This window comes from Mus caroli, unplaced genomic scaffold (assembly GCF_978045245.1).
Source record: "Mus caroli unplaced genomic scaffold, Mus_caroli_1 scaffold_7, whole genome shotgun sequence".
Lineage (NCBI taxonomy): Eukaryota > Metazoa > Chordata > Mammalia > Rodentia > Muridae > Mus > Mus caroli.
The window spans coordinates 17,205,908-17,277,996 of NW_028227262.1; the positions used below are offsets into that span (position 1 = coordinate 17,205,908).

The 72,089-nt window shown below is 38.5% G+C and overlaps 1 protein-coding gene and 1 pseudogene across 4 annotated transcripts; both read left to right on the forward strand.

Moving 5' to 3' along the window:
* Positions 1–6,955: 6,955 nt before the first annotated feature.
* On the forward strand, positions 6,956–30,448 carry LOC110288197 (cyclin-dependent kinase 4 pseudogene; annotated as a pseudogene).
* A 13,592-nt stretch (positions 30,449–44,040) lies between these two features.
* LOC147003781 (uncharacterized) lies at positions 44,041–47,048 on the forward strand. 4 transcript variants are annotated; one of them, XM_085839561.1, is made up of 6 exons: positions 44,041–44,104; positions 45,100–45,135; positions 45,976–46,209; positions 46,282–46,464; positions 46,897–46,918; positions 46,973–47,048. In XM_085839561.1, the coding sequence occupies exons 1-6, from the start codon at positions 44,041–44,043 to the stop codon at positions 47,046–47,048; spliced, it is 615 nt and encodes a 204-aa protein (XP_085695687.1). The 4 variants fall into 4 exon arrangements, with proteins under 4 accessions (XP_085695687.1, XP_085695685.1, XP_085695686.1 ...); XM_085839559.1 differs by lacking the exon at positions 46,897–46,918 and having other exon boundaries at positions 45,976–46,155; positions 46,336–46,842; positions 46,954–47,048; XM_085839560.1 differs by lacking the exon at positions 46,897–46,918 and having other exon boundaries at positions 45,976–46,626; positions 46,954–47,048.
* Positions 47,049–72,089: the final 25,041 nt, after the last annotated feature.

The window sequence follows — 72,089 nt, forward strand, 5'->3', positions numbered from 1 at the left end:
TATAAAATTAACTCAAACAAGTCAATGTCCTTTCTCTACACAAAGAATAAACAGGCTGAGAAAGAAATTTGGGAAACAACACCCTTCTCAATAGTCACAAATATATATATATATATATATATATATATATATATATATATATATATATACATATATATATGTGTATATATATATATATATATATATATATATATATAATACCTTGGTGTGACTCTAACTAAGGAAGTGAAAGATCTGTATGATAAGAACTTCAAGTCTCTGAAGAAAGAAATTATAGAAGATCTCAGATGATGGAAAGATCTCCCATGCTCATGGATTGGCAGGGTCATTATAGTAAAAATGGCTATCTTGCCAAAAGCAATCTACAGATTCAATGCAATCCCCATCAAAATTCCAATTCAATTCTTCAACGAATTAGAAAGGGCAATCAGCAAATTCATCTGGAATAACAAAAAACCTAGGATAGCAAAAACTCTTCTCAAGGATAAAAGAACCTCTGGTGGAATCACCATGCCTGACCTAAAGTTGTACTACAGATCAATTGTGATAAAAACTGCATGGTACTGATATACTGACAGACAAGTAGACCAATGGAATAGAATTGAAGATCCAGAAATGAACCCACACACCTATGTTCACTTGATCTTTGACAAGGGAGCTAAAACCATCCAGTGGAAAAAAGACAGCATCTTCAACAAATGGCGCTGGCACAACTCCCAGATATCATGTAGAAGAATGCGAATTGATCCATTCCTATTTCCTTGTACTGAGGTCAAATCTAAGTGGATTAAGGAACTCCACATAAAACCAGAGACACTGAAAATTATAGAGGAGAAAGTAGGAAAAACCCTCGAAGATATGGGCACAGGGGAAAAATTCCTGAATAGAACAGCAATGGCTTGTACTGTAAGATCCAGAATTGACAAATGGGACCTTATGAAACTGCTAAGCTTCTGCAAGGCAAAAGAAACCGTCAATAAGACAAAAAGGCCACCAAAAGTTTGGGATAGGATCTTTACCTATCCTAAATCAGATAGGGGACTAATATCCAATATATATAAAGAAGGTGGACTCCAGAAAATCAAATAACCCTATTAAAAAATGGGGCTCAGAGCTAATCAAAGAATTCTTACCCGAGGAATAGCGAATGGTTGAGAAGCACCTGAAAAAATGTTCAGCATCCTTAATCATCAGAGAAATGCAAATCAAAAAAACCCTGAGATTCCACCTCACCCCAGACAGAATTGCTAAGATCAAAAATGCAGGTGACAGCAGATGCTGGCGAGGATGTGGAGAAATAGGAGCACTCATCCATTTTTGGTTGGATTGCAAGCTTTTACAACCACTCTGGAAATCAGTCTGGCAGTTCCTCCGAAAACTGGATATAGTACTACCGGAGTATCCAGCAGTACCTCTCCTAGGCATATGTCCAGAAGATGTTCCAACCAGTAAGTAGGATACATGCTCCACTATGTTAATAGCAGCCTTATTTATAATAGCCAGAAGCTGGAAATAACCCAGATGCCCCACAACACAGAAATGGATATAGAAAATGTTGTACATTTACACAATGGAGTACTACTCAGCTATTAAAAAGAATGAATTTTTGAAATTACTAGGCAAATGAATGGACCTGGAGGGCAACATCCTGAGTGAGGTAACACAATCACAACGGAACTCACACAATATGTACTCACTGATAAGTGGATATTAGCCCAGAAACTTAGGATACCCAAGATATAAGATACAATTTGCCAAACGCATGAAACTCAAGAAGAATAAAGGCCAAAGTGTGGACACTGTGCCCCTTCGTGGAATTGGGAACAAAACACCCATGGAAAGAGTTACAGAGATAAAGTTTGGAGCTGTGAAGAAAGGATGGACCATCTAAAGACTGCCATATCCAGGGATCCATCCCATAATCAGCTTCCAAACGCTGACACCATTGCATATACTAGCAAGATTTTTCTGAAAGGATCCAGATATAGCTGTGTCTTATGAGACTATAACGGGGCCTAGCAAATACAGAAGTGGATGCTCACAGTCAGCTATTGGTTGGATCACAGGGCCCCAATGGAGGAGCTAGAGAAAGTACCCAAGGAGCTAAAGGGATCTGCAACCCTATAGGTAGAACAACATTATGAACTAACCAGTACCCCGGAGCTCTTGACTCTAGCTGCATATGTATCAAAAGATGGCCTATTTGGCCATCATTGGAAAGAGAGTCTCATTGGACTTGTAAACTTTATATGCCCCAGTACAGGGAAACGCCAGGGCCTAAAAGTGGGAGGGGGTGTGTAGGGGAGTGGGTGGGAGGGTATGGGGGACTTTTGGGATAGTATTGGAAATGAAAATGAGGAAAATACCTAATAAAATGTATATATAAAAGAATTGGGACTGAGATGTAGCATGCGGCTGAGACTAACAGAGTGTCTCAGAAGCAAGTTTTCTTCTACATATTCTTTTTAAAATTAATTAATTAATTTACTTTGAATCCCAATCACAGCTTCCTTCTCTCATTTTCTTCCAATCACCCCCTCAATCCTCTGCTCCCCACACCATCCTCTAGTCCTCACTTCCTCAGCAGAAAAGTGAAGGTCTCCCATGCATATCAATTTACCATTATACTCAAATTCCAGTATAAGTAGGCATATTTTCTCCTACTTGTCTACACAAGGCAGCCCAGAAAATAGGAAAAGCTTCCTGACTTTGCTGTTAAGAGTCCCAAGTGAAGACCAGGATGCACAACTGCTACTTATGTGTAGACAGCCTAGGTTTACTCCATGCATGCTCTCTGGCTGGCAGTACAGTCTCTTTGAGTCACTATCATCCCAGGTTTGCTGATACTGTAGATTTTCTTTATCTCTCTGGCTCCTTGATCCTTCATCCTCATTTTCCACAGGATTCCCCAACATCTATCCTATGTTTGGCTGTGAGTCTCTGCATTTGTTTCCTTCTGTTGCTGGATGAAACCTCTCAGATGACAGTTATTCTCAGTGCCTGTCTGTAAGCATAGAAGAATATCATTAATTGTGTCAAGGGTGGTTTCTATCTTATGCCGTGGGTGTCAACTGTGCCAATCATTGTTTAGCTTTTTCCTCAGCTTCTGCCCCATCTTTACCCCTGCACCTCGTAAAGGCAAGACAGATTTTTGTGGCTAGATAGGTGTCCCAATCCCTCCATTGGAAGTCTTTTCTGGTTATCAGAGATGCCCATTTCTGTAGCCCCTGTTGCTAGGAGTCTTAGCCAGGGTCACTCTCATAAATTCCTGAGAAATTCCACTGTCCTATGTTTAGGAGTCAGAGGCAACAGAATTATGAGTTCTAGGCCATCCAGGACTACACATTTTTAAGAGAATTTCTAATAGAGACACAAAAGACATTTAGCTACTATAAATGCAGGCAGTATATACACTAACATACTGTAAGCAGAGCTTAGTAGCATCATCAGCAAAAACTCTAGACTAGAAATTCGGTAGAAATATAGAAGATTGAGATTACTCATAGGGTATACCAGAAGTAAATGAGCCTCTACTGGGAATTAGACTAATTTGTATTTGTTATGTCAGGGAAAATAACTTACTTTCAATTTGTTCATGTTCTAAAATTTGTGAGATATTTATATTAAAATGAATAGACTAATAGATATTGTAATCTAGCATTCAGTGCATGATTAGGTATTAATTATTTTAACTCTGCTTGTAGTGAGAACTGTTAGAATAACTATGAATGAAAAGCTTGAAAAACTCAGAAACCTGAAGAATATTGGTATAAGAAATCATAGTTTTGGTTGGGCAGTGGTGGCACATGCCTTTAATTCCAGCACTTAGGAGGCAGAGGCAGGCAGATTTCTGAGTCTGAGGCCTCTGTCCTGATCCAGAAGGAGTTCCAGGACAACCAGGGCTACACAGAGAAACCCTGTCTTAAAAAAAAATAATCAGTTTCTGGAGATATTTATTGTTTCCTTATAAGGAAATCAAATGATTTGCATCACAGGATCAAGAGCACAGAAACATAAAATCATATGAAACACTTTGCTTTGAACAGAGCAAAGTCAGGGTACTGTGCTTCAAATGGTCACCTAACAGGGTGGCTTTCAGATTTGGTTTTCAAGGGAGCAAAGATTTTATAGCTATTGTCTCATGGTCTTAGGGTCTTCCCTGAAAACTAAATTTGAATTATACACAAAAACTATTTGCACACCTAATACAAAGTTATGGGATCACAAAGACTTATACTTAGACATCACAGGAAGTCCTAGAGGCCATGTAGTGTGGATAGTATCAGAAATCTTTTCAGTAGTCTGGAGAGAGTGGTATTATAAAGATCCCAGGATATGGTTAATGGTAGGAACTTTGAATAGCTGAAAAAGAAAAAAAAAAGATGTAGACTATCTGAGAAAAATCAGTTTTAGGAGAGGCTATATTTGTATACCTGAGATTAAAAGCATGAAGTCAAATTCAGCAAGGCTGTAGAGAAAAAGAGAAAGACAGAAAGACAGACAGAAAGACAGACAGAAAGAAAGACAGAGACAGACAGATAGACAGACAGAAAGAAAGAAAGAAAGAAAGAAAGAAAGAAAGAAAGAAAGGAGGAAATAAAGGGGTTACTCATCCACCTGTGATCTTCTAGCAGTCCTTTGTGCACACAAGTTGAAAAACAATCCAGGTTAAACAAAACAAGTTATAAGGAAACAAGAAATAATGTCACATATTTATTGAACTACACAGATATTTGTGATTAATATGTGTTCACTAAATTTCATGAAATGCTCAAAAATCTAATATATCTGGGTATAGTGCTATTATTCAGAATTTTAACTGTCAAATATATAAACAAAAAAATAGATAAATATTAAATCAAACATGTTGCGTCCCACTTGACCAGCAAGAAAGATGCAACCACCAGTTCTTAAAGCAGTTTTACTCAGGCAGCTTCTTTCTTAAAATCCCCCATCCTCTCTGGGTACAAGTGTTTTTCTCCACTCCAGCCACAACCACGCCCCCACCAATCACCACAGGTCATATCACCTCACCAGGCAGGCTTGCTCAGCCAATCAGGGATTAAGGGCGTGCCATCCACCAAATATGGACTTGTTTACTGCCTGGAATAGATTTCTATCTGGCTGGCCAGGAAGTTCCGGAATGGCTCCCCACACAAACACTTAATGTAAAAATAGATAAATATTAGATTATATCAGAAAGACTCAAATTAACTATACCTTAATATCCATCATGCATATGTGGAATCTACTTGCGTTTAGATAAAATTTTGGAGGCAGCAAAATGTACTGACAGATACCTAAATTTAAGTCATTTGTACTGGTTTACATAAGCCATGCTTTTCTAGTGACTACTCATTGGAATAAAGAAACTGCCATACATTCTAATTTCCTAACTGCTATTTATATAATAATGCACCCCTTTAAGCAAAATTATTGCAGAAACACAATGCTCTTTAAGAGGAAGAAATTTCTAGCCCTTGAAAAAAATCTGTGAATGTGGAGCCACTAAGTAATTACTTGAACAAAATCTCGTTCTTAAGGTTGCTTGCCTATTGATGTTTTGTGTAGCTTTAGAAACTATTAGGAAATGTTTTTATGACTTAAAATGTTATTTGAAAGAAGTTTTGACTATATTCTTCTCTGAGAACTCACACAAAAATAATCAAAAGTTCATATAGTACACCTGATATTCTGCAGACTCTAGTTGTCTAAGTTTCTTGTCACTTCTGTAGAGAAAGGGACCATCATATCTTTCTCTAGCTCCAAATCTCTGAAAATTAAACTTGTTTAAGGCCTTGGAAAATGCTCACAGAGAATGAATTAAGTAAATAGAATATCTTGTAATAGGCATTATTTTAACCAAACTTTTATGCTTGCTAAAAATTCACATCTACTGAAATTACAAGAAACAAAGAGTTGGACATAGTTGTGTTAACAGTTTCAGCCTAATGAAAATACAAATCAAACAAACAAAAACAAGAACAGAAACAAACAACAACAAAAACAAACTAAACAAAACTAGAAAGCACTGGGGCATAGCAACAGGAATGCAAACCCTGGAATTTTCTGATTTCTAGACAATAGATACCAGACTTAGCTGGGCCTCAGTCATCCCATGATGAAAATAATTTTTGCTATACTTACAGTAGAGTGTTTCTGAAGGTTAAATAACATAAGGTAAAATCTTAGTAATTACTCAATACTATGAGTAAGGTGGTATATCTGTAAATCCTTATCTTCACCAGTCTTAGAATAGATATTAAGCAAGCAATCATGTCTAGAATGCATTTGAAACATAAATCCAAGTCAGTTTTATAAATGTGCCTGAACTTAGCCCCTTAACTGAGTGAAGAATGAGAGGACTTCAGGCTGATTTTCTTTTAGAGCAGATCCTATGTGTAGGCTGGAAGAGCATTATGTCACAATAAGACTGAGTGTAAATGCATGAAAGAGATTATATAAGACATCCAACCAATGGACAGAATCCTGGATGTCCTGATTAAATTAGGGAAAAGCTGGAAGAAGCTGAGGAGGAGGGCAACCCCATAGGAAGACCAATAGTCTCAACTAACAGGGAACCCCGAGATCTCACAGACACTGAACCAACAACCAGGAAACATACCAGCTTCTATGAAGCCCCAGACACATATACAGTAGAGGACTTTCTGGTCTGGCTGGCCTCAGTGAGATAAGATGCAATTAACCCTATAGAGACTTGAGGTTCCAGTGAGTGGGGAGTTTTGGTCGGCTGTGGGGTAAGAGTGGGGTGTAGGTTTGGAGTGGGTACATCCTCTTGGAAACAGGAGAGGCAATATGGGGTGAGAAACAGTCAGAGGATGGACCAGGAGGAAGATAAGGAATGGACTGTAAAAATAGATTAAAGAATATTTAAAAAAAAATTTAAAAAGAGAGAGATTATATAAAGAGATGGTTAAACTGGTACCCAGAAAATATGACTGTGCCCTTAAAAAGTAAGATACGGAGGTTTACTTGTGCATCTCTGGCATCTGCTCACAAGGTGAGGGTGAGCATCAGGGGGCCTCTATAGCTCAAAGCCTGTGTCTCTGATATTGCTTGAAGGGTTTAGCTGCCCTGGACTGATCCCTGGTGTATGGTGCCATAATAATGAGCTCCTGGGGTCCAAAATAAAGGGACACCACCACAGATTTTGGGCAGGTATAAGATATCCTGATCCACTAATGGCTACCATTTGATATGAACCAGTGGCTGAAATTGGTGCCAGTGAATCCTGGATGATATACAAAGCCTGAGATCCTCACAGTGGCCACTTTGTGGCCCGTAAGAGAGTGTGAGTTCCTAATGAAGAAGCAGCTAGAGGGGGCCTTCTTGTCAGCAAATTTCTTAAGGTATTCTTACTAAGGAGGCTGGAGGCCTTTGAACATCCCAATGTGGTATGGCTGATGGATGTCTGTGCTACTTCCAGAACTGATAGGGAGATCAAGGTCATTCTAGTATTTGAGTATATAGTCTAGGACTTAAGGACATACCTAAACCAACTGAACCTGATGCACCCACATCAGGCTTGCTGGTTAAGACCATCAAGGAGCTGATGCTTCAGTTTCTAATTGGCCTAGAATTTCTTCATGCAAACTGCATTGTTCACCAGGACCTTAAGCTGTAGCCATCCAGTGGCTATAAGGAACTGGGTACACCTGGAAGGAGACCTGGGGATTGAATAGGATGGGCAGGTGAAAGCAATAATGAGCCAAGACAAAGGTTTTGTTTGTTTGTTTGATTTTTGTTTTGCCTTTTGTTTTTGTTGTTGTTTTTTTTTAATCAAGGCTCAATGTTTAATTTTTTAACTCTTAATACATTGGGGGGGGTACCCAAAGGTACATCCCTTTGTTTCAGCTGTGTTCTGTCTGTTGCTTGTTTCAGCAGGACTGAATTTCAAAGAAGTACAGTGGGCAGTCTGTTTCTGCAAGAAGCTGTGGATGTGGCAAGACAGGAGACTTCCACCTAGGTCTGAAGACTCCACCCTAGATGGGCTAGGTTGGTGCAAGACTGACTGTGGCAAACAACGTCTGGATAGCCTGCTTAAGGCTTGGGGAAGGGTACTATTTCCCCAATATATATATATTTAAAGATGAGCTAGAGGGGAAGCACAAGATTTACTTCTGGGGATTCCCTTGGGGAACTATGGTGGCTGGCGACCATGCCTGGCTTAGGTTTGGGTCTATACTCCTTCTTACTGGTCCTTAAGGACATGCACAGCTTGTTTGTGTTTACTTGAACAAACATGGCCTTTTAATGTTTGTTATGAACAAACAAAACCTTTTGGCACCACATCTGTCTTAGGTTGATAGGAGCTCGAGAACCCCAGTTGCCTGTCTCTGACCACTGGCTTTCATTAGCATACCTTTTGCTCATTCAGCCCAAAGCTCCAAAGGGCATATGACTATGCACTCAATTCATTTCTTCATAGTGATTAATAATTGCCATGGTGAATAACTGACCTTTGCTGAGGACGATCCTCTGTGAAGGCAACCAATCTGCTTAAGACACAAAGTCAAAAGTTAAAAAACAACAGGATTAAGGTTGTCTGTGTGGTTTCCCAGGTATTCAGTTCAGCTGCAAATTATCAATGATCAGACACAACATCTGGCCTCTGGGTGTTTGGGAGGTGGCTTTGAGAACTAGCAGAAAACTGTTAGTTCTCTGGTAAGAGAGAAGACTATGCTTCAAGATAACTAGCTGGCTGATAGAGATTTGTGAGCCAGCTTCATAATTGCAATCATACTTACAAGAAGACTCAGGACTTGGGTTCACTTTCAGGCAACCATTGGACTCCATCTTCTTATGTGAAAAAACACAGACAGGACCTGACCCCCATATTAAAACCTGATCAGTGGGAGTGGGTGGGTTGGGGAGTGGGTGGGGGGGCATGTAGGGGGGACTTTTGGGATAGCACTGGAAATGTAAATGAAATAAATACCCAATTAAAAAAAAAACTGATCAGGACCATGCCATATGACAATAAGTGGATCCTTCCATTTCACCTAGGCATGAGTATGCCTAGTTGTACAATGCTATAGAAACTCAGGAAAGAGTTCCTTGGAATCCAAATTTTAAAATTTTAAAAATAAAAAGTATGATTTAAATAATGTATATGGGAATATAATTCCCTCCTTTTTGTTTTACAAGAAGCTATTGTTTTAAGGTCCACACTATCTTGTCCTTGAGAATTATAAGGAATCCCAGAATTATGGGTAACATTAAATTTTTGATAAAACATCTCACATGCTTGACTGTAATAGCCAGTTTCATTATCTGTTTTAATCTGATTTGGAACACCAAGCACAGAAAAAAATGCAGGCAATGACTAATTACATTTTTAGATGCTTCTCCTTTTAAAGCAGTTGCAACCAGAAAGACTGAAAAGGTATCAATAGTCACATGTGCATATTTTACTTTTCTAAAATTGAAAATATAAGTATCTTCTGTGGACCAGTCTCAGTCGGCCCCCCTCAATCTGTGGGAGAAATCAGGATTATGGACCGATGGGCAAGGAGTTGGCAACGAAAAGGGTGGCAAACAGACAAGGACACAAGGGAGTGTTCTGTGTCTGAATGCAATTTGTCTCAAAGCAAGCACTAGTCTTATAAGTGACTTTTACACAAAACAGAGGAATTAATACAAAAAGCTAACAGGAACCAAATGGGATAAAAATCAATGTTAACAATTGGGATCAAATGCAGCCCCACCTAAGGTCACTTTATTCTAAGAAGCCAGGCGCCCTTGCCACATTTCCAATTCTAGTCTAGTGTATAATCTACCTTCCCCCTAGGCCATTTTAAATTCCTATATATGGGAGTGGGTTCGCCATCTATAGTTCTAAGTATTTCTTCTTAGACCACAACTTTCCTTCTTCCTAGACCATGGAAAATTCTTGCATATGGGAGTAGCTTGCCCTAAGATTTCTAACTCTTATCCAGTAAAATACTGTAAGAAAGCATGCAAGACCCTCCACATTATTGCAGGAAAAAAATTGGAGCATTTGTGCTATGGAAATGCCAAGGTTCCAGGAGACTAAGTTTCCATGAAGTGAACTTTTCGCCTGGGGACTGCACCCAGGTTTCTAGGCCTGTCATGCGAGTCACTACTGGAGTGGATATAGCAAGTATCTATTTTCAATAATTGATTAAATATAAGTCCTCAGGAATTAACATCATGATGTGGTACAGGTAGAAATTGAGGACATTGAGAACAAGACTTTTCAACTTCATTTGCACATTTTCTAAAAATTCCAAATTATTATCTCAAGCCATTACTAAATTTTGATGATGTAAAGAATGATATTATATGGCCAATTGTTCCTGTATAAGGCCTATGATTTGAGTAGATGAGTACCTAAATATCCAAAGACTATCCTTTAAAGGAACACTACTTTTATTTTTAAACTTGAGTTGTATTTTCATGAATTTAATTGCAAAATATGAGAATTAGTAGTATCTTAAGAAGGAACAATTTCAAGCAATTGTAAGCCCTAGGTTATATCTATATCCATATATATAGGCAAACAGTATACAAATTAAATCTTGATTTTTTTCAACACTATAAAAACAGTGGCTACAGAACATAGTTCAAATATTTGTGCTGAAGTATAGAGAAACTCGTGAGAATAAACATGTAATCTGATCACATATATGTCTCTCCAGTAGAAGGGCTGTTTATAATTAGAGTAGATGTATTCTTTATGGGATACATGTATAAATTTAAAGAAAGACAAAGGCATGCATAGAAGCAAATTGTAACAACTTGTTTTTTGGATAATGATTATTAATCTTGCCTAAAATGTTGCAATAGGCCATATACCGGTATTCTTTTTTTTTAAATTTATTTTATTAGGTATTTTCCTCAATTACATTTCCAATGCTATCCAAAAAGTCCCCAATACACTCCCCCCCCCAGTCCCCTACCCACCCACTCCCACTTTTTGGCCCTGGCATCCCCCTGTACTGGGGCATATAAAGTTGGCAAGTCCAATGGGCCTCTCTTTCCAGTGATGGCCAAATAGGCCATCTTTTGATACAAATGCAGCTAGAGTCAAGAGCTCTGAGGTACTGGTTAGTTCATAATAATGATCCACCTATGGGGTTGCAGTTCCCTTTAGCTCCTTGGGTACCTTCTCTAGCTCCTCCATTGGGGGCCCTGTGATCCGTCCAATAGCTGACTGTGAGCATCAACTTCTGTGTTTGCTAGGCCCCGGCATTGTCTCACAAAGACAGCTATATCTGGGTCCTTTCAGCAAAATCTTGCTAGTGTATGCAATGGTGTCAGCGTTTGGAAGCTGATTATGGGATGGATCCCTGGATATGGCAGTCTTTAGATGGTCCATCCTTTCTTCACAGCTCCAAACTTTATCTCTGTAACTCTTTCCATGGGTGTTTTGTTCCCAATTCCAAGAAGGGGCACAGTGTCCACACTTTGGTCTTAGTTCTTTTTGAGTTTCATGCGTTTAACAAATTGTATCTTATATCTTGTGTCTCCTAAGTTTTTGGGCTACTATCCACTTATCAGTGAGTACATATTGTGTGAGTTCCTTTGTGAATATGTTACCTCACTCAGGATGATGCCCTCCAGATCCATCCATTTGCCTAGGAATTTCATAAATTCATTCCTTTTAATAGCTGATTAGTACTCCATTGTGTAAATGTACCACATTTTCTGTACCCATTCCTCTGTTGAGGGGCATCTGGGTTCTTTGAAGCTTCTGGCTATTATAAATAAGGCTGTTATGATCATAGTGGAGCATGTGTCCTTCTTACCGGTTGGAACATCTTCTGGATATATGCCCAGGAGAGGTATTGTGGGATCCTCTGGTAGTACTATATCCAGTTTTCTGAGGAACTGCCAGACTGATTTCCAGAGTGGTTGTACCAGCTTGCAATCCCACCAACAATGAAGGAGTGTTCCTCTTTCTCCACATCCTCGCCAGCATCTGCTGTCACCTGAATTTTTGATCTTAGCCATTCTGACTGGTGTGAGGTGGAATCTCAGGGTTGTTTTGAGTTGCATTTCCCTGATGATTAAGGATGTTGAACATTTTTTCAGGTGCTTCTCTGCCATTCGGTATTCCTCAGGTGAGAATTCTTTGTTCAGTTCTGAGCCCCATTTTTTAACGGGGTTATTTGATTTTCTGGAGTCCACCTTCTTGAGTTCTTTATATATATTGGATATTAGTCCCCTATCTGATTTAGGATAGGTAAAGATCCTTTCCCAATCTGTTGGTGGCCTTTTTGTCTTATTGACGGTGTCTTTTGCCTTGCAGAAGATTTACAACTTTATGAGGTCCCATTTATCTATTCTCGACCTTACAGCACAAGCCTTTGCTGTTCTATTCAGGATTTTTTCCCCCTGTACCCATATCTTCGAGGCTTTTCCCTACTTTCTCCTCTATAAGTTTCAGTGTCTCTGGTTTTATGTGGAGTTCCTTAATCCACTTAGATTTGACCTTAGTACAAGGAGATAGGAATGGATCAATTCGCATTCTTCTACATGATAACCTCCAGTTGTGCCAGCACCATTTGTTGAAAATGCTGTCTTTTTTCCACTGGATGGTTTTTGCACCCTTGTCAAAGATCAAGTGACCATAGGTATGTGGGTTCATCTCAGGGTCTTCAATTCTGTTCCATTGGTCTACTTGTCTGTCGTTATACCAGTTCCATGCAGTTTTTATCACAATTGCTCTGTAGTACAGCTTTAGGTCAGGCATGGTGATTCCACCAGAGGTTCTTTTATCCTTGAGAAGAGTTTTTGCTATTCTAGGCTTTTTGTTGTTCCAGATGAATTTGCAGATTGCCCTTTCTAATTCGTTGAAGAATTGAGTTGGAATTTTGATGGGGATTGCATTGAATCTGTAGATTGCTTTTGGTAAGATAGCCATTTTTACCATGTTGATCCTGCCAATCCATGAGCATGGGAGGTCTTTCCATCTTCTGAGGTCTTCTTTAATTTCTTTCTTCAGGGACTTGAAGTTCTTGTCATACAGATCTTTCACTTCCTTAGTTAGAGTTTATACGCCAAGGTATATTATATTGTTTGTGACTATTGAGAAGGGTGTTGTTTCCCTAATTTCCTTCTCTGCCTGTTTATCCTTTGTGTACAGAAAGGCCATTGACTTGCTTGAGTTAATTTTATATCCAGCTACTTCACTGAAGCTATTTATCAGGCTTAGCAGTTCTCTGGTGGAATTTTTAGGGTCACTTATGTATACTATCATATCATCTGCAAAAAGTGATATTTTGACTTCTTCTTTTCCGATTTGTATCCCCTTGATCTCCTTTTGTTGTCTAATTGCTCTGGCTAGGACTTCAAGTACAATGTTGAATAGGTAGAGAGAGAGAGTGAGCAGCCTTGTCTAGTCCCTGATTTTAGTGGGATTGCTTCCAGCTTCTCACCATTTACTTTGATTTTGGCTACTGGTTTGCTGTTGATTGCTTTTATCATGGTTAGGTATGGGCCTTGAATTCCTGATCTTTCCAAGACTTTTATCATGAATGGGTGTTGGATTTTATCAAATGCTTTTTCAGCATCTAACGAGATGATCATGTGGTTTTTGTCTTTGAGTTTGTTTATATAATGGATTACACTGATGGTTTTTAGTATATTGAACCATTCTTGCAGCCCTGGGATGAAACATACTTGGTCAGGATGGATGATTGTTTTGATGTGTTCTTGAATTCGGTTAGGGAGAACTTTATTGAGGATTTTTGCATCAATATTCATAAGGGAAATTGGTCTGAAGTTCTCTATCTCTGTTGGGTTTTTATGTGGTTTAGGTATCAGAGTAATTGTGGCTTCATAGAATGAGTTGGGTAGAGTACCTTCTGATTCTATTTTGTGGAATAGTTTGTGAAGAACTGGGATTAGATCTTCTTTGAAGGTTTGATAGAACTCTGCACGAAACCCATTTGGTCCTGGGCTTTTTTTGGTTGGGAGACTATTAATGACTGCTTCTATTTCTTTAGGGGATATGGGACTGTTTAGATCATTAACCTGATCTTGATTTAACTTTGGTACCTGGTATCTGTCTAGAATCTTGTCCATTTCATCCAGGTTCTCCAGTTTTGTTGAGTATAGCCTTTTGTAGAAGGATCTGATGGTGTTTTGGATTTCTTCATGGTTTGTTGTTATGTCTCCCTTTTCATTTCTGATTTTGTTAATTAGAATACTTTCCCTATGCCCTCTAGTGAGTCTGGCTAAGGGTTTATCTATCCTGTTGATTTTCTCAAAGAACCAGCTCCTCGATTGCTTGATTCTTTGAATTGTTCTTCTTGTTTCCACTTCGTTGATTTCACCCCTGAGTTTGATTATTTCTTGCTGTCTACTCCTCTTGGGTGAATTTGCTTCCTTTCGTTCTAGAGCTTTTAGGTGTGTTGTCAAGATGCTAATGTGTGCTCTCTCTAGTTTCTTTTTGGAGGCACTCAGAGCTATGAGTTTTCCTCTTAGAAAAGCTTTCAATGTGTCCCATAAGTTTGGGTATGTTGTGGCTTCATTTTCATTAAACTCCAGAAAGTCCTTAATTTCTTTCTTTATTCTTTCCTTGGCCAAGGTATCATTGAGAAGAGTGTTGTTTAGTTTCCACGTGTGTGTTGGCTTTCTATTATTTATTTTGTTATTGAAGATCAGTCTTAGTCCATGGTGATCTGATAGGATGCATGGGACAATTTCAATATTTTTGTATATGTTGAGGCTTGTTTTGTGACCAATTATGTGGTCAATTTTGGAGAAGGTACCGTGAGGTGCTGAGAAGAAGGTATACCCTTTTATTTTAGGATAAAATGTTCTGTAGATATCTGTCAGATCCATTTGTTTCATAACCTCTGTTAGTTTCACTGTGTCCCTGTTTAGTTTCTGCTTCCATGATCTGTCCATTGGTGAAAGTGGTGTGTTGAAGTCTCCCACTATTATTGTGTGAGGTGCAATGTGTGATTTGAGCTTTACTAAAGTATCTTTAATGAATGTGACTGCCCTTGTATTTGGAGCATAGATATTCAGAATTGATAGTTCCTCTTGGAGGATTTTATCTTTGATGAGAATGAAGTGCCCTTCCTTGTCTTTTTTGATGACTTTGGGTTGGAAGTCAATCTTGTCAGATATTATAATGCCTACTCCAGCTTGTTTCTTCCTACCATTTGCTTGGAAAATTGTTTTCCAGCCTTTCATTCTGAGGTAGTGTCTATCTTTTTCTCTGAGATGAGTTTCCTGTAAGCAGCAAAATGTTGGGTCCTGTTTCTGTAGCCAGTCTGTTAGTCTATGTCTTTTTATTGGGGAGTTGAGTCCATTGATATGAAGAGATATTAGGGAGAAGTAATTGTTGCGTCCTTTTATTTTTGTTGTTAGAGTTGGTGTTCTGTTTTTGTGGCTGTCTTCTTTTAGGTTTGTTGAGGGATTACCTTCTTGCTTTTTCTAGGACGTGGTTTCCGTCCTTGTATTGGTTTTTTTCTGTTATTATCCTTAGAAGGGCTGGATTTGTGGAAAGATAATGTGTGAATTTGGTTTTGTCTTAGAATACTTTGGTTTCTCCATCTATGGTAATTGAGAGTTTGGCTGGGTATAGTAGCCTGGGCTGGAAATTGTGTTCTCTTAGTTTCTGTATAACATCTGTCCAGACCCTTCTGGCTTTCATAGTCTCTGGTGAAAAATCCGGTGTAATTCTGATAGGCTTGCCTTTATATGTTACTTGACCTTTTTCCCTTACTGCTTTTAGTATTCTATCTTTATTTAGTGCATTTGTTGTTCTGATTATTATGTGTCAGAAGGAATTTCTTTTCTGGTCCAGTCTATTTGGGGTTCTGTAAGCTTCTTGTATGTTCAGGGGCACATCTTTCTTTAGGTGTGGGAAGTTTTCTTCTATAATTTTGTTGAAGATATTTGCCGGTCCTTTGAGTTGAAAATCTTCATTCTCATCTACTCCTATTATCCGTATGTTTGGTCTTCTCATTTTGTCCTGGATTTCCTGGATGTTTTGAGTTAGGATTTTTTTGGATTTTGTATTTTCTTTGATTGTTGTGCCGATGTTCTCTATGGAGTCTTCTGCACCTGAGATTCTCTCTTCCATCTCTTGTTTTCTGTTGCTGATGCTTGCATCTATGGTTCCAGATTTCTTTCCTAGGGTTTCTATCTCCAGCTTTGCCTCAATTTGGGTTTTCTTCATTGTCTCTACTTCCCTTTTTAGGTCTTGAATGGTTTTATTCAATTCCATCACCTGTTTGGTCTGGTTTTCCTGCAGTTCTTTAAGGGATTTTTGTGCTTCCTCTTTAATGTCTTCTACCTGTTTAGCAGTGTTCTCCTGTATTTCTTTAAGTGTGTTATTAAATTCCTTCTTGATGTCCTCTACCATCATCATGAGATATGCTTTTAGATCCGGGTCTAGCTTCTCCGGTGTGTTGGGGTGCCCTGGACTGGGCGAAATGGGAGTGCTGGGTTCTGATGATGGTGAGTGGTCTTGATTTCTGTTAGTAAGATTATTATGTTTACCTTTTGCCATCTGGTAATCTCTGCAGTTAGTTGTTATCGTTGTCTCTTTTTAAAGATTGGAGCAGACGCTGTGTTCTACTCACCAGTAGTCTTAAGATCCTGTGGCAGGTGTCATGGGTAGCTGGCGGGTGTCAGCTGACCCTGCGCCCTAGCTACCTTGGTGCTGGTCACCGGTATTCTTTAATAACCAATTTAATTGCTGTTTGAAACTAGGAATAGATTTCTCATCAGATTCTTAAGACATTCTTTCCAAAATACTTTCATGAGTCTATCCTACAATTCTTTATTAACACCACAAACAGCTTTATAGTAGGATGATAAAACTATATTTGGAGATGAAGAAAGTAGAATCCACATTAATGCTCTCTTTGCCAAAGAATTGCTGTGGGCATATAACATAAACAGCCAGCAATTGATTACAGCAGATTCCTCTACTTTCTGCAAAGCTACTAGTCTCTTACCAGTTAATTTGCATCCTCCTTGAGAACATCCAACAAAGGTTTAAGTCTTCCTGTGGTCAGCTTAAGGGTCTTAGGCAATTAGCATCACCTAGAAGTTTTTGAAAATACTGAAGTAAGCAAATCAACCTTTCTTTGTTGAATTTTCTGTGCCACAGTTTTTTTAGGATATGACTGAGGCTCCAAATATTGAAAAAAGTATTGCATTTGGATCTTTTCTGGAGCAACAGCTACTCCCCAAAAATTTAAAGCCTATTGTAAAGCCAAAGGCTTGTAGTAAAACATCATCATAAGCATCAGCTAATAAAATACTCTCTATATATTAAACAATATATACTGAAAGATTTAAAGTCCTAACTTCTAGTATTGAAGCAGAGATTTTTTTTTGTTTTTTACATAATGTAAGGCTATTACCCATTCCTTGAGGCAAACTTTTCAATCATTATAAGCTCATTAGAAGCAAACCCTTTACAATTATCAGGATGCAAAGGAAGAACAAACCTCCAAATCTATATGGATTAGGTAGGCCATATTGTAATGTCTTTCTAAGTTTCACATCCTCATTGACCTTTCATAAATCTTACGTTTGGACTTTATTTTGAACAACACCAGGATAGATCTGTAATAATGGTATTATGGATTAATAAATAATTCTCTGAAGGCAAGGCAGATTTCTTGTTCAATATTAGAGCATAACCATAACTTTGGAAAGCAAAACCCAATTTTAAACAATCCATTTTTTTTTGAGACAGGGTTTCTCTGTATCATCCTCACTGTCCTGGAACTCTCTCTGTAGACCAGGTTGTCCTTGAACTCAGAAATCTGCCTGCCTCTGCCTCCCCAGTTCTGGGATTAAAGGCATGTGCCACTCCATTTTCTTTAAAACCAATACCAAAAGCATTACTTTCACATTACAAAGTTTGTCTACCAGTTCTTATATATGTATGAATGGCAGAAGCAACATAACTTCTTGGACAGGATCACTTCAGGCCTTCATCCTCAGCCAGGTGGCAGAGCTGAGCCTCAGACTGTCAGAGACCATCCTGTGAGAAATCAAGCCCTTCACAATCTCCCTGACAGGCCAAATGGTCTCACACTAGGAACTGGTTATTACTCCCTCCTTCCTATTCCCTTCCTGGCACCTGAGGCTGTAAAAGCTGAATTGTAGTCTCCTCTTCCCTATCTCTTCATGAATTCCCACGACATCCAAGGACATGAGTTATGCCTGAGACCGGCCTGATATCCCAAGGCTGTTGAGGAGGATCTATGTTCCAGAGATAAGACTCAGAGTGCCCACCACCTGGAGCCTGACTTCGGCCCTCATGTCAGCAGATGCCTACTTCTTTGTTCTTTATAGAATTTTCCCTCGACTACTCCCTATATCCCGCAATGTATGCTTTAAAACAAGGCACCTTAGCATAATAAACGGAGACCTTGATAGGCACCCTTCTTGGTCTCTGCTTCTCCTTCCCTTCCTCCCATTTTCCTCCAGGTTTGCTGCCCCCCTCCCACCCACGAATAACTGAATCCCACGTGACAGGATATCAGACCTCTGTGCAACTTTCCCACTAGAAAAAAAGTTGGTTTCCAGTGAGGGCACTTGTACTGGCTATTTTTGTGTCAAATTGACACAGCTGGAGTTATCACAGAAAAAGGAGCTTCAGTTGAGGAAATGCCTCGATGAGATACAACTGTAAGGCATTTTCTCAATTAGTGATCAAGGGGGAAAGGCCCCTTGTGGGTGGGACCATCCCTGGGCTGGTAGTCTTGGGTTCTATAAGAGAGCAGGCTGAGCAAGCCAGGAGAGGCAAGCCAGTAAAGAACATCCCTCCATGGCCTTTGCATCAGCTCCTGCTCCCTGACCTGTTTGAGTTCCAGTCCTGACTTCCTTTGGTGATGAACAGCAGCATGAAAGTGTAAGCAGAATAAACCCTTTCCTCCCCAACTTGCTTCTTGGTCATGATGTTTGTGCAGGAATAGAAACCCTGACTAAGACAAATTGGTATTGGGAGTGGAGTATTCCTGTGACAACCTGACCATGTTTTGGGGAGGGCTGTGGAAGGACTTTGGAACTTTGGGCTTGAAGATCCATTCATTGTTAAGAGCTCTGTCAGATGTTGTGTAGGAGCTTGGAAGATAATGTTGAGAACAGTGCAGAAGATTGAGGTCTGGTTTGTGAAATTTCAGAGGGAAAATTTAAGACTCTTTTCAGGGCCATTGCTGTTTTGATTGTGAAGATTCTGTGGTTCTGGTTAGCTGGGGCTGAAGAATCAGCTGTGATTAACAAGATACCAGAACTACTAAAGCAAAAACTTTGCATTACTGGGACTATTGATGCTGGTTAGCTGGAGCTAAGAAATTAGTGGTGATTAAGAAGCGACCAGCATCATTGAGGTGACATCTTCTGGGAAGTGTTTTCTGAAAGCACAAAGAGGCTGTGTTCCAGAGATAGGCAAGGTTGTACTCCTTCTGCAGCGGGACTTGGTAATGTGTAAGAGTCACCCAGGTGGTACTCGTTTTGAAGGCATGAAGGGGTCATGCATAGCATCTGAGGCTTGGCACTGTGAGAGGCCATGGAAGGCCATTGGTGAAGGTGCAGCCTCAGTTGTAATTGAAGGCCCAGGACTGAAGGGGTCATGCAGTGTTTTGGAGATGCCAGTACCATGAGATGAGCACCAAGAGCAGCAGCAGCAGTGGAGTACAGGCATCTGGATCCCAGAGGACGATGTGTGTGCTACAAAGGGCATGGCTGGAGAAGTGATCCAAGCCCTTGGAGGAGGCCAGAAGATCGTGAGTTGGATCCCAGACGTTGGACGGTTGGAGATTGATTTTTGCTTTGAATGTGACTGTGCCCTGATATTTTCCCTCTTGAAGGAAGAAACTGTTTTAGTGGAGCCCAAAGTTAAGAGACTTTTAATTGTAAAAAGACTTTGGATTTTAAAAGAGATGGATATTTTAAAGAGACTGAATTTTTAAGAATATGTAAAGACTATGGGACTTTTAAAGTTATTTAGATCTTGGGGATGAATAAGAATGTAAGTGTTGAGGCTTACTAGTGATGTGTTTGTGTGTCAAGATGACAAGGGGTCGATTGTACTGGCTATTTTTGTGTCAACTTGACACAGCTGGAGTTATCACAGAGAAAGGAGCTTCAGTTGAGGAAATTCCTCGATGAGATACAACTGTAAGGCATTTTCTCAATTAGTGATCAAGGAGGAAAGACCCCTTGTGGGTGGGACCATCCCTGGGCTGGTTGTCTTGGGTTCTATAAGAGAGCAGGCTGAGCAAGCCAGGAGAGGCAAGCCAGTAAAGAACATCCCTCCATGGCTTTTGCATCAGCTCCTACTCCCTGACCTGTTTGAGTTCCAGTCCTGACTTCCTTTGGTGATGAACAGCAGCATGAAAGTGTAAGTCGAATAAACCCTTTGCCCCCCAACTTGCTTCTTGGTCATGATGTTTGTGCAGGAATAGAAACCCTGACTAAGACAGCACTAAAACCAGGAGTCATGTGAGATCCCAATCTTGTATCCCAGTTCTTTCAGAGACCAGTCTACACAGGAGAGAGCATGTGGGCTGCAGAAGTAACAGATCTTCTTGGGTAGGGTCCCTTTGAGCATTCATCCTCAACCAGGAGGTGCAGCTGAACCCCAGACCTCTGTGCATCTTCCCCACCAGAGGAGTGTTTGCCTCCATGGAGGGCTCTGACCCCAGGACTCAGGTGAGATCACCATCTTGTATCCCGGGTATCTCAGAGACCAGTCCTTGCAGGAAAGCATGCAGGCCACAGAAGTAACAGAGCTTCTTGCAAAAGGTCCCTTTGGGCCTTCATTCTCAGCCAGGAGGTGGGGCTGATCCTCAGACCTCTGCACCTTCCCTCCTAGAGAAGAGCTTGCCTGCAGTGATTGCTCTGACCCTTGGAACTCAGGAGAGAGTTGGATTCCAGGAGGGCTGACTGAGGCTAACAGAATTAAAGGAGGAAAAAGCTCCAGCCAGACACAGCTAGAAGATCTAACACCAGAGATTACCAGAGGGCAAAAGGCAAACATAAGAATCTTAAAAAGAGAAACAAAACCATTTGGCATCATCAGAAACCAGTACTCCAAACAAACCAAGTGCTGGATACCCCAACACACTGGAAAAGCTAGGTTTGGATTTGAAACCAAATCTCATAATGCTGGTAGAGGATTTTAAGAAGGAAATTAATAACTCACTTAAAGTAATACAGGAGAACACTGCCAAGCAGGTTGAAGATCTTAAAGAGGAAGCACAAAAATCCCTTAAAGAATTACAGGAAATCAAAACCAAACAAGTGATGGAATTGGAAAAAAAATTGCAAGATCTAAAAATGGAAGTAGAAGCAATAAGAGATATAAATCCTAGGAAAGAAATCAAGAACCATAGATGCGGTATCACAAACAGAATACAAGAAATGGAAGAGAGAATCTCAGGTTCAGAAGACTCCATTAAAAAAACAAAACAAAAACAAAAACAAAAAACAAAAACCATGGACCAAACAATAAAGGAAACTACAAAATGCAAAAATATGCCAACTCAAACATCAAGGAAATCCAGGACACAATTAGTAAAGCAAAATTAAGGATGATAGGTAGAGATGAGAATGATATTTTCAGTTTAAAGGGCCAGTAAATATCTTCAACAAAATTATATAAGAAAACTTCCCTAACTTAAAGAGAGAGATGCCCATGAATATACAAGAAACCTACAGAACTCTAAAAGGACCTGACAAGAAAAGAAATTCCTCCTAACACATAATAATCAAAATAATAAATTCACTAAATAATTCTGTGAATTAACATTCAAAGAATATTAAAATCAGTAAGGGACAAAGTTCAAGTAACATATAAAGGCAGACCTTATAGAATTGTACCAGACTTCTCAGCAGAGACTATGAAAGCCAGAAGATGCTGGACCGATGTATTTCAGACCCCAAGAGAACACAAATTTAGCTCAGGCTACCATACCCAGGAAAACTCACAATTACCGTAGATGGAGAAACCAAAGTATTCCATGACAAAACCATATACACACAATATCTTTTTATGAATTCTGCCATTCAAAGGATAATAAAGGGAAAATGCCTACACAAGGAGGGAAACTATGCCCTAGAAAATGCAAGAAAGTAATCCTTCAACAAACCTAAAAGAAGATAGCCACAAGAACAGCATCCTAACTCTAACAACAAAAATAACAGGAAGCAACAATTACTTTTCCTTAATATCTCTTAATATCAATGGACTCAATTCCCCAATAAAAAGACATAGGTTAACAGACTGGCTACATAAACAGGACCCAATATTTTAATGCATACAGAAAACCCACCTCAGGGAAAAAGTTAGATACTACGTCAGAGTAAAAGGTGGAAAACAATTTTCCAAGTAAATGGTCTGAAGAAACAAGCTGGAGAAACCATTTTAATATCGAATAAAATCGACTTCCAACCCAAAGTTATCATAAAAGTGGAGGGGTACTTCATAATCCTCAAAGGTGAAATCTTCCACGTTAACTCATAATTCTGAATATCTATGATCCAAATGCAAGGACATCCAAATTCATTAAGGAAACAATAGTAAAGCTCAAAGCACACATTGCATCACATACAATAATAGTGGGAGACTTCAACACCCCACTCTCATAAATGGAAAGATCCTGGAAACAGAAAATAAACATAGACACAGTGAAACTAACAAAAGATATGAAACAAAAGGATTGAACAAATATCTACACAACAATTTTATCCTAAAACAAAAGAATATACTTCCTTCTCAGTACCTCATGCTACGTTCTCCAAAACTGACCATATAATTGGTCACAAAACAGGCCTCAGAAGATACAAATATACTGAAATTATTGCATGCATCCTATCAGATCACTATGGACTAAGGTTGATCTTCAATAAAAACATAAATTATAGGAAGCCCACATACATGTGGAAACTGAACAACACTCTATTCAACGATAACTTGGTAAAGGAAGAAATAAAGAAAGAAATAAAAGACTTTTGAGAGTTTAAAGAAAATGACACCCATTACTTTTTATACCCAAACATATGATACACAGTGAAATCAGTCCTAAGAGGAAAAATCATATATCTTAGTGACTCCAAACGGAAACTAGAGAGAGCATGCACTATCAGCTTGAGAGAACACCTAAAAGCTCTAGAACAAAAGGAAGCAAATTTACCCAAGGGGTGTAGACAGCAGGAAATTCTCAAACTCAGGGTTGAAATCAACCAAGGGGGGGAAAAAAGAACAATACAAAGAATCGACAAAAACAGGAGCTGTTTTGTTGTTGTTGATGATGATGTTGTTGTTGTTTTGTCTTTTCTTCTTCTTCTTCTTCTTCTTCTTCTTCTTCTTCTTCTTCTTCTTCTTCTTCTTCTTCTTCTTCTTCTTCTTCTTCTTCTTCTTCTTCTCCTTCTCCTTCTCCTTCTCCTCCTCCTCCTCCTCCTCCTCCTCCTCCTCCTCCTTCTCCTCCTTCTTCTTCTTTTTCTTCATTTTTGTTTTTTTTTTTTTTTTAGAAAATCAACAATTTAGATAAACCCTTAGCCAGATGAACTAGACCGTACAGTAACAGTATCCTAATTAACAAAATCAGAAATGAAAAGGAAGATATAACAACAGAACCTGAGGAAATCCAAAACACCATGAGATCCTACTACAAAAGGCTATTCTCAACAAAACTGGAAAACCTGGATGACATGGACAATTTTCTACACAAATACCAGGTACCAAAGTTAAAACAGGATCAGATTAACGATATAAACAGTCCCATACCCCTAAAGAAATAGAAGAATTCATTAGTAGTCTTCCAATCAAAAATAGCCCAAGACCAGATGGGAAGAGTGCAGAGTTCTAGCAGACCTTCAAAGAAAACCTAATTCTAATTCTCCTCAAACTACTCCACAAAATAGAAACAGAACGTACTTAACCACATTCATTCTATACATCTAAAATTACTCAGATACCTAAATCACACAAAGAGCTAACAAAGAAAGAACTTTAGATCATTTTTTCTTATGAATATTGATGCAAAAATACTCAAAAAATTGTAGCAAACCGAATATAAGAGCACATCAAAATGATCATCCATCATGTAAAGCAGGCTTATGTCAAGGGAGCAGAAATGGTTTAATATATGGAAATCCATCTACTTAATCGACTGTATAAACATAAGCAAAGAAAAAAAAATACTTGATCATCACATTATATGCAGAGGAAGATTTTATGAAGTTCAACACCCATTCATTATAAAAGTATTGGAAAGAACAGGAATTCAAGGCCCATACCTAAACACAATGAAAGCAATAAAAACCAATTGGCAACATCAAACTAAAAGAGAGAAACATGAAGAAATAAAACTAAAATCTGGGACAAGACAAGGCTGCCCATTTTCACCCTACCCATTAAATTAGTACTTGAAGACATAGCCAGAGAAATTAGACAACAAAAAGATATAAAAGGAGTACAAATTGGAAAGGAAGAAATCAAAATATCAGTATTTGCAGAAGATAAGATAGTATATATAAAAGACCCAAAAAATTCCACCAGAGAACTCCTAAACCTGACAAACAGCTTCAGTGCAGTAGATGGATATAAAAATAACTCAGAATTGGGAACAAAACATCCATGGAAGTAGTTACAGAGACAAAGTTTGGAGCTGGGGCGAAAGGATGGACCATCTAGAGACTGCCATATCTGGGGATCCATCCTATAATCAGCTTCCAAACGCTGACAGCATTGCATACCCTAGCAAGATTTTGCTGAAAGGACCCAGATAGAGCTGTCTCTTGTGAGACTATGCCGGGGCATAGCAAACACAGAAGTGGATGCTCACAGTCAGCTATTGGATGGATCACAGGGCCCTCAATGGAGGAGTTAGAGAAAGTACCCAAAGAGCTAAAGGGATCTGCAATCCTATATGTGGAAGAATAATATGAACTAACCAGTACCCCCCTGGAGCTCATGTCTCTAGCTGCATATGAATCAGAAAATGGCCTAGTTGGCTATCAGTGGAAAGAGAGTCCCATTGGTCGTGCAAACTTTATATGCCTCAGTACAGGGGAACGACAGGGCCAAGAAGTGGGAGTGGGTGGGTGGGGGAGTGGGTGCGGGAATGTGGGGACTTTTGGGATAGCATTGGAAATGTAAATGAAATAAATACCCAATAGAGCTCTGACGAAAGGATGGACCATCTAGAGACTGCCATATCTGAGGATCCATCCCATTATCAGCTTCCAAACGCTGACACCATTGCATACACTAGCAAGATTTTGCTGAAAGGACCCTGATATAGCTGTGTGTTGTGAGACTATGCCGGGGCCTAGCAAACACAGGAGTGGATGCTCACAGTCAGTTATTGGATAGATTACAGGGCCCCCAATGGAGGAGCTAGAGAAAGTACCTAAGGAGCTAAAGGGATCTGCAACCCTATAGGTGGAACAACATTATGAACTAACCAGTACCCCGGAGCCTTGACTCTAGCTGCATATGTATCAAAAGATGGCCTAGTTGGCCATCACTGGAAAGAGAGGCCCATTGAACTTGCAAAATTTATATGCCTCAGTACAGGGGAATGCCAGGGTGAAAAAGAGGGAGTGGGTGGGGAAAAAAAAGAAAAAAAAAGAAAATAGCTAATAAAAGAAACATAGCTAACCACTAAACAAACAAACAAATAAACAAACAAACAAAAACTAAAAAACAAACCAATGGCATTGCTCTACACAAAGGATAAACAGGCTGAGAAATAAATTAGAGAAGCAATCCCCCTCACAGTAGTCCAAATAATATAAAATACCTTGATGTGACTATAATTAAGAAAGTGAAAGATCTCAATGATAAGAACTTTGAGTCTCTGAAGAAAGAAACTGAAGAAGTTCTCAGAAGATAGAAAGGTCTCCCATGCCCAAGGATGGGCAGGATTAATGCAGTCAAATGGCTATCTTGCTGAAAGTAATCTACAGATTCAATGCAATCCCCATCAAAATTCAAACTCAAATCTTCACTGAGTTAGAAAGGGCAATTTGCAAATTCATCTGGAATAATAAAAATCCCAGGATATCAAAAACTATTCTCAACAATAAAAGAACCTCTGGTGGAATCACCATGAATGACCTCAAGTTGAACTACAGAGCATTTGTGATAAAAACTGAATGGTACTGGTACAGTGACAAACATGTAAATCATTGGAATAGATTGAAGAACCAGAAATGAACCCACACACATATGGTCGCTTGATCTTTGACAGGGCAGCTAAAACCATCCAGTGGAAAAAAGACAGCACTTCAACAAATGGTGCTGTCTCAACTGGTGGTTATCATGTAGAAGAATGTGAATTGATTCATTCTCATACCCAGAAGATGTTCCAACTTGTAATAAGGACACATGTTCCTCTATGTTCATAGCAGCTTTATTTATAATAGCCAGAAGCTGGAGACAACCCATATGTCCTTAGGCAGAGGAATGGATACAGAAAGATGGTATATTTACACAATGTAGTGCTACTCGGCTATTAAAAACAATGAATTTGTGAAATTCTTAGGCAAATGGATGTATCTGGAGGATATCATCTTGATTGAGGTACCCAATCACAAAACAAACAAACAAACAAACAAGCAAACAAACAAAAAACCCACATGATATGCACTCACTGATAAGGGGATATTATCCCAGAAATTTTGAATATCCAAGATAAAATTTGCAAAACACTTGAAACTCAAGAAGAGGGAAGGCTAAAGTGTGGATACGTTGCTCTTTCATAGAATGGGGAACAGAATACCCATGGAAGGAGTTACAGAGACAGAGTTCAGTGCTGAGAGGGAAAGAAAGACCATCCAGAGCCTGCCCCAACAGGTGATCCATCCAATAAATAAACACCAAACCCAGCCACTATTGTATATGACAGCAAAATATTGCTGACCGGACCCTGATATTGTTATCTCTTTTGAGACTATGCCAGTGATGGGCAAATACAGAAGTGGATGCTCATAGTTATCTATTAGATGGAACACAAGGCCCCATGAAGGAGCTTCAGAAAGTAACGAAAAAGCTAAAGGGGTCTGCAACTCTATAGGAGGAACAACAATATGAATTAAACATTACACCTCCAACCCCCCAAAGCTTGTGACTCTAGTTGCATAGGTAGCAGAGGATGGCCTAGATGGCCATCAATGGGAGGACAGGCCCCTGGTCTTGTGAAGATTATATACCCCAGTATAGAGGCAAGCCAGGGCAAGGAACTGGAGTGGGTAGGTTGGGGAACAGGGCATGGGGAGAGTATAGGGGAATTTTGGCGAGGAAACTAGGAAAGGGGATAGCATTTGAAATGTAAATGAAGACAATAGCTTAAAAAATAGTTTTAGCTCAACTATACAATGTACATGGATATTAATAAATATAATGTTTTGTAAACCTGGGACACTAACTAAAATATGCTTAGAAGATCATATCTTCATAAGCAAATGGAACATATTGTGGTTGTAAGTAAGGCATAAAGAAGGTAATTCATTTTATGTCAGTCTTATTCTCTAATAGAAAATAATTTGTTGAATTTCAAGATTTAGACGATTTCAGCAATATATCCATTTATTCCTTAGATATTTCTTTATTAAACAGTTTTATCACAGAATTCATACCTCTACACATTATTGATCTGATTTGTTTTTCTAATTTCTTCGTTACATTTTGGCAGGTTTTAAGGTTGGCATAATTCTTTCTAAAATCTTTTCCTTTAATTAATCATATGTATTTTGTTTCAGACTTTTTTATTGATACTTGCTTTTATCTTATTCAGGTGTGGTGGCTCTTGATGTCAAAAGAAGATGGGGGAATCCCTTTGAAGACTGACACATGCATCATTGTGTACAATTATGTGTTCTGAGAACAGAAGTTTTTTCCTCTGAAACTTCAGTCAGTGCTGTCAATTGCTCATCATCTCTTCAAACACCCCTATTCTGTAGTTCTAACTTGAAAATATTGTTCATTTAAGTACAAAAATTACTATTGACAAGTATATATATATATATATATATATATATATATATATATATATATATATATATATATTTAAATAAAGAAAATGAATGCATGACATCGCAACTCTTAATATCTCATTAAGGAGACATTGTTTTAAATCTTATCCCTGATAAGTCTAGTTTCTTGGATAAAAATTACAGAAAATATGATCCCAATTTAGAAGTATCTTTAGAGGCATGGTTTTCTGGTCTGGTTCATGCCACATGTTGTTATTTAAAATGACTCCAACCATGATTTACCAATTTTAAGTTAACTTTCTGTTACCAATGTTACACCCTTTTTTACATACCCAATATCTTATAAGCCAACACTCTATAACCAAGACATGCAGATCATATTTATACCTTTAAGACCAGTCAGAAACAAAATGAAGCAGCTACACGATTCTTATACATTTAGAACAAACAACATTTTTACTTTTTCTAGTGATCATTTCAAGAGAAAAAGCACTTTGTCATTTGCTGAACCCAACAATCACAACTGCAGAGATTATTTTCTAGGGAAAAACAATTATTAGATTATTTTCCCTAGTTCTTGAGAAGAAGCTGGTTCCCTTTAAAAGCAGATTTTCAGGAGGGCTTCTCTTGCTTTGCTTGATTCCTGGCTAATGGTGCTGGGCACATTAATTCAGCCTGCCCTGTGCAAACTGAGGCTGAATCAAGAAACAGATAGCTAGCAGATAAAGTTTTACCTTTTTTTTTCTTTTCAACGTGAAACATAGAACAAGAGGCATTCAGACAATGAAACAAAAACAGACACAAATGGACACATGGACAAATTGGTGTGCACCCAAAACAGACAATATGAATAGGGAAGAGAACTTGTTGTAATAAGACCTAAAAGAACTAAGAATATCCCCAGTAGGGGCCAGGGAGGTCAAGCAGGACTTCTGATTTTGTCGTGTTCCTAGGAGAGCTTTGAAATAAATTTTCCTTCTCTCTCTCTCTCTCTCTCTCTCTCTCTCTCTCTCTCTCTCTCTCTCTCTCTCTCTCTCTCTCCTCTCTGCTCTCTCCTCTCTCCTCTCCCATGTCACTATGTCACTTGCATTATCTACTATCTTCTTTTTACTCTTTCCATTCCATTCCATTCCATTCCATTCCATTCCATTCCATTCCATTCCATTCCATTCCATTCCATTCTATTCTATTCTATTCTATTCTATTCTATTCTATTCTATTCTATTCTATTCTGTATTCTCTATTCTATTCTATTCTATTCTATTCTATTCTATTCTATTCTATTCTATTCTATTCTATTCTATTCTGTATTCTCTATTCTATTCTATTCTATTCTATTCTATTCTATTCTATTCTATTCTATTCTATTCTATTCTATTCTGTATTCTTTTACACACTACTCCTCTTATCTGAAGCAGCTCTCAGAGGCGGTGGAAAATTGCCTATATAAAACTCCCCAGTCCAATGTGCTGTCACCCCTAGCTCATATCATCATTAGACTGATGCTACCTTAGACTAACCTGTATCCTTTTTGCCTCCTTCCAATCAAAAAGATTTAAAAGATGAAATTTATAGTGCTAACATTAATGCTGGATATTGTATACAACCATGCATGATAGATAACTTCTATAGTTTTCTGTAGAGCTACACGGAAGACAGTGTCTCTCAGTTGGTCTCCCTGTGTCCAGTATCTTCATTTGCATGTCACCTGCAGTCATCCAGCGGCCATGGAGAAGCAGGTACACCTGGAAGGGCAGGAGGAATGGAATAGGATGGGCAGACAAGAGAAATGTGAGCCAAGACAAAGTTCTTTGATCAAGGTTCAATGTATATATCTTTTTAACTCTGTATAGGGTGACAATCAAAAGGTTTCATCTGGATTCTGTTGCTTGTTTCAGCAGGATTGACATGGAAAGTAATCTCAGTGGGGAGTCTGCTTCTTCAGGAGGCTGTGGATGTGGCAAGACAGGAGCCTTCCATCTAGGTCTAAAGACTCCACCCTAGATGGCATAGGTTTGTGGAAGACTGACTATTTCAAACAATTAATATATGGATAGCCACTCAAGTCTGGGGAAAGGGCACATTAATCCAGACAACATTCTGGTGACAATTAATGGGACAGTAAAGCTGGCTAACTTTGGCCTAGCAAGAATCTATAGCTACCAAATGACTCTCATGTCTGTGGTTATTATGCTCTGGGATTGGGCTCCTAAAATTCTTCTGGAGTCTATATGTTTAACACCTGTGGTCATGGGTTGTGTTGGCTGTCTCTTCTCAGAGATGTTTTGTTGGAAGCCTCTCTTCTTTGGAAAATCTGAGGCTCAGTAATTGTGCAAAAATCATTGATATCAATGGATTGCCTTTAGATGATGACTGGCCTTGAGAGGTATATCTACCTTGAGAAGCCCTTGCACGCAGAGGGTCACTGAAGTCAGTGGTGCCAGAGATGGAAGAATCTGGAGCACAGCTGCTTTAGAAAATGCTGACCTTTAGCCCACATAAGCTAATCTCTACCTTTTGAGCTCTGCAACACTCTACACAAGGAGGAAGGTAACCCTACATGGAAAGTATGACACTCACTAGAGAGAACATCATTGAACCCCAAGCCTCCACCTTCCCATGAGGCTATGCAGAGTACTCTAGGATTGTTTTACAAAGAATATTTTAAGCCTTAAATTACAGTTCACCACTTATCTTGCCCTCCTATTTCTCTACACTAAAGGGCAGGCATATCTGTCTTCTTCACTGTCTGATTTATATTGGCATCTGTTTTATACAGGGAAATAAAAGAAGACAAGGGCAAAATATATAAGCTTACATGTCCAAGAGAAAAGCCCCATGTGCAGACCTAGCAAGGAATCTATCATCTAAAATCCAATAGAAATGTGAAGAAAATATGGCCAGTATTATTAGACTTCTGATATTAAATTCTTTAATACAAATTTCTGTTGTTAATTCCTCCAAGTCAATATTTTATTTCAAACATAGCAAACTGAAAAGGATGGAAAAAGGAATTGAGATTTGACACTTGTGAAGTGTACCTATATTACCCATTCACTCATGGCTGCTCTCACGTACACAAACCTGACTGCCCTGCAGCAGATACTCTGAACTTTTCTAAAGGTCTCTCATGTCAGCTCCTGTAGGATGGATTTTGTTGTATATTAAGAGTTTCTCAGTGATATTTTTGTTTCATAATACAAAAATGTCTTTCACACTCTGCTGAGAATTGAGAAGGTCAGGAAAAGGGCACAAACTAGTTGATGTTTAAAAGAATAAGAGACTGTGTTCCAGACTCAGCAAGCTAAAGGTAAATAGACTTCCAAAAGGGTTACAGATTCCTCCACTGTTTTCCATTTCTCTCCCCCTAGCATTTTTCTTTCCCCTCTTAATATCTAACATATGATTCTCTCCCCAAATATATATGCAAAGATCAGAGACAGTCAGGAAAATAAATATAAGTACCTAAAAAGTTCAAGTACCTATAATTCCTTCCCATAAAAACAAATGAGCCCAGATAAAATCTTTGTCATTTTCAATTGTACAGAGAAGAAATGTTAAGTTCAAAAATGTTATCTATTCATAACCCATGCATGAAAAATTGTGTAAAAGGCATCAGTCTGGTTTTTGTATAATTGTTACATTATCTATAGAGAGACCCATTGTTCTGTGTCTTTATAGTAGTAATCTCTATATATCAGAATTGGCCCTTGTGTGCAGAGCATAGAACCTAACAGAAGTGCATACTTGTTAAGAATTCTTCTTAAGAGTGAGATGTCCTTAAGTGCTTCTCAGCCATTCCAGATTCCTGTTGCAAATTCTCTGCCTATTTCTATACATCATATTTTGGTGGGTTTTTTTGTTTGTTTATTTGTTTGCTTGTTTTTTTTTTTCAGGAAGACAGGTTATCTCCTTGAGTTATTTACATATTTTAGATATTAACACTCTATATGATGTGGGTCTAGTGGAACCATTTTTTTGTCCAATCTGGAGGGTGCAGATTTATCCTTTGCCTTGCAGAAGGTTTTCAGTTTCATAAGGTCCCATTTATCAGTTCTTGATCTTAGAAACTGAGCCTTTGTAATTTTTTAAATGAATCTCTACAACAACCTCTTCCCCTGCCAAAGAGTTCAAGGTTCTATCTCACTTCCACTTCTGTTAGATAATTTGTGTGTGGTTTTGTGTTGAATGAAATAAACAGATAATTCATAACAGAGGAATCTCAAATAACTGAGAAGCACTTAAAATGTTCAAAGTTATCAGTAATCAGGGAAGTACAAATCAAAAGGACCCTGACATTCCACCTTACACCAATCAGAATGACTGAGATGCCATGGTATATTTACAGACAGGAGCCTAGCATGTCTACCCTCTGAAAGACCTAACAAGCAGCTGACTGAGACAGACACAGATACTTAGTCCTAACCAGTGAACAGAAGCCAGGTACTGTTGTAATTGAATTATGGAAAGCCTGGACACATATGCAGCAGTGGTCTGTCTGTCTGGTCACAGTAAGAGAAGACACACATAACCCTGGAGAGACTTGAGGTCCCATGGAGTGGTAAGTCCTGGCAGGGTGGGTGGATGGAGACATTCTCTTGGAGAAGGGGGGTTGGTGGAGAAATGTGATGAGTGTGAAAGCAAGCAGATTCCCAGGACCTAAAGGAGATGACATTAGCTGAAATACTCAACAAACAGGAGAGAGAACCTACAGAGATTATAGCCAGAGGTTATGCACGGGCCCCATCTCAAAAATTCTAAAAGAGAATTAATCCTGTCTAAATAAAATACAGGGACAAAGAAAGGAGCAGACACTGAAGGAAAGGCCAACCAGAGACTTACACAACTGGGAATCCATTCCATATGCAGCATCCAAATCCATACACTATTGCTAATGCCACGAAGTTCTTCTCAACATTAGCCTGATATAGCTGCCCCCTGAGAGGCTCTGCCAGAGCCTGAGCAATACAGATGAGGATGCTGTGAACCAACCATCAGACAAAGCATGAGGACCACAATCGAGGAGTTAGGGAAAGGATTGAAGGAGGTGAAGGAGTTTGCATCTCCATAGGAAGAACAACAATATCAAACAACAATATCCCCCAGAATTTCCAGGATCTAAAACACAAACCAAAGGATACACATGGAGGGACACATAGCTCCAGCTGCATTTGTAGCAGAAGATGGCCTTATCTGGCATCAATGTGAAGGGATCCCTTTGGTCCTTTGAGGGCTTGAAGCTCCATTATATGGGAATGCTAAGGTGATGAGGAAGGAGTGGCTGGGTAGGTGAGTAGGAAAACATCCTCATAGAAGCATAAGGGGAAGTAAAATGGGATAGGTGGTTTGAGAAGGGGAATTTTTTTTTTTTTGTGGCTGCTTGCAAACCTTCTTTTCTGGGGGCTCATTTTTTGCCTGTTGCTACAGGGACTGTGTAATGGTTTGAGCTGATCTGTTTTTCTCCTTATGGTGCTGCTGTGGTGCCCCCTTCAATTGCTTCTTCAGTGAGTTTCCCCCTTAGTTTTTTATGTGGTATGTCCCATGAAGGGGAGTGTGTGGACCTATTTTCTGTCTTTTTTTGTCTTCTATGTCTGTCCATCCCAGTAATCTCACTTTTCACGTGGGGTTGTTGGGGGTGGGGGAGACATCCTCTTGAAGACAGGGGAGTAGGAATGGGTGAGGAACTGTCATTCCTTCTTATATCCTAAAAAAACACAAGATTGTATTCCAAAAGTTAGCCAGTAAGCTCTATTCCTTCATTTGGACACTTTCTCCTCCTGGTACTTACTACCAAGGTCAAGGTATTACAATATTGAAGTCCAGCAATAAACCCCCCACCCTTTGGCTTATGTAACTATGCTGAATCAAAACCATCCTCTTTTATCATGGATGTAGTATTTCACAGTGAGCTAGATTTGTATTTGTTACTATGGTTTAAGAACCTTGAGAAATGTCGGACAGTGATTGCACACTCCTTTAATCCCAGCACTTTTGAGGCAAAGGCAGGCATATTTTTGAGTTCAAGGCCAGCCTGCTCTACAAAGTGAATTTCAGGACAGCCAAGGAGCCAGGGCTATAGAGAGAAACCCTGTCTCAAAAAACAAACAAACAAACAAACAAACAAAAAAACACCAAATAAACCAAAAACAACAACAAAAAACAAAACAAAAACAAAACAAGACAAAAGAAAAATAATCTTGAAATACTTAAACTATCTGCAAAATTTATTCTAAGGTATTTTTTATTTTTTGAACTTCAACTAGTTTTGAAAGATTTCAGAAGGTGAAGGGACCATCCCTTAAGATGTTAATCCCTCTTATTGTGAAAAGAATGACATAAATTTATTAAGATCACTGGACACATTCAAATAGACCTGAAGTCTAAATTCCTAAGTAAACTGAGTATGAGATGTCTCATGTTACTGGAGAACTTGGGGAGAAAATTGAGAGCCTTACTCTTAAAAGATAAATCATGTCTATGTTGGCATAGCAATAAAAATAAGAACTATTATTTAATTTATATTATACATTATGTGAATAATATGTTGTGAACTATAAAATTTCTTAAACTTTAATATATTTTGGATTTATGCATATTGACGACTGCTACATTAACTTGATGTTAGTTCAGAGATTGTAAGTAAAAAGTTAGATTATACTAAGGTTTTATAAAGAGTGATAGAATGTGGATTGGAAAATTACTCACTGGCCAAAAGTGTTTATCTGCAAGCTTGAGCACAAGATTTTGGACCTTACTCCTAAGACTAATGTGGCAGCATGTCTCTGTAACCTCAACAATAGGAGGTGGAGGCAGTTGGATCCCAGGAAATAACTCAGCATTCTATTTATCTGATATAGTAAATGTTGGCAGATTTACTCAAAGACCCTCTCTCAAAAGGTACAAAAAGAACCTAAAGAAGACATTCCAATGCACTCTCAGTGACTACCTCTCATTACTTGGAAAACAGTAAAACAATAACCAAAAAAAAAAAAGAGAATAAAAATAAAATCCAAACAAAAGAGCTGCTGGTGGTACTGTTTATGATCATTAAAATGATAATGATGATATTGAGATTATAGAACTAAAATTTTTCTTGATGCAAAGGAAGTGAAGCAGGCACACATGGGATAAATTGAGCTTCATCTAAATGTTTAACAGAAGGTCAGTCATTGTTGATAAAAATCAAATCAAAACAAAACAAAACAAAAAAAAAAACACAGGATGAAGTCAAAACTTGCTATGGCATTTCGAGATCACACAAATACATGACAGGAAAAAAGGATTCCCAACAATAACTCATATATCCACCAAACAGAATTTGCTCTTGCTTCTGAGGTGTTAATAAGTTTGGAATTGAGTGTTAGTTCTGCACCTGTACACCAAGTCAAGACATGCTCTTTGTTTTCTATTAAATTATAAAACCTGACAAATAATATACTAATAATTCTGAGTATTTTACTATCACAAACTTCCATTTTTGTATGCTTTTCTTCATTAATTCCTTTCCTTCTCTTCCCAGATTTTCCTTAGTGGAATGTTAAGGTCTGTGAAACTAAAGTTTGTCTAGCCAGCTCTTACTAATGTTAGAAGAAAATATCTTCATATGCTGTGACTACTGATACTGGATTATTTTCCATTGCCAGTGTTGGTTACATATTCTGTTATATTCTGTGCCTTGATGTTCTTGAAACCAATCACAATAGAAGTCAGTTAGAATACAGAGATACTATTTAATCCCAAACAATGAAGGTAAAATTAGTTTGCAGAAAGAAGCACCCATGTTTGAAAGTGATGTCTAATTGAGTAGCAGATGAAGTGACAAATCAGAAAAGATTTGGCAGAATGGGATATGCCCAACACTCAAAGACAGAGGAATGGGAACCTACTAAAGACAGCAGGCTAGTTGGAGAGACAAAGACAGCACTTTTACTAGAAGAGTTTTACAGACAGTATAAAGACAGAGAACAAGGTAGACACAGGTAAAGATTGATCCAGGAAAGGAGAAGGACCCAGAGGGTTAGAACAGTTAAAGTTAGGATGATAGAACTGTCAAAATTAGAATAATACCAAGCAGAACAATTACTGAAAAACTTAAAAGAAGTCAGAGTGAATCAGTCAGCTTGAGGAGGGGTTTGACCCAGAGCAGGTGAGTTGACTCACCCAAAGAGAGATTAGAAATAAGAAGGAAAACTGAGTTTATTTATCAGTAATTTTCAGGGTGAAACATTTTAGTCCTTGATAAGATTGTACAGAAGCTAGAAGCTTCTGGGACTAGGCCTAGTTTTGCAGACAGAGGAAATAATCCTTTAAATTAACAATAACTACAAGATAATAAAAGTTACTTTAACATTGAAGATTTTACAATCCCCCCTTCTAGGGACTATAAATGCCACTAGAATATTACTTGGCTTGTCTGCAGTGTTGAATTCTGTGAGACAATATTAAACAAGCTAATGATTCAAGCTATTCTTTAAAGAAGTATGTCATTGTTTGTATGGACTATATCCTGTTGGCTTATTTGACCATTTCTTCCTCACTGCACTGGTTTTCATTTAAAAAGGGCAGCTGTGCTGCTTCAATATCTGAAAGCATGCCAACACATAGTGGCAACAGAGAGTAATAAGGCAATGACTTAAAATGTAAGGCTGTTTGGAAAGTATTGTATAAACTATATGCATGTAAATTTCACATTTGAAAGATGTATTTATAAGACATCTCTATTTTTTGTTATATTCTATCATTAAAATTATTATATAATAAATAAATGGGATAAAATTTATATATACAGATGGTATGCATAATAAATATTATAATAAGGCAAGCACTGGTCTGTTCATTCACAGTGAAAGAAAATAGAGTTCTCCCTTCAATATATTATTGATCAAGTGAAGGGTTGTGCACTTGATATTTGATTTCCATAATTCTCCCAATAGCTGAAGTAGAGTCCTGTGGAACACAAGGACAACAAAGCCGTGCCTTCTGAGCAATTCTAAAGTAAAGAGTAGATGATACCTGTCTAAGACATTAGAGGTAAAATATATTTTACCAGAAGTAATTTAATTTGGAGACAAGATGAAATCCTCCAAGATTTCTCTGCCATGAGGATTTCAGGAAAAAAAGCCCACAAACTATTACTGGAAATATAGCCTCTTCTCCAACTCATATCTGATAAATTAGAAACACCTATTCTCTATATATTGAGGATATGGAGAAAATGGTTGAACTCATTCTTTTTTTTACCAAGCACCTCTCAAGACATACATTCAAACACTTTTAAATGTTTTCGTAAGTGCAGAAGAGAAATGGCTAGTGTCAAGCATATCAGTGAAAAACCACACCAAATAATCCCACATGTAGGCCCATGAAAGCCTAGATGGAGCCCAAATGGTGATTTTATGGATGGGGTCATTAAAAGTGTTTTAGGATGGTGTCATAAAATGAGTCCTTCCCCATCAAAAGATGCCTGGGAGTTCCTGCAAAGACCACAAGTGCTAGACAATGGTTGAGAGGCAAGCAGAACTTCATGAATACATAGCAGTTAAAACATCTCAACTCTGACAGTAAAGAGTTTATTGTCAGCCAGTTTTAGCACTGTACAATTTTAGGAAAAATGTTCCTGTTGTAATGAAAAGTCACCTGTGCACAAGGAGGCATAGTAACATCAAAATTCAATTCAAAGTACTTGTCATATGCCAGTTCATCCAAGGACATAGCTTCTAGAGATAGGCTACATGTAGTGTCTCTTTTTAATTATTATTAGGTATTTATTTCATTTACATTTTCAATGATATCCCAAAAGTCCCCCACACTCTCCCACACCCACTCCCCCACCCACCCACTCTCACCTCTTGGCCCTGGCGTTCCCCTGTACTGATGCATATAAGGTCTGTTTGATCAAAGGGCCTCTCTCTCAACTGATGGCTCACTAGGCCATCTTCTGATACATATACAGGTAGAGACAGGCGTTCTGGGGGTTGGGGGGTACTGGTTAGTTCATATTGTTGTTCCACCTTTAGGGTTGCAGATCCCCACAGCTCCCTGGGTACTTCCTCCAAAACATCCATTGGGGGCCCTCTGATCCATCCAATACCTGACTGTGAGCATTCACTTCTGTGTTTGCTGGGCCCTGGCATAGTCTCACAAGATTAAGAGCCAAAGAAATAATCTAGTGTGGTCTCTGTAACACAGATACTGCAGAGTTCATTTAGACTACCTCTAAATGTCCTGTTCAAACTTGGAGGAGCCTTTGGCCATACATAAAATGCAAAGTTCACCTAAACTATTAGGTATCTCCAGTCCTATCTGATATGGCCTGGCTCTATATATAGCATAAACCACTAGGCTAATTAGCACTTCCATCCCTAGAATTATGAGTAGAAAAATAGTTTATATGTCTCTTCCCCTAAAGAGACAACCTTTTGTGTTTAAAATGACTGCTTTTTTAGTACTTATCAGTGCGTGGGAAGACATGTGTGCTCCCACAAATGATGTTTATATTTCAAGGAGGAAAGATGCCCAATCATCGCACAGATGTTCAGATTTGGAAGAAAAACACGGAGAAAACATAACAAGGAAATGAGAAATGAGAGAAGAAGAAAAAAAGAAGACAGACTTAATGGGGAAAGAGAGGGGAAGGACAGCAATCCTGTAACCGTATGCAAATGATATATGAGGATAGCAGCTACAGGTTTACCTTTCCAGTGTTTCCAAGTAAAACTAATTATCATAAACGAGATGACTGATTTGCCAGTGGAGACTTGATTAGATATCCTGTCATCCTTTAGGGTGAGTAAAGTAGCTAGAGTGTCCTTTAGAGAATTAATGGTTGAAATGTAACAGAAATCTTTAATCCAAAGTATGAGTGATAAGTTAGTAGGAGGCTTAAACTTAAAACCTAGCTCCTACTAGTGTTGTGCAGTTATTAGACGTTATCTGTCATGCAAAGGATAACAGCTTCACCTGAATCATCTAGCAGCACAGCCTACTTAAACACTGAGGAAAGAAAGAGTATCCTCCAAAGGCCCTCTTCCTTAGTAAGGGTTTCCATTCCTATAAAGAGCAACCATGCTCATGACAACTCTTATAAAGGATACCATTTAATTGGGGCTGGCTTACAAGATTTGTAACTCAGTCAGTTATGGCCATTGTGGGTAGCATAGAGGCATCCAGACTGGCATGGGTCTGGAGCAACTGAGAATTCTATCTACATCTTCACAAATGCCAGGAACAGACTGTCTTCAAATAGCTAAGAGAAAAGTCTCAAGACCACTCCCACAATGACATACTTAATTCAAGAACGCCTCACCTCCTAATAGTAAAAGTATTTGTAAAAAGCATATTCTAAATACTATATACTCCTAAGATAAGGTTTTCTTCATTGTATATATAAATGGAGCACATACTGTCTATATGTGAGTTTGCATTGATGGAGACTGGAAGAGGATGTCAGGGTTTTGTTATTTTCATCTTCTTCCCTTAAGACATGAAATCTCACTAAACATAGTGTGATGCTGTCAACCAGTAATCTCACAACTCATCCTGCTTCTGCTTTCTATATTAATGAGGTAAAAATTACACATGTGACCATCCATATTTTTGCGTGGATTCTGGGGATTTGAACATAGTTCATGAGGTTTACAAGCACACTTTCCCACCGAGCCATATTTTCAGTCAAAGTAGGAGCTTTCCAACTCAATCCAGTCAGTTGTCTGGAAATTGATCAAAGTTAAATTAACAGTTTCTCATGTATTAATTTTGGATTCTCCAAACCTACCAGTAAAGAAATCTTCAAACCAAAATATAGAGATTTGCTGAGCCTTAGGATCTACTACTGTTTATCCATATGGAAGCTCTGTGAATTACACCTGATACAACTTTGAGTAGAAAATTAAATTTTTGGTGGCAGGGGTTGGGGGAAGACATGATATGATCTTATGAGGCAAGAAAGCTCCAAATTTATTGTTGAGTTTCTTTAATGTTTAATGTTTTTTATATACTCCTGGGCATGCAGTTGTTCATTTCCTCTGTGAGATTCTCTTGGATAGAACCAAATCTTAATTTGCAAGTAGTTACCAGTAGAATATATTGTACAAGTTAGGAACAGGGGAAGTTTTCACCACTTCTATTTGACCACAAGGGCATTATCTGGTAGAGACCTACCCAGGTTCAGTGCATGCTGTCTCAGTCTCTGTGCATCCACATATATGATGGTCTTTTTGTGTTTAAAATACCTGTTTTGTTGATGTCCTCCATCCCCTCTGGCTCTTACACTTTTTAGACCTCCTTTTACACACAGTTTCATGATTTGGGGAAGGGTTGAGTTACATTACTCACTCTCTGAATATTTTCTCTGCACGGATGTTTGTTTTAGTTCCCATTAGCTGCAAGAGGAAGCTTCTAAAATGATGACTGAAGAAAGCACTGACCAAGAAGTATAGCAGAAATTCATTAGGGTGATATTATAGCTAAGTTCATTTAGTAGAATCAGTACAGTAAGATAATAAGCTTTGCCACCCCTATTTCAGATAGGAGCCCAATATTCTGAATGCATTCTTGTCTCAAATGGTAAATACAGAACATTGAACGGATATTTCTCTTATATTTCCCATTATGATCCATTAATGGGAAAGCCAGCTCTCCAAATGTAAATGGAAATATATCAATAGAAAACATAAAAATGTCTAATTAATATTTGGTGATTTTTCAACAATCTTAATTTATCATAAAATGCAAATTAAATCTAAGAGAATATTCCATTTGACATCAGTCAGAACAGTCACCAGGATTTCAGTAAACAATAATAAACACTGCTGAGAATGTGGACAGAGGGGAAATCTTGGAGAGTATAATGGGATAGACCAGCCCGATGAACATTCATACTGTATCTACAGAAAAACAAAATCTGAAGTTCCATATGTGCTGTTCTATACTGTGGATAATTTGACTAATGCAGTGTTAAATTTTAAGTGTTTATGTGGTATGATGACTTAAAAACGTTCATATACATAACTAAAAGAGATACACTGGAGTCATATGGAAGAGCCACTCCTTAGTACTTCAGTCACTACAGGTCTCCAAAGCCTTTCACGTTAATCTTATTACTTAAGCCACCTTAGCCATTAATAACTGACTATGTAAACAGTCCCTTTCTCCACAATGACTTTTTCTGTTTTCTCTTTAGTCACCAGGTGACTTTCTTTTTCATACAACAATAAATTCTTTCACATATTGATGACACTGGAAAAGGTCACAAAAGGGCTCAAGTTGTGTGATTATTTGTCAAAATCAATTGCTGTATTCCAGAACTAACAAAACTCAGGTGTAGGCTGAGTTCCAGGCAGTTCTTCACCAGACCCAATATGCACATATCTGCCTAGCTTTCTCCTCTGCTCTATATCTGACATTCCCATCATGATGACTTTGAAGGCCACAAATGGTCCGGACCCCCATCTACCAATCATTCTCATCTCCTATTTGTAGACACTAGAAAACCATTCTATTAAAAAAGCATATTCAGAAATCAACTTTTCCTTGTCTTCATTAACAGTGCAAACTTGTGAGATTGCCTTTGATTTTCAGATAATCAGAGAAATTTACCAAATACTAGGATATTCTCCATTCCAAATATACCGATCATCACCTAAGGGGAAAGCAACAACAACAACAAAATAACAACAGCACAACCCACTCACCCGATAATACCATAGAATTTCATATCATCTATAGCAAAGGACAATTTAGATAATTTTTCTGAGATAATCCCTATGTCTCTTCATAATGAAACACCTGAAATATTGATATGAATTGTATAGTAGACTTACACAAATGATAAAGGATAATATACATTCATTGCCCTTCTTTGTTTTACAGCAACAAAATTCCCCTCAAATTGCTACTAGCCACACTTAAAAGTTGAGGGATAATGAAAACTTTATTTGAACTCAAAAATGAAAAGGCAACAATTTGTTTACTCTTTCCTCATTGAGATGATGCCTCATGCAACTGAAAAAAGTACAGGAATTAGGAATAAAATAGCATTCATATCAAATGAAGAGTTATTCAAGCACAGTATCTTCCAAACACTTTCTTTCCTTGTTTGTTTTTTGAGATAGGGTTTCACTGGGTAACAGCTGTTTTGTACATAGCTTTAAAAACCAGTCTCATCCTACACTTAGACATCTGCATCCACCTGCTTCTGCCTTGGAGTATTAGGATTAAAATGTGAGATACCACACTTAGCTATATGCTAGTCAGTTATTGTAATGAAAAAGAGACAGAAGCAGTAAGAAAAGAAGAAAGAAAGAAAGAAAGAAAGAAAGAAAGAAAGAAAGAAAGAAAGAAAGAAAGAAAGAAAGAAAGAAAGAAAGAAGGAAGGAAGGAAGGAAGGAAGGAAGGAAGGAAGGAAGGAAGGAAGGAAGGAAGGAAGGAAGAAAGGAAGGATGAGACAGAGAGAAAAGGAAAGAACAAAAGGAAGGAAAGAAAGAAGATAAGAAAGGAAAGGAAAGAAACAAAATTAAAATCATGAGTTCTATTATGAAGCTGTCATTAAGGTTCAAATCCAGATTCCTTCCATAGGGGACCTGGGTAGAAATATGGCAAGTGAAGCCATAAAGTGAAGTCAAAAACAAGCAAAAGAACAAAGTAAACACTGATTCAGCAAATAAGCCAAGGCTTTTATGGGAGTTTTAAGAAAATGATGGACTGTGATACAATAATAATAAGCATGACCCTGTATAGTACAGGGCATATTCATCCACAACTAGTAAGACTGGTAATTATCAAAGCATTGGCTATAAACATAGAAAGTTAAATACTCTATGTTGAAAAACATTCAGAGATATCAATGCTTTGGATATTTTAAAGTAATGTCAGACCACCTTATTTATGTTTATAGCCAATTAAGAGTCCAAGAATAACTCCGAAGGGAAGCAATATTGAACAAAATATAATTCACTGTTACAAATAAATAAATAAATAAATAAATAAATAAATAAATAAGTGTAGATATGAGGATATTCTCTGGGAATCACATTTTTTTTTTTTTTTGTTTCATGTGAGAATTATGTTTTCTAGGAATGACTGGTCCAACACTTATCTGAGTTCTCTTCTTCCACTATTCTTTCCCTAACACAGAAGGAATAAAATAAAAGAATATTCCCACTTCCAGTGCTATGATATCACAGTTTCTCTAATTTGAACCCGATCTTGGGAATTTCAGAAGGCCTACCTGGGCACAAATAAGCTGCCAGCCTTGTTTGTCTCTTACTATGTATTCCATCTTGGTGTCCTAATCACCCGCAGAAATGAACAGAAAGTCATCCAAAGGGTATGAATATTGGCACAAATATACATGTTTGTATAGAAGCAAATCCTCCAAGGATCACAACTAACCAGGAGAGATTCACAATCATATTGAACTAGAATTTCATTTCTAATATCTGAAATTTCACTGTATTGCTTTCACATTGTTGCACAAATACCATGCCCTATAATTTAGAACTGAATTCTTTCTTTTTCATTTTTATTAGAACTTTTCTTCATTTACATTTCAAATGCTATCCTGAAAGACCCCTATACCCTCTCCCTGCCCTACTTCCCTACCCACTTCTTGATTCAGGTGTTTTCCTGTACTGGGGCATATACATTTTGCAATGCCAAAAGGCTTGTCTTCTGAATGATGGCCAACTAGGCCATCTGAGAAGCTATGCAGCCCCTGGCAAATACAAAAGTTGATGCTCACAGTCACCTACTGGCTGGAACACAGGGCACCAGTGGAGAAGCTAGAGAAAGTACCAAGGAGCTGAACGGATCTGCAACCCAATAGGTGGAACAACAATATGAACTAACCAGTAACCCCAGAGACCACGTCTATAGAACTGAATTCTTGACAGCCTCAGCCCTACTGCATCCTGCTAGGCTAAAGTCCCAAAGAAGAGTCAGGGATGCATGGCATGCTGCTGTCACAAGTGTGTTTAACAGTAAGGAAGTGAAAGATGCCTTTGTTCTACATTCCTTATAAAGACTGTGGCCTTCCTTCCTCCAGCACAAACTTGGGAGCAATCTTCCAAGATGCTGGTGGTCCTGCTCACAGCAGCTTTGCTGGTCCTGAGCTCAGCTCAGAGACAAGATGAAGGTATGAAGTAGGGGAGAGAGTGGTACAGTGATATTGGACTGGAGTAACACACTTCAGGACTGGGAGAAATGAAAGGAGATGGAAAAGGGACAGAGGCAAAGAATTCTGAAAACAAATAGAAGAACATTTGTTATCATTTTACTTCTAGAGCTTAAACTGTACTTATGGTATGAGTTACAAATATTCTTTCAACAAAATAACCTGAGTAAATATATAAAAAGCCTTTTGTTGTGGTAGAAGATGCACAAAATTATGTTGTAGTTGACAGAGGGAAACTTAGTTTTTATGGTGTTATGAAAAAACGATAGTGGATGGTGCTTGCCTTGTGTGTAGAGGACAGAGAAAGATGAAAGTATTAAAAACATATCAGGAATGTTTTTAAGAAATGGCAAATGTTAAAAAAAAATAAACTGTACAACATGAACTATACACATCAGGGAATAATTTCTTCTAAATATTACTTTAATTTTTCTTTATTTTGTGCATGGTCATAAAAATATGCAAGTCTCTGAGTATGTCTACCCATGTGTTTCTATGTTTTCGAATGCTTAAGCACATTCTGACAGATGCCAACTTATTGGTAGCAGCATTTATCCTTCTATCATATAGATTCAGGAACTTAATACAAGTCATTACACAAGTGCTTTTGCCACTGAAATATGTTGCTAGACCTATTTTCTCTTTCTTTTTTTCATGATAGCTGCTCAATATTCATTGTATTTTATATTTTACTGAAGAGAATGTATTTTCTTATTTCAATGAATGAAATACTTGGGACTATAATATATAAGAAATTAAGATCATAAAGAAAAACTTTTATAATCATGTCTCCCTGAAGTTGTGGTAATGTTAATGAAGAGTATCAGTAAAGTTTGATACATATAAGAAAGAACTAAATTGTCCTTTCTACCAAGGGTCGAAATGATCCTGGTAGTATTCTCAGCAACTATAAATTATCATAAATAACTTTCAACTTCTTTGTGCTTATTTTCTAGAGATCACCTATGAAGACTCAAATTCTCAACTCCTAGGTAAAAATAGATTCATCCTCTATTGACCTTCTATGTACCATTTACATCTGTAATTATTCAATTCTGTAATACCTCTATAATTTCTTTATTTTATTACAATAATGACTGGAAACAGAGATAAATAGACAACCTTCCCAGCATTGACTCTACAGCATGGCCATACACTGGAAGATTTGGAAGCTAGGCTTTGTTTAAAAAAGTGACATTCTATTTCTTCCACAGATTGAAGCAATATATTATATATGATGCTCATATAGGGGTGTTCCCATTTAAAAATCCTCTGCAAACCTATGGTTTGCCTAAAATATCGTTCTTTCCCCAGTGATTCCAATTAGAATGTTATAATTGCACATAAAATACACAACTACACAGAGCCTATTCTTCTCACACTTTTGAATTTATTTTCGTACTCCCCTCTGTATCCATAGCTGACTACTTTTTAAAATATTTGACATGAAAACAGTACATTGCTTTCTTGCTTTACACATGCTTACAGGACCTTGAACAACATTTTATATGTAAGAAAATTAAAACATGCTGTCACAATTTTCCTACTCTGCCAAGCTCTAACTAGTAATATTTATAGAATATACACATACCTCCCCCGACCATTTCTCCACTTCTCTCTGGGAATTTTAAATTACATAAAGTCACCCTTTTTGCACAGCATTTAAGGACAAATACACATTCAAAGAGTAGTGATATAAGAAAATGATTTATACACAATTAAGCTTCCTGAACTATTAGTGATATAAAGTTGGAGTGTATGCGTGTGTGTGGGGGTAATGCTGGGAGAAAGAGAAGGTATAAACTCATCTCTTTTTATCTTTACTTAAATAGAAATGGGAGAGCAGAGCCAAGGGAATGGTCATCATTATCCAAAACCACCTCCTGGAGGAATGCCCCCAAGACCTCCCAGTTCTGATGAAAATGATGATGGTGATGAAGATGGCAGTGAGGAAGATGTGAATAGACCAGAGGGACCACCACAGCACCCTCCTCACCCAGGACACCACCATGGTCCTCCCCCACAGGGAGGCCCTCAGGGTCCCCCTAGGCCTGGAAACCAACAAGGCCCACCCCCTCAAGGCCCACCCCCACAGGGAGGCCCCCAGCAGAGACCCCCTCAGCCTGGAAACCAACAAGGCCCACCCCCACCGGGAGGTCCTCAGGGACCCCCTCAGCCTGGAAACCAGCAAGGCCCACCCCCACAGGGAGGCCCCCAACAGAGACCCCCTCAGCCTGGAAACCAACAAGGACCACCCCCACAGGGAGGCCCTCAGGGACCCCCTAGGCCTGGTAACCAACAAGGCCCACCTCCACAGGGAGGTCCTCATAGACCTCCTCAGCCTGGAAACCAACAAGGCCCACCCCCACAGGGAGGTCCTCAGGGACCCCCTAGGCCTGGAAACCAACAAGGACCACCCCCACAGGGAGGCCCACAGGGACCCCCTAGGCCTGGTAACCAACAAGGCCCACCTCCACAGGGAGGTCCTCAGGGACCCCCTAGGCCTGGAAACCAACAAGGACCACCCCCACAGGGAGGCCCACAGGGACCCCCTAGGCCTGGAAACCAACAAGGACCACCCCCACAGGGAGGCCCACAGGGACCCCCTAGACCTGGAAACCAACAAGGACCACCCCCACAGGGAGGTCCTCAGGGACCCCCTAGGCCTGGAAACCAACAAGGACCACCCCCACAGGGAGGTCCACAGGGACCCCCTAGGCCTGGAAACCAACAAGGCCCACCCCCACAGGGAGGCCCCCAGCAGAGACCCCCTCAGCCTGGAAACCAACAAGGCCCACCCCCACAGGGAGGCCCTCAGGGACCTCCTAGGCCTGGAAACCAACAAGGCCCACCCCAGCATGGAAACAATGAACAGCCAAGTTACCTGTGGTCACTTTTTGCATAACCATCTGTGTCCTTACCAGAGAGAAGGTAAATAAATGCCCCATTTTTCATTCCATGCTCCAAACTCCAGTGATGACCACCCTGCTCCTGGAGACATAGATCATGGATACATCCAAAACATGAATAATCTTTATAATTCTGTGGTGTATGTGATTTAAATTCACTCTCAGTCAACTGTGAAACTCTAACACAGTTATCCAAGAAACTAAAAGATATTTAGTACATGTTGAAATTATGCATTGTGTCTTTCTACTACCAAACTTTGTTTGTTTGTTTATTTATTTGTTTATTTATTTATTTATTTCAGGTGAACAGAAGACAGATGACTTCAATATCATTCTTATAGCACAATGATGTCAATAAAATATTTAGCATACAACTATCCTTTGCTGGTTTTCATTATGAGCAGAAGTGGTACTGCAACATTGGCATGGTTATTTCCAGAAAGGCAGTAATTTCTCTCCATATCAGCTAACTATCACTTGAGAGACCCTCTTCTTTCCATATTACTCACAAGTTCTTCCCACTGATTTGCTATATTTTCTACATATCAGTTATTTTAGCAAAAGACTCCCCATAAGTCATGGATTTCAGGAGCAAACAACATAAAAATGGATGCCCTTAGTATGTAATGTGCCTTTAATATCAGTACTCTAGGGAATAGCTGAGCTGCCTTGAATAATTCTTTCTTTCTTAGAGATAACACTCTTTCTGTTCCCAATTTAAGAGTCCCAGTTCCTTCAGCTAGTATTCTTGTGAGAAGTTTAGTATCAGCCAGCTCATATTCTTCTGTTTTGGACATTCCTATAAAATCATGCTTTGGTGGTGTGCTGTGGCTAAGCTGTTATTGTTTTATCTTCTTATTTTATTAGTGTTATTCATAAATATCATATACCTGGTTCTTGTACACCAATGCAATTCTTAAAATAGTTTAAGCATACATTAGAAGTCTTTCGTTGTTAATTTTGGAATATTTTAAATTATTGCATCTATGTATTTACTTTAATATTTTATTGAATCTTAATTAAAAGAGAGAACATATAATGTTCATAGAAGCTTAGAGGCTTAGGAATCCTTAAAACCTCCAAATTATTTGAGTTTAATTCTTAAAATCAGAGCTGGCTGTCCTTCCTGGAATGTTCTATAAATCCCTATCCCCTTTCCAAAATCCTGGCAAGTAGTCAGATGAAGCATTGGACATACAATGCGTTCAAAGGACTGATGGTCTCTTGAGAGTTTTCACGACTGATGATTTCTGGCCTTATAGCTCTCTAACTATACTGAATGTGTGTTGATAGCTTCTAAATTAACCTAAAAACTTTCTTCCTTATGTTACCATTAAAAACTGCTGGTTTGCATGATTAAAAATGGTTGCATAATAGCAGAGGAATAAGTTAAGGTTTAATTTATGGAGTTTTTTTCTATATTGCCCAGAAACCTGAATTCTAGCTTGCTTGGTTGGAAGGAGGTTTAGGCCAATAAACTTTTATTAAACCAAAAAAAGTGAGTACCTCTTGCAGGAGGAAATGTTTTTACATAAGCAAATATGCATAAACACACATATGTTCATACTATGCATTCATTATCACATACTTGCTTGTTATGCCTAATAATCTGTCTAATCTATTTACATACTTACTTAGAGGCTCGTATACATATGCATATGGAACTAAAGCCCAAGGGCCAGCTCAGAAAGACCTCGCTCATTCTGGATGAAAAATACGCTCTAACCTTTATTGTATTTGAGAAAGAAAAGGCTTCTAATACTTTTATTGCTATATAGATTAAATACAAGTATTATTTTTCACTTTTAATATTTTTTTATGAAATTCACATTGGCAACACATCTCCACTCATATATCTTTCCTTTTGTATCTACCCTTGGTCCTTATATCCTCCACCCAATTGAAAAAAAAAGACAAAAATTTTTAAAATTTTTTTTTAAAAAAGCAAAACATTGGGGAAGCTGTTGTATGTCACAATATGTCTCATTGTGTACCTTTTTGTCCACACATTTTGCTTTCAAAGGTTCATTTAAATGCCTCATTTCAAGGCATCTGGATTGTATTATACCATCATTACTGGATCATCACTGAGACAACTTTCATTTGTTGACCTTTGTCATGGATATCCTGCAGTTTTGGATCTGCAGGACCAGCTTTGTCCCATATTCTAGAAGTTCGTAATTAGATAGATGTTGGGTGGGCTGGTGAGATGGCTCAGTGGGTAAGAGCACCCGACTGCTCTTCCAAAGGTCCAGAGTTCAAATCCCAGCAACCACATGGTGGCTCACAACAATCTGTAACAAGTTCTGGCGCCCTCTTCTGGAGTGTCTGAAGACAGCTACAGTGTACTTACATATAATAAATAAATAAATCTTAAAAAAAAAAAAAGATAGATGTTGGGTTGGGCAGACATGATACCCTGGATCTGGAATTTTTTGGTAACTGAGTTGAGCATCTGGATAACTATATTGTTCCTGAACCATGAGGACAAGTTCTCCAGCATTGCCCAGCTGCATGACCCAGTGCTGCAGACAACAAGGCACACATTCAGAATTCCAGATCTCATGTCTCACCCAGGAGAACAGAGCCAGCTATACTGTAGTTCCCAGTCAAGATGCTGGGTCCATTTTCCTGAATGCTACAGCTGGTTAGGGATGGAGAAGGTACTCCCATACTCCTGACTCCTATGCCAGCTCTCCTGACTTCCTCAGTTGGTGAGGATGAGATGCCTCACAGAAGGTGAGTGGCAGGGACAGCTCTCTCAATCTCACTGTCACACACACACTCTCACACTCTAGGCTGGCTCACCTATAACCTCACCACAGGAGTAAGTTCTACTATGAAGCACATGTGAGGTGCTGAACATATTCTCCAAAGGGCTGCAGCAGGTGAAAGGTGGGATCATCTCTGCAAAGCCCTTTAACTGTGCACCAAGGTTGCAGTCTAGACCAGGGATATCCAATTGATTTTTAGTAGTAATAAGAGCCATACACATGGACAGGGATCCATGCTGATTCATGGCCACAGCACCGGAAATCCTCAGGCCCTGTGTAAACTGGATATTGCCATGGCCTCAAGTTCAAGGCTGGATTCTCTCAGCAGGATATACCCTCATATTTCTAGTTCTACCTGTCTTCATAATGATCAAGCTATTCAGTTTCTCTGTCACTCCCATCTGTCCACTACATATTTGTACATTGTAGTGGATGCTCTTGAGGGGAGGGCATGGGATTACTGGGTTTCTAAGTGTGTGCTTCTGCCTGCTCTGTTTACTGTATTTGCCAGTGGTCCTCTGGATGTCTACTGCTGATCTGTGCCACTGACAGGCGGCTAATTTTTCTTTGAAAATTTCATGCATGTATGCATTAATCATATCCATTCACATATCCCACAGACACTACCCCCACACACCACACACTCCTCACCTCCTTACCTCATATGTGTGTGCATGTGTGTGTGTGTGTGTGTGTGTATGTGTGTGTGTTTGTGTGTATGTGTACCTGTTGGAATATTGGCAGATGAGAAGACATATCCTAAATGAACAATTACCTCATTAAAGGCAACATTTAGCTTAAAAAAGTAGTCTGAAGATTTATGTTTTATAAAAAGAATAGAAAGAACCAGAATATGTTTGGAAGAGGTACTGTTTGGATGAGGTAGAAGGAGGTGGCTCTGTGGGACCCTAAGGGCATCAATTTCCCTTTAAGCTACCTTCCATAGGATGGCCAAAGTATGGAATAGAGTGTGTTTAGGGCAAGGGGAGTGGAGTTGAGGGAGTAGAATCTGAGAAATGCAGAGAGTGAGAAACAGAGGGGGAGGGGAGAAGAGGAGTAGAGGACTAGGGAGAGAAAGGACAGAGAGTGAAGAGAGAATGAGGGTAATAGAGTAATAGTGTAAGAGCTAGCGGAGGGGGCAAAGAGCCCATTTTACAATGAGTCCAGCATACCTGGCTGTTGCCAGATAACTGTATTGAGGAGCATAGAAGGAATGCTAACACTCTGATTTTGCTACATCTTTGTGCTAGAATATTTGCATGAGATTATCATGTCTTGCAAACAAACTGTGGCACTAAAATAAATAAATACCTTCTTCATTTGTTTGCTTATTATTTATGGCTCAAACACTTTACCCTCCTTGTACATCTTTGTCCCAATGTGAGTCCCTAACCACCAAAGTAGGAGTTGTCCCAAAAGCTATTTCCTGACTGTGGAATCCATTCCACAACAGGGTTAAAATGCCTGGCTTCAGTGGGAGAATATTCCTAAGCCTGTAGAGACTTTATATAGCTTGGAGGAGGAATACACAAGGGGAAAGCAAATAAATGTACCTACTAGAATTTACTTCAAATGGAAAGAAACCTGTTAGTGTTTTCAAAACAGTATTACAATAATTTTGTTCCTTTTTTTATTTTTAACAGATATCAAGTCAGAATACACTTTTCTTTTTCCTTTTTTTTTTTTTTTTTGTTTTTTGCTTTTTGTATTGTTTTTGTTGTTGTTTTGGTTTGGTTTGTTTTTTTTTTTTTTTTCGTGTGTGTGTGTTTTGGCTTTTTGTTTTTTGTGTTTTGTGTTTTGTTTTTGTTTTTCGAGAGAGGATTTCTCTGTAAAGCCCTGGCTGTCCTTGAAAGCATGCTGTAGACCAGGCTGGCCTCCAACTCAGAAATCTGACTGCCTCAGCCTCCCACATACTGGGATTAAAGACATGTGCCACCACCACCCTGCTAAGTATACCCTTCTCTTTGAAGTCCATGTCACAGTAAAAATCAGTTAGCATGTGTTTGTTCCTTTTCGTGTGTTTTGATCAAGTATCTGAAAAAAGCAACTTAAGGTTAGAATGATGCCACATGTCACATTCAGAATGCACAATAGGCTAAAACAAAGTCAGTATTAATTGAGTCTAACTTCTCAAATTCATTTACTTTAACGTATGAGTATGATTTTTTCCCTGAAAATGTAACTGTGTACCACATGGATATAGAGATTATGGGGGACAGAAATTAAAGCCATGGAACGAGTATTAAAGAGAGTTTTCAGTCACCATATGGTTGCTGGGATACTCATCTCTGAAAGAAAAACAAGTAGTCTTATCAGCTGATCAATCTCTAAACCTCACCTCTGAAAGAGAACTACACCTATGAAAGAGAAACCAGTAAACATATCATCTAATTCATTTCTCAAACCCAAATGGAATACTATCTTTTTTTCATTCGCTTTTAATGTCTACTTTTATATATTTATTTTTTAAAATATTTTTATTAGGTATTTCCTCATTTACATTTCCAATGCTATCCCAAAAGTCCCCCATACCGTCCTCCACCACCCACCCACTCCCATTTTTGGGCCCGGGTGTTTCCCTGTACTGGGCATATAAAGTTTGCAAGTTCAATGGGCCTCTCTTTCCAGTGATGGCTGATTAGGTCATCTTTTGATACATATGCAGCTAGAGTCAAGAGATCTGGGATACTGGTTAGTTCATAATGTTGTTCAGATATCCCATGCTCATGGATTGGCAGGATCAATATAATAAAAATGGCTATCTTGCCAAAAGCAATCTACAGATTCAATGCAAGCCCCATCAAAATTCCAACTCAATTCTTCAACGAATTAGAAAGGGCAATCAGCAGATTCATCTGGAATAACAAAAAACCTAGGATAGCAAAAAATCTTCTCAAGGATAAAAGAACCTCTGGTGGAATCACCATGCCTGATCTAAAGCTGTACTACAGAGCAAATGTGATAAAAACTGCATGGTACTGGTATAGCAACAGACAAGTAGACCAATGGAACAGAATTGAAGACCCAGAGATGAACCCACACACCTATGGTCACTTGATCTTTGACAACAGAGCTAAAACTATCCAGTGCAAAAAAGGCAGCATTTTCAACAAATGGTGCTGGCACAACTGGAGGTTATCATGTAGAAAAATGCGAATTGATCGATTCCTATCTCCTTGTACTAAGGTCAAATCTTAGTGGATTAGGGAACTCCACATAAAACCAGAGACACTGAAAGGTATAGAGGAGAAAGTAGGAAAAAGACTTGAAGATATGGGTACAGGGTAAACATTCTTGAATAGAACAGCAATGGCTTGTTCTGTAAGATCGAGAATCGATAAATGGGACCTTATAAATTTGCAAAGCTTCTACAAGGCAAAAGACACCAACAATAAGGCAAAAAGACCACCAACAGATTGGGAAAGGATCTTTACCTATCCTAAATCAGATAGGCGACTAATATCCAATATATATAAAGAACTCAAGAAGGTGGACTCCAGAAAATCAAATAACCCCATTAAAAATGAGGCTCAAAGCTGAACAAAGAATTCTCACCTGAGGAATACCAAATGGCAGTGAAGCACCTGAAAAAAGTTCAACATCCTTAATCATCAGGGAAGTGAAATACTATCTGTTAACATCAACCCTTCTATTAAGAAAATATTTTATATACACAAAGACACACACAGACAGACAGACAAAAAGAGAGACAGACATAAAGAGAGGGAGAGGGGGAGGGGGGGAAGGAAATGGAGAGGGAGAGGCAGAGGTGCTAATTCTGTCCTAATTTGACAATTTTTCTTAGTTTCTAGGGTCACAAAATACCCACTTGCATTCAAATTACATGAAGATTTAAGTGAAGGATGGGCTTATTCTGTGTTCTTATTAAAGGATGGTATTTGGATGCCGGAAAATAGATAAGGAGCTACTACCTAAAAGTTAGCATCTTTCATCTAAAAACTACTCTTGTGTAAGAACATGGAAATAATTAATGTCTACTAAATGTAACAATGATGTCTTCAAGTTCTGTGTATTATAACACACATTGAATATCCATAAACACCCTTTTTATGCCAAACTTCCTCAAGTTATTAGAAGAATATATATGCCAATGTCTTGAGAAACCAGATCATTCAAAGGATACTTGATGTCCTTCCTCACTCAACATATTATTTTGTAGGCAAAAGCAATCTGATTCAAGTCAGGATAAGATTTAATAAAAACATTCCTATCTGATGTCATAATTTTACCTTCTTGGTTGATACAAATATGAGAGGCCAATTAATTAAGAATCAAATTGTCCTAATATTATAGATTTTTCAAAAACAATACTTCTCGGTTAGTTAATCAATACCATGAGTTCAGCAACAAAATCAGATTCAAACAGTTAACATAAAATTTAAGCAGGTTATATATTCAGGAAAAGACTATGCAACAACTAATAAAAGAAAAAGATGCCATTAAATTTGAGAGACAGCAAGATTGGGAACACAGGAGGGGTCAGAGGAAGAAAAGAGATGGAAGACATTATGTAATTCCATCCTCATTTTAAAAATAGTTTACAAATTATACCTTTATAATGTTTATGATCCAATTTTAGGTCATCTGAATCTAAGAACTGACAGTATAATGAAGCAGTCTAAAGAGATGGGAAAGATTAAGATATAAAAGTTCTCAAGGGGTTGGGGATTTAGCTCAGTGGCAGAGCGCTTGCCTAGCAAGCACAAAGACATGGGTTCAGTCCTCAGTTCTGGAAAAAAAATCCTCAAGTTAAAAGACCTATTTTCAATAATATTTGTACCTGGCTGATGTTACCAAAAAGAACTCTATTGGCTCTTTAACTAAATTATTTCTCACATTTATGAATGTTGAACATCATAGAGTAGGCAGTCATTTTCTCATTATTTGTACACAAGGTAGAGAGCAAACTTAGCTAAGTATATTCTTGTTACTTGGACACCAAATTAATGTCAGTGAATTGCAATAGACACTCATTTCTAAAAGCTCACATTAGATATTGCAGTTTTAAATGAAGTACTTGAGGGATAAATTGTTTATATTCTTATAAATAGAAATGCAAAGAAAATTATATCAAAATATTTCTGAGGCAATTACATGATATTAAATATAAATAGAAAATGTTGAAAATTGATATAGTAGAACAAATTTTCTATGCAAGCTAAAAGAGTAAACAAAAGTAGAAAATATCAGAAATATACCAGTCAACCAGGAAGAAGACCCATATTTCTAATAGATTCTTTCTGGATTATTGGTTTCAGCTTGAAACACAGTAGAGTATTGTAGGTTAAAGGAACTTCAATTCAAGTCTGGTCTCCATAAAAATGACTTGTACCTAAGTCTGGTGGGTACCATACTCTTTATTTTGTATTGATTCATAACTTGGGGAATAAACAGGAGAAAAAAGAACAAGCTTATAGGCAGCATACTTCACAAAGATTTTTTTTTTGAGACAGAGTTTCTTTGTGTAGCACTGGCTGTCCTGGAACTCACTTTGTAGGCTAGGCTGGCCTCGAACTCAAAAATTCACGTGCCTCTGCTTACCAAGTGTTGGGATTAAAGGCATGTGCACCATGCCCAGCTTCACAAAGTTTTTAAATATTCAGCTTTGTAGGTTCTATAAAAGAGAATCACCTGTTTAGATAACATCTACGGATGGAAAACCTACACTTTTTCAAAGAGATGGAGGTAGCGAGAACAGCAGATATTACTCATGATAATAATGGAACATTGGAACTGATGACATTTCAGAATATTTAGTGATACAAATTCGTGCAGAGGCTCAAGGTCTGAAGGTGATGAGGGTATGGATTCTGTGGACAGAATCACACTTTCATGCATAACAGAAGGATTTTCCAAGGAGGACAGAGAAATATTTTCTACACATTTTCTTGGAACAGTCTTTAGGAGTTGCAGTAATAATGTTAGCAGTATTAAGTTAAGCTAGAAATCTTGTATCCATAGATGGGAAGCTTTGATGTATTCATGTGCCATTAAACGATGCCAAAATGATTGATCTAATGATAAATGGTTCTCTTGAGCCCTAGAAATATTTTGAAAACATAGAATTAGAAAGCCCATCAAACATCCTAATGCTGCTACCCTTTAGTAAACTTACTCATGTTGTGATGACATCAATGATAAATTTATTTTGTTTCTAATTCATATTGATCTTCAAACATAAAATTATTTTGTTGCTAATTCATGTCTATGATTTTGCTATTGTTGTGAATCTGTGTAAATATCCATTTTTCCCATGGTCTTAGATCTAAATATGGATAGTGAGTTATGAAAATATCAGCTCTTACAGCTCTGGAAGGAGAAAACCATTGAAGATCACCTTTCTCCTAGAATAGATCATTCTCTTTATAATTTTTGAGAAATAACATTCTGAATTGTGTCATTATCTGTGTTTTCTCAATCCTATAAGATTTGTGAATTTCTGAAGCCTTATAAAATTTTCAAGTCTTCTTAGTCTTATATGGCTCCTACATTCCTCCTGAAAGATAGTTTAAATTATGAAAATATCTGTAAACTGCTCATCACCAAACCCTGCCTTGTAATCAGAAATGTTATCAATACAGAGTAAACATTGCAAATGAAAACAATGTTGCAAAAAAACACTTGAATTCTAAAAGAATGTGGCACCATTTATATGTATAAAAGATTAGATTAGTCAACATTTGATTTTAAGTGAACTTACATTCCCATAATAAAAAGTATAGACAGGTAACACATAAAGGAATTTTAGAAAATTTGTCAGCATCGTACACATATATAACATGACGAAATACAACTTTTGAGTTTTTTTTTATTTATTAGGTATTTTCGTCATCTACATTGCCAATGCTCACCCAAAAGTACCCCATACCCTCCCCCCCACTCCCCTACCCACCCACTCCCACTTCTTGGTCCTGGTGTACCCCTGTACGGAGGCATATAAAGACCAATGGGCCTTTCTTTACAATGATGGCTGACTAGGCCATCTTCTGATACACATGCAGCTAGAGACAAAAGCTCTGGGGGTTACTGGTTAGTTCATATTGTTGTTCCATCTATATGTTTGCAGACCCCTTTGGCTCCTAGGGTACTTTCTCTAGCTCCTCCATTGGGGGACCTGTGATCCATCCAATAGCTGACTATGAGCATCCACTTCTGTGTTTGCTAGGCTCCAGTGTAGCCTCACAAGAGACAGCTATATCAGGGTACTATCAGTAAAATCTTGCTAGTGTATACAATGGTGTCAGCATTTGGAGGCAGACTATGGGATAGATGCCCGGGTATGACAATCTCTAGATAGTCCATCCTTTGGTCCCAGCTCCAAGCTTTGTCTCTGTAACTCCTTCCATGGGTGTTTTGTTCTCAATTCTAAGAAGTGGCAAAGTGTCCACACTTTGGTCTTCGTTCTTCTTGAGTTTCATGCGTTTTGCAAATTGTATCTTGTATCTTGGGTATTCTAAGATTCTGGAAAAATATCCACTTATCAGTGAGTACATATCAAGTGAGTTCTTTTGTGATTGAGTTACCTCACTCAGGTTTAGGCCCTCCAGGTCCATCAATTTGCCTAGGAATTTCTTAAATTCATTCTTCTTTATAGCTGAGTAGTACTCCATTGTGTAAATGTACCACATTTTATGTATCCATTCCTCTGTTGAGGGGCATCTGGGTTTTTTTCCAGCTTCTGGCTAATATAAATAAGGCTGCTATGAACATAGTGGAGCATGTTTCCTTCTTACCAGTTGGAACATCTTCTTGATATATTCCCAGGAGAGGTATTGCGGGATCCTCCTGTAGTACTATGTCCAATTTTCTGAGGAACTGCCAGACTGATTTCCAGAGTAGTTGTACAAGCTTGCAATTCCACCAACAATGGAGGAGTGTTCTTTCTACACATCCACTCCAGCATCTACTGTCACATGAATTTTTGATCTTAGCCATTTTGACTAGTGTGAGGTGGAATCTCAGCGTTGCTTTGACATGCATTTCCCTGATGATTAAGAATGCTGAACATTTTTTCAGCCATTCCATATTCCCCAGTTGAGAATTCCTTTTTTTTTTATTTAGCTCTGAGCCCCATTTTTAATGAGATGTGTGAATTTCTGGAGTCCAACTTCTTGAGTTCTTTATATATATTGGATATTCGTCCCCTATCTGATTTAGGATAGGTAAAGATCCTTTCCCAACCTGTTGGTGGCCTTTTTGTCTTATTGACTGTATCATTTGCCTTACAGAAGCTTTGCAAATTTATGAGGTGACCATCTTTTTGAGGTCACCTCTTTTTCCCCCACTTTCTCCTCTATAAGTTTCAGTGTCTCTGGTTTTATGTGGAGTTCCTTGATCCACTTAGATTTGACCTTAGAAGGAGATAGGAATGGATGAATATGCATTCTTCTACAAGATAATCGCCAGTTGTGCCAGTATCATTTCTTGAAAATGTTGTATTTTTTCCACTGGATGGTTTTAGCTCCTTTGTCAAAGATCAAGTGACCGTAGGTGTGTGGGTTCATTTCTGGGTCTTCAATTCTATTCCATTTGTCTACTTGTCTGTCACTATACCAGTACCATGCAGTTTTTATCACAATTGCTCTGTGGTACAGCTTTAGGTCAGACATGGTGCTTACACCAGAGGTTCTTTTATCACTGTGAGGAGTTTTTGCTATCCTAGGTTTTTTTTTTTATTACAGATGAACTTGTAGATTGTCCTTTTTAATTTGTTGAAGAATTGAGTTGGAATTTTGATGGGGATTGAATTGAAAATGTAGATTGCTTTTGGCAAGATACCCCTTTTTATTATATTGATCCTGCCAATCCATGATCATGGGAGACCTTTCCAACTTCTGTAATCTTCTTTAATTTCTTTCTTTAGAGACTTGAAGTTATTATGATTCAGATATCTCACTTCCTTATTTAGAGTCAAGCCAATCCATGAGCATGGGAGATCTTTCCATCTTCTGAGATCTTCCTTAATTTCTTTCTTCAGAGACATGAAGTTCTTATCATACAGATATTTCACTTCCTTAGAGTCACGCCAAGGTGTTTTATATTATTTGTGACTATTGAGAAGGGTGTTGTTTCCCTAATTTCTTTCTCAACCTGTTTATTCTTTGTGTAGAGAAAGGCCATTGACTTGGTTGAGTTAATTTTATATCCAGCTACTTCACTGATGCTACTTATCAAGTTTAGGAGATCTTGGGTGGAATTTTTAGGGTCATTATATATACTATCATATCATCTGCAAAATGTGGTATGTTGACTTCTTCCTTTCTAATTTGTATCCCCATGATTTTCATTTGTTGTCAAAATGCTCTGTCTAGGACTTTAAATACTATGTTGAATAGGTATGGAGAAAGTAGGCAGCCTTGTCTACTAACTGATTTTAGTGGGATTGCTTCCACCTTCTCACCATTTACTTTGATATTGGCTGCTGAGTTGATGTAGATTGCTTTTATCATGGTTAGGTATGGTCTTCAAATTCCTAATATTTCCAAGATGTTTATCATGAATGGTTGTTGGATTTTGTAAAATGCTTTCTCAGCATCTAAGGAGATGATCATGTGGTTTTTGTCTTTGAGTTTGTTTATACCGTGGATTATGTTGATTGATTTCCGTATATTAAAACAACCATGCTTCCATGGAATGAAAGCTACTTATTCACAAAGGATGATTGTTTTGATGTGTTGTTGGATTCGGTTAGCAAGAATTTTCTTGAGGATTTTTGCATCAATATTCATAACCAAATTTGGTCTGAAGTTCTTTATCTTTTATGGTTCTTTCTGTGGTTTAGGAATCAGAGTAATTGTGGCTTCATAGAATGAATTGAGTAGAGTACCTTCTGCTTCTATTTTGTGGAATAGTTTGTGAAAAACTGGAATTAGATCTTCTTCAAAAGTCTGATAGAACTCTGCACTAAACTCATCTGGTCCTTGGCTCTTTTGGTGGGGAGACTATTAATGACAGCTTCTATTTTTTATGGGATATAGGACTGTTTAGATCATTAACCTGATCCTGATTTAACTTTGGTACCTGGTATCTGTATAGAAATTTGTCCATTTAATCCAGGTTTTCCAGTTTTGTTTAGTATAGCCTTTTGTGGAAGGATCTGACGGAGTTTTGGATTTCTTCATGATCTGTTGTTATGTATCCCTTTTCATTTCTGATTTTGTTAATTAGGATGCTGTCCCTGTGCCCTCTAGTGAGTCTGGCTAAGGGTTTATCTATCTTGTTGATTTTTACAAAGAACCAGCTCCTCATTTGGTTGATTCTTTGAATAGTTCTTCTTGTTTCTACTTTTTTGATTTCGCCCCTGAGTTTGACAATTTCCTGCCTTCTACTCCTCTTGGGTGAATTTACTTCCTTTTCTGCTAGAGCTTTTAGGTGTGTTGTCAAGCTTCTAGTATGTGCTCTCTCTGGTTTCTTTTTGGAGGCACTCAGAGTTATAAGTTTTCCTCTTAGAAATGCTTCCATTGTGTCCCATAAGTTTGGGTATGTTGTCGCTTCATTTTCTTTAAATTCTGAAGTCTTTAATTTCTTTCTTTATTCCTTCCTTGACCAAGGTATCATTGAGAAGAGTGTTGTTCAGTTTCCTCGTTAGTGTTGGCTTTCTATTATTTATGTTGTTATTGAAGATCATCCTTAGTCCATGGTTATCTGATAGATATCTGTTAAGTCCATTTGTTTCATAACTTCTGTTAGTTTTACTGTGTCCCTTTTTAGTTTCTTTTTCCATGATCTGTCCATTGAAGAAAGTGGTGTCTTGAAGTCTCCCACTATTATTGTGTGAGCTGCAATGTGTGCTTTGAGCTTTACTAAAGTTCCTTTAATGAATGTGGCTGACTGTGCATTTGGAGCATAGATATTCAGAATTGAGAGTTCCTCTTGGAAGATTTTAACTTTGATGATTATGAAGTGTCCCTCCTTGTCTTTTTTGATAACTTTGGTTTGGAAGTCGATTTTATTAGATATTAGAATGAGTACTCCAGCTTGTTTCTTCAGACCATTCACTTGGAAAATTGTTTTCCAGCCTTTCATCCTTAGGTAGTGTCTGTCTTTTCCCCTGAGATTGGTTTCTTGTAAGCAGCGAAATGTTGGGTCCTCTTTGTGTAGCCAGTCTGTTAGTCTATGTCTTTTTATTGGGGAATTGAGTCAAGTATTATAAAGAGATATTAAAGAAAAATATTTCTTTCTTCTTATTATCATTTTTTGTTAGAGTTGGCATTCTGTTCTTATGGCTGTCTTCTTTTAGGTTTGTTGAAGGATTACTTTCTTTCTTTCTCTAGAGCGTGGTTTCAGTCCTTGTATGTTTTTTTTTTTTTCTGTTATTATCCTTTGAAGGTCTGGATGTTTGGAAAGATAATGTGTGAATTAGGTTTTGTCATGGGATACTTTGGTTTCTCCATCTATAGTAATTGAAAGATTGGCTGGGTTTGGTAGCCTTGGCTGGCATTTGTGTTCTCTTAGTGTCTGTATAAGGTCTGTCCAGGTTCTTGTTGCTTTCATTGTCTCTGGTGAAAAATCTGGTGTTTTTCTGATAGGCCTGCCTTTATATTTTACTTGACCTTTTTTCCTTACTGTTTTTAATATTCTTTATATATTTGGTTCATTTGTTGTTCTTATTTTTATGTGTCAGGAGGAATTACTTTTCTGGTCCAGTCTATTTAGAGTTCTCTAGTGTTCTGTGTTTATGGGCATCTCTATCATTAGGACTGGGAAGTTTCCTTCTATAATTTTGTTGAAGATATTGCTGGACCTTTAAGTTGAAAATCTTTATTCTCATCTACTCCTATTATCCATAGGTTTGGTCTTTACATTATGTCCTGGATTATCTGGATGTTTTGAGTTAGAATCTTTTTGCATTTTCCATTTTCTTTGATTGTTGTGCTGATGTTTTATATGGAATATTCTGCACCTGAGATTCTATCTTCATCTCTTTTATTCTGTTGCTGATGCTCACATCTATGATTCTAGATTCCTTTCCTAGGATTTCGATCTCCACCATTGCCTCACTTTGGGTTTTCTTTATTGTGTCTACTTCCCTTTTCTGGTCTAGTATGTTTTTGTTCATTTCATCAGCGACTTGGATGTGTTTTCCTGTTTTTATTTAAGGACTTCTTCCTGTTTAGTTGTGTTTCCTGTTTTTTTTTTTTTATAAGAACTTGTAACTCATTAGCAGTATTCTCCTGTATTTCTTTAAGTGAGTTATTAAAGTCCTTCTTGATGTCCTCTTCCATTATCATGAGATAGGCTTTTAAATCCTGATCTAGCTTTTTGGGTGTGTTGGTGTGCCCAGGACTTGGCTAGGTGGGAGTGCTGCGTTCTGCTGATAGTGAGTGGTCTTGGTTTCTGTTAGTAAGATTCTTTCATTTGCCTTTGGCCATCTGGTAATCTCTGGAGTTAGTTGTTATTGTTGTCTCTGGTTAGAGTTTGTTTCTCTCATGATTCTGTTAGACTCTATCAGCAGACCTGCGGGGTTAGCTCTCTCCTGAGTTTCAGTGGTCAGAGCACTCTCTGCAGGCAAGCTCTCCTTTTGCAGGGAAGGTGTACAGATATCTGGGGTTCGTACCTGCCTCCTATCAGAAGATGAAGTCTCGAAAGAGGGCCTGTCCAAGAAGCTGTTAGCTTCTGTAGTCCACACTCTCACATGCACAGACTTATCTCATAGGGATCAGGGAACCAAGATGACTCACCCAAGTACTCTAGAAAAGCCCTCATGGACAGGGCAGACACCTCTCCTCTGGCAGGGAAGGTGCTTGGATATCTGGAGCCCGAAATGGGGTCTGCCTCAGAAGCTGTGTGGCTTCCCCCTGTCCCAGATGCTATTAGATACTGTAGTCCACATTCTCACCTGCAAAATACAACTTTTTAGAGAGTAAGAAAATATTTTTTAAAAGAACTTGAAATAAAAAGGAAAAAATTTGGAAGAATATGCATATACATTCATAATGAAATTCATTTACCTTTTATTTCTGATTGCCTAACAATACCTCCTGGTCAATTTATAAATGTGACATTAGACCTCAGCATCAGTGGGAGGCATCTTGGATCTGGGATTCCACCAAAAGTGGTCTGCTCAGGTGAGAGTGTGCACTACAGAAGCCAAAAGATTCTGAGACAGGCGGGAGCCACAGAGCTTCTGAGGCAGCCCCCTTTTCGGGCCCCAGACATCTGGCCACTTTCTCAGCCAGAGGATAGGGGTCCGCCCAGGCCTGGAGCACTTGGCCTGAGAATTGGCTGCAGACATCTTGGTTCCAGGACTCCTCTGAGAGTATTCTGCACAGGTGAGAGTGTAGAATACAAAACCCTTCTCAATAGTCACAAATAATATAAAATATCTTGGTGTGACTCTAACTAAGGAAGTGAAAGATCTGTATGATAAGAACTTCAAGTCTCTTAAGAAAGAAATTAAAGAAGATCTCAGAAGATGGAAAGATCTCCCATGGTCATGTATTGGCAGGATAAACATTGTAAAAATGGCTATCTTGCCAAAAGTAATCTACAGGTTAAATTAAATCCCCATCAAAATTCCAACTTAATTCTTTAACAAATTAGAAAGGGCAATCAGCAGATTCATCAGGAATAACAAAAATCCTAGGATAGCAAAAACTCTTCTCAAGGATAAAAGTACCTCTGGTGGAATCACAATTCCTCACCTAAAGCTGTAATACAGAGCAATTGTGATAAAAACAGCCTGGTACTGGTATAGGGACAGACAAGTACACCAATGGAATAGAATTGAAGACCCTTAGATGAACCCACACACCTATGTTCACTTGATCTTTGACAAGGGAGCTAAAACCATACAGTGGAAAAAAGACACCATTTTCAACAAATGGTGCTGGCATAACTGGGGGTTATCATGCAGAAGAATGCAAATTGATCCATTCCTACCACCTTGTACTAAGGTCAAGTCTAAGTGGATTAAGGAACTCTACATAAAACCAGACACACTGAAACTTATAGATGAGAAAATAAGGAAAAGCCTTGAAGATATGGGCACAGGGGGAAAATTCCTTAATAGATCAGCAATGGTTTGTGCTGTAAGATCAAGAATCTACAAATGGGACCTCAAAAAGTTGCAAAGTTTCTGCAAGGCAAAAGACCATCAACAGATTGGGAAAGGATCTTTACCTATTCTAAATCAGATAATCAGATAGGGGACTAATATCCAATATATATTGGATATATATATGTATATATAACTCAAGAAGGTGCACTCCAGAAAATCAAATAACCCCATTAAAAAATGGACTCAGAGGTGAACCAAGAATTCTCAACAGAGGAATACCAAATGGCTGAGAAGCACCTAAAAAAATGTTCAACATTCTTAATCATCACGGAAATGCAAATTAAAACAACCCTGAGATTCCACCTCAGACCAGTCAGAATGGCTAATGTCAAAAATTCAGGTGACAGCAGATGCTGGGAGGAAATGGAGAAAGAGAAACACTTTTCCAATGTTGTTGGGATTGCAAGCTTATACAACCACTCTGGAAATCAGTCTGGAAGTTTTTCAAAAAATTGGACATAGTACTACTGGAGGATCCCGCAATACTTCTCCTGGGCATATATAAAGAAGATGTTCCAACTGGTAAGAAGGACACATGCTCCACTATGTTCATTCCAGCCTTATTTATAATAGCCAACACGCTAATAACCAGACAAATTACCATTGGGGAGCTTACGCTCAGATCTCAGCTGCTGCAGTTAAGGCATGGAAGGCACTCTCTAAGAAGGGAGAGGCAAGTTGGCATTTGACCAAGATTACCCAGGGAGCCCAGGAGTCATTCTCAGATTTTGTGGCTAGAATGACAGAAGCAGTAGGGAGAATTTTTGGGGACCCAGAGACAGCTATGCCTTTAATTGAACAGTTGATCTATGAACAGGCTACCCAGGAATGCAGGGCATCTATTAAACCTAGAAAGAGCAAGGGACTGCAGCACTGGTTGAAGGTTTGCCATGAGCTTGGAGGGCCACTCACTAATGCCAGTTTAGCAGCTGCCATTCTACAAGGGCAAAAACGCCCTGACATGGCTGAGCTCAAACTCTGCTATAATTTTGGCAACCCAGGACACTTAAAAAAGGACAGTGGCAGAGGCAGACGGATTTCTGAGTTCGAGGCCAACCTGGGCTACAGAGTGATTTCCAGGACAGCCACAACTACACAGAGAAACCCTGTCTTGAAAAGACAAAAAAAAAAAAAAAAAGTATTGCTAGGGGGCTGGTGAGATGGCTCAGTGGGTAAGAGAACCCAACTGCTCTTCCGAAGGACCAGAGTTCAAATCCCAGCAACCACATGGTGGCTCACAACCATCCGTAACGAGATAGGGCGCCCTCTTCTGGAGTGTCTGAAGACAGCTACAGTGTACTTACATATAATAAATAAATAAATCTTTTTTTTTTTAAAAAAAACAGGACTGTAGAGCCCTTGTCAATAGGAGAGTGCCAGGACTGTGTACTAAGTGTGGGAAAGGATATCATTTGGCTAGAGATTGTCATTCAGTCAGGGACATTCGAGGCAGGCCCCTGCAGCCAGGATTCCCTCAAGCAGTAGATAATGAGACCATTCCAAAAAAAAAAGTACAGGGCCCTCAGGTCTCAGGGCCCAAAAACATATGGGACCTCAACAGGCAAAAGGTGGACCCCACAGTCCGCAGGGCAACAGAAGGATCACCTGGGTTGGACCTCCGTACCACCACCCAATTCATGCTAATGCCACAAATGGGGGTGCAGCCTATTCCTACTGACTATAAAGGACCTCTGCCATCCGGGAGTGTTGGCCTAATATTGGGCCAGGCCTCCCTTACCTTACAAGGTCTTATTGTTCACCCTGGAGTCATAGATCAAGACTATGAAGGGGAATTTCAAGTTCTCTGTTCCTGTCCTCAGGGTGTCTTCTCTATCTCACAAGGGGATAGACTAGCTCAGTTAATAATTTTGCCAAGCCAACACGGCTGTTTTCCTTCCTCTGGTGTCCCTCGAGCTGCCAGAGGGATTGGTTCTACTGGAAATGATTCTGCTTACTTAGTGATGCCTCTTGACTCCAGGCCATTCTTAGAATTAGTTATCGAAGGAAAACAATCTAAAGGGATTTTAAACAGAGGAGCAGATAAAAGTATCATTTCTTCCCAATGGTGGCCAAAAACTTGGCCCGTTACTCAGTCATCACGTTCTTTGCAAGGTTTAGGTTATCAGTCCTGTCCCACTATTAGTTCCCGTTCTTTGAGCTGGACAGCGCCTGAAGGTCAAACGGGACAATTCACTCCCTATGTTTTACCACTCTAAGTAAATCTCTGGGGGAGAGACATCTTACAGGCACTAGGACTGACCTTGACTAATGAATACTCTCCACAAGCTGTTCAGATGATGAAGAAAATGGGCTATAAAGAAGGAAGAGGATTAGGGAAAGGAGAGCAGGGTAGACTTGAACCTATCCCTCAAAAAGGTAATAATGGGAGAAAGGTTTGGGTTTTTTTCTAGGGGCCTTTGAGGGCTCCATGCCCATACCATGGCTTACAGAGGAAATTGTATGGGTTCCTCAATGGCCTCTCTCCTCTGAAAAGTTAGAAGCAGCCACAAAACTAATTTGTGAACAGCTACGCTTGGGTCATTTAGAGCCCTCTACTTCACCCTGGAATACACCTATTTTTGTAATTAAGAAAAAATCTGGCAAATGGCGCTTATTACATGATCTTAGAGCTATTAATGCACAAATGCGTCTATTTGGACCAGTTCAGCGAGGGCTACCATTGCTTTCTGCCTTACCCAAAAATTGGGAAATTATAATTATAGATATTAAGGATTGCTTTTTCTCTATACATTTATGCCCTCAAGATAGGCAAAGATTTGCATTTACCATCCCAGCCATTAATCATTTAGAGCCGGATCAAAGATACCAATGGAAGGTCCTACCTCAGGGGATGGCGAATAGTCCCACCATGTGTCAACTGTATGTGCAATTGGCACTTACGTCAGTTAGAGAGCATTTTCCATCATTACAGGTGATAATTTATATGGATGACATTCTGATTTGCAATAAAATTATTGCAAGATGCATACCCTATATTAGTAAAAACATTAGGGCAATGGGGATTGCAGGTGGCCACTGAAAAGGTGCAAGTTGCTCGAATGGGAGCCTTCCTAGGGTCACTCATTTATCCTGACAAAATTGTTCCTCAAAAATTAGAGATTCGCAAAGATCAACTACATACCTTGAATGATTTCCAAAAATTGCTAGGAGATATTAATTGGATAAGACCATTTTTGAAAATTTCATCAGCGGAATTAAAGCCCTTATTTGACATATTAGAGGGAGATACCCACATCTCCTCCCACAGAGCACTTACCCCAGCTGCATATCAAGCTTTACAAATGATAGAAAAGGCCTTACAAGATGTTCAATTACAACGCATTGAGGAGTCAAAGTCATTTGAATTGTGCATATTAAAAACTGCACAGTTACCAACAGCAGTCTTATGGCAAAAGGGACCCTTATTGTGGGTCCATCCTAATGCTTCCCCTGCAAAAATCATTGAGTGGTATCCTAATGCATTTGCTCAACTTGCACTTAGGGGGATAAAAGCAGCTGTTACTCATTTTGGGAGAGAACCTCATATGCTAATTGTACCTTATACTTCTGCTCAAGTTCAAACCCTGGCAGCAGCAACTAACGATTGGGCAGTCTTGGTTGCCTCCTATTCAGGACAAATTGATAATCACTATCCAAAACATCCAATTTTACAGTTCGCCTTAAGCCAAGCCATAGTGTTTCCAGTAATAACAGCCAAACACCCACTTCCGGATGGGGTAGTAGTGTATACAGATGGATCCAAATCTGGCATAGGTGCATATGTAGTAAATGGCCAAGTAACATCTAAACAATATAATGAGATATCACCCCAGGTTGTAGAGTATTGGTAGTTCTACAAGTCCTTGAAACTTTTCTGGGACCACTCAATATTGTATCTGATTCCTTATATGTGGTCAATGCAGTTAATATGCTTGAAGTTGCTGGCTTAATTAGACTCTCTAGCAAGCTTGCTCACATTTTTTCAGCAAATTCAGTCAGCCTTGTTACATAAAAGACATCTTGTGTATCTTACTCGTGTCAGGGCTCATTCTGGCCTTCCTGGCCCAATGTCTCATGGAAATGACTTGGCAGACAAAGCCACTAGAATCATGGCTGCTGCTCTGTCCCTGCAGGCAGAGGCTGCAAGGGAGTTTCATAAACGCTTCCACATGACAGCTGCAACATTATGCCGCCATTTCACCTTCACCAGAAAAGAAGCTCGTGACATTGTCACCCAATGTCAAAACTGTTGTCAATTTCTGCCTACTCCTCATGTAGGGATAAACCCCTGAGGCATCAGACCATTACAGGTCTGGCAAATGGATGTCACTCATATTTCCTCCTTTGGAAGAAATCAATATTTACATTTTTCCATTGACACCTGCTCTGGTGTTATGTTTGCTACACCTTTAACAGGTGAGAAAGCCTCTCATGTTATACAGCACTGTTTAGAAGCGTGGAGTGCTTGGGGCAAGCCCACAATTCTTAAAACTGATAATGGGCCAGCATATACCTCTACTAATTTTCAGCAATTTTGTAATCAAATGGATGTCACTCACTTGACTGGCCTTCCTTATAATCCCCAAGGACAAGGCATTGTAGAACGTGCCCATCGTACACTCAAGTCTTATAAAACAAAAAGGGGGAGTTGATGAGACTCTGCCCTCAGTGCCAAGATTATTTGTATCTATGGCACTCTTTACACTTAATTTCTTGAATGTTGATGAGCAAGGTTGCTCTGCAGCTGATCGACATAGCTCAGACCCTGATAGACCAAAAGAAATGGTCAAATGGAAGGATGTCTTAACTGGTCTGTGGAAAGGCCCGGATCCTATTTTGATAAGATTCAGGGGAGCTGTTTGTGTTTTTCCACAGAGTGAAGACAACCCATTTTGGCTGCCGGAACGACTCACCCGCAAGATATTCATCAAGGATGGTGCAGAAGATGCCGACCTCACGAGGACTGCTCCTGATCCTGACAATGCTGAACTTGTCTCAGGTTCCTAGTATGATGGGCGAACAGAAATGGGCCATTCTCTCGACTTTCCCTAAACCAATGCCAGTTTGCCATGATGCTATAGTTTTTCCAAAATTCTTTACTACTAATAAAACATTAGATTTACCATATCTACCCTATGATCCCACTGGAGCACCCTTAGGAGAAAATTGCTCTTTATTAGAACAGGGTTCTTTATGTTTTCAAATTAACGGACCAGGAAAATGTATCAACCTCACAGCTCGAGCTTTGGGGAAGTTTAATGAGCACCGAGGAGGTTGGGTAAGCACAACCCAAGATACTTTCAACGCAGATATAACCTTTACAATTGGACCTTTTGACAGGAGGCAATTTGGGTTAATGGTACATTTCTACCACCTAACTTTTCAAAATTCTGCTAGTAACAAGTTAAAGGGAGGGCTGATGATTTTGAATCAGCGCCTTGACCTGGCGGAAGAACAGATAGGAGTTCTATACCAGATGGGTTGTGAAAGAAACTTTGTATGCTTAAATGTGTTGCATAGACACATTGTCTATATAAGAGTAAGAATATCAATCCCAATTTTTATATCAACATAAGAAATTCATAACAATGAAAAATTTAAAAATGTATCAAATTAAGTTCTGTACCATCATAAGCAAATATACCTTCAAATTTGCATCCATTATAAACATTCCTACCCTTGTAAGATATTGCTATGCAATGCTTTATTTAAGAGTAATTTGATAATATATTCCTATTTGTCTATTTACTTAATTTATTTGATATACTATATCCCCCATTTTTATTCTCTTCAACGTCACTTCCTTCACCTAAGAAGAAAGCATAGAGAAAAGGAAAGAAAAGGTACAAATCCCTGAGTCTATGCTCTCTAGTTCCCTCCCTGTATAAAGCCACACAATTTGTAAATTTTGCTTTAAATGACATATCTATAATTCATAAAATAACCCGATCCATTCTACACAATACAAAAGACCAGGGTGATGATTTTCTTTTGCCTGCTTCCAGCTCAATTGGGTCAAATAATTTTGGGAGCCAAAAGGTAAATAGTAAAATTGGTTTTGTTAAAGGAGAACTTTCTGGCATTATTTGCCTTCCAGTCACTATATGTTGAGAAAGCTAACTGCATAACAGACATCATGACTATGAGAATATTAAAGGCAAGATAGGTGAGCTAGCTGTTCTGAAATAGTTCTGGAAACAAGTCTTTGGAAGAAACAGGTTCAATGTAGTTGAGGTAGAATCAAAGAAGGGGCAGGAATGGAAAGTCCTAGAATCTCAGCATCTTGGAGTGTCAGTCTTATCAGGGTTGCCATCCTCTTCTTGCAACATCTTAGGAATAACAACAATATTAAACAACCTGAAGACCCAGAAATCCCTAGGACTAAACTTCCAACCTAAAAGTATTCATAGAGATTTTCATGGCTCCAGCTACATATGTAGCAGAAGATTGCCTTATCTGCCATCAATGTGAGGTCAGGCCCTAGGTCCTGTGAAGGCTTGAAACCACAGCATAAGGGGATGGTAGAGCAGTGATGTAGGAATAGGGTATGGTGTATTGTGGAGCACCGGAATAGAGGCAAGGTAAAGGAGGATGGGAAGGGGTGGGGGATGCAGAGGGGAAAATGGAAAGAGAGATAACATTTGAAATGTAAATACAATAACAAATAAAAAAAAGAAAGAAAATACGTTTAAGAATCACTTGGTCTTTCCCCATCCATTTGTTCAGATCTGTGAATAACAAGTAAGATACACTCTCTTGTAATGATGTAATATGTACAAATAGATGATTTCTTAACACTTTATGATGATACTATAAGAATTCCTAAATTTATAGGAATTATCAAGGTCTTTTAATAACACTGCTATTAAATAGTTCATCAATAAGTTACATTTTCTTCAATCCATACCTGTTACCTCCAGTTAGTTTTGGAAGTACAACAGTGGTCTCCATTTGCTGTTCTCTCTTCTGTATTAAACCTGACCTCCAGTCCCATTTCTTCACCATTTAGTCTCATATCTTCTCCCTAATTTTAGCATCCTCTTACTGAGCAATAGAAACATTCTTTGTTTTATGCAAATGTGTTAATAAAGTAACATTTTCATGAGATTGTGTTCTCATACAGAAAACTTTCACAGGTTTTCCCCTTCTGTCTCTTTCTTAATCCCTTTGTGTTTCTATTGCTCTGACAGAACACAAGGACATAGGCAACATGGCATAGTCATATCATATATTTTCTAACTGATTATATGGTCAATTTAAGAGTAGGATCTCTGAGATGCTGGAAAGATGGTATATTCTTTTGTGTTTATATAAAACATTATATACATATTTGTTAGATCCCTTATCTTTTGAATGTCTTTTTGTTTCATTATTTCTCTAGTTATTTTCATTCTGGTTAACCTGTGGGTTAATGAGAGTGGGGTGTTAAGGTCCCAAACAAGTAATATGTGGGGTTCAATGTGTGATTTAAACATTAGCAATGTTTCTTTTACAAATGTAGGTATAATTGCATTTGGGGCAAAGATAAGAATGGAGATATCATCTTACTATATTTTACCTTGATAAATATGAAATGTCTTTCCTGTCTCTGTTGATTAGTTTTGGTTGAATGTCTATTTTATGACATCTTAGAATGCTTACTATGGCTTGCTTTGTGTCCATTTTCTTGGAAATATTTTTTCCAACACTATTTTTTCAGGTAATATCTATCTTTATTGGTAAGGAGTGTTTCTTTTATGCAGCAGAATGGTGGATCTTATTTTCATATCCATTCTGTTTACCTATGTCTTTTCAATGGGGAATTCTGTGAAATGATGTTGAGAGATAATAATGACTACTGATTGTTATTTCCTGTTATTTTGATTTTGCTGGAGTTAATGTGTGTGTGTGTGGGGGGGGGGCAAAGGGTATTTCTGTCATCTTCCCTTGTGCTTCCTGGTATGGATTTATTCATTTCCTATGTTTTCTTGTCTTTAGTTATCGTTTTTTTTTTTTTTTTTTTTTTTAATTTGGTAAAGTAAGAATAAAACGTTACGCATTTTGATTTTATTGTACCCACTGCTGGGCCAAGACTCTTAGAGTCTGACTGTAATCATTTTTGAGCCATATTTAAAGCATAATTTTTAAAAGTATTCATGTAACAATTAACTCAGTTCCAAGTGCAAAACAATTTTAAGACACAC

What these genes read in the sequence shown, in the direction of transcription:
- LOC147003781 (XM_085839557.1), top strand. Translation starts at nt 44,041, where the DNA reads ATGCTGGTGGTCCTGCTCACAGCAGCTTTGCTGGTCCTGAGCTCAGCT. An exon ending in AGCTCAGAGACAAGATGAAG is followed by an intron (nt 44,105 to 45,099) that starts GTATGAAGTAGG and finishes CTTATTTTCTAG; the next exon opens with AGATCACCTATGAAGACTCA. An exon ending in CTCAAATTCTCAACTCCTAG is followed by an intron (nt 45,136 to 45,975) that starts GTAAAAATAGAT and finishes TTACTTAAATAG; the next exon opens with AAATGGGAGAGCAGAGCCAA.